Source organism: Pinus tabuliformis, chromosome 7, assembly GCF_031772625.1.
Source record: "Pinus tabuliformis cultivar Carrire ecotype Pingquan chromosome 7, CPIR1, whole genome shotgun sequence".
NCBI lineage: Eukaryota > Viridiplantae > Streptophyta > Pinopsida > Pinales > Pinaceae > Pinus > Pinus tabuliformis.
Window position 1 is genome coordinate 614,947,973 of NC_142293.1, and position 72,089 is coordinate 615,020,061.

Below are 72,089 nucleotides of genomic sequence, written 5' to 3' on the forward strand. Positions count from 1 at the left end.
TACACCTGATAGTTATGAGGTGTCTCTGTGTATCCTACCAAGAACCCCATCTTAGCTGTAGGCTTCAAATTTTTTTTTCTATCATTGGAGACATGATAATAGATTGTAGCTCCAAAAAATAAAAAATGGGATACATCTGGCTTCTTCCCAGAGTAAGCTTCTTCGGGTGTGATCATGCCAAGTATTTTGTGAGGGCTTCGATTCCGCAAATAAATTGTTGTATTACAAGATTCTTCCTACAAGGATAATGACAATCCTTGGTCACGCAACATTGCTCTTGTAACTCCTAAAATGCTTCTATTTTTCCTCTCTGCCACCCCATTTTGATGTGGGTTACAGGGTGCAATGAGTTCTCTTCTAATACCTTCCTTGGCATAAAAATATTTGAAGGCATTAGACACAAAATCTCCTCCATTATCATTTCTTAGGGATTTAATTTTCTTTCCAATCTCATTTTCAACTAATGCTTTGAATTCAACAAATTTTGCAAACAATTCATCTTTCTTCTTCATAAAATAGATCCAACATTTGCGGGCAAAATCATCTATGAAAATTACATAATACCTATGCTTTGCAACTAAGACTCTAGAAAATGGTCCACACCTATCTGAGTGAACTCACTCCAAGATGGCTCTAGCTCTTCTATCTTGGCCCTAGAAGGAGGATTTCACATATTTTCCAAGGGTGCATCCCTTGCAAATATCATGTTGTTCAAGGGTGCATTTTGGACATCCAGTGGTGATCAACTGCATGATTTTCAAAGCTCCATGGTGTAGGTGAGCCATGTGCCTATGCCAGAGTTCTCCAACATCTCGACTATAAACATGTTCTTGTAGAAATTAGGATGTATATTTGCAACTGATCATGAATGTTTTAATCAAAATCAAAAGACATAGATCTGCTGTGTGGACATTATTTCACAATTTAGAAAAAGAATTTCAAACATGCATGAAGGAATAACACACATGCAATAAGTGTTTTTATTTGGGGAAAAAATTCTACTAAAAAACACCAATGCCTCTTGCGTTAATAAAATGAAATATAAATGTAATACAATCGGTTTGCTGAATTGATCTCACCCTGCAAGTGCACAACCTATCTCTCTACTCACTTAAGGCTTCTAACACAAACTTAGTCAAATTTTCCTCCAACTTGAGCTCCTATTTCCTTTGTTCCTTGAGTAATTAGCCCCTATTATTTAGGAAAATTCCCTCAATTGAATTGTGAAATTCATTTATGTTGATCATCTGATGGCATGCAAGACCTGTACACTCAAGACTAGTCTACAACTGATGTTACATTGCCTTGGAATCTCCATCTCAATTGGGTAACTTGAATTTTCTGCATGCACTAGCTATTTTGGGTTGATTGATCAGTTAACTAGATGATCACTGAGTTTGACTAAATTCCCACTACTTAAATGACCTTCCACTAGTTCCTCCAAAAGTTGGAACTAGTTTAACTGAAAACAACCTGAAATAACTGACCTTGATTGCTACAAATTAGCAATCACACATGCAGAACTAAACTCTAACTCCTCCAACTCAAATTTACAGAGTAAACTAGGTGACACAAGCCATGTAACACAAGTTAACATCATCCAAGTTGTTTGCTAATGTGGAAATTCGAATTTTCTCAAATTAATCAAGGAAAAATCAAAATTTCTTGTTGCATTTTTCAGTAGTTCTTCTTTGCTGCTCAATGCATCACATGCATCCACCTCCAGCTTGTAGAGTTTTTTCACTCTAACACCAGTTTGTTTTATTTGTCTAGTAACAACGTGGTTCAGAAAAGCTTTCCCTTACTGAACACCACATCATAACCTGTATCCTCCAATAAAACTACAAAAATCAAAATTTTCTTCATCCCAGGCACATATATTACATTTTTCAAGTGAAGATGGGAGCCTGACTCCCTCTTAAAGGTGACAATACCAATCCCTTTGGTACTATGCCTCCCATTATCTCCAATTTCGATGTGTAATTGTAAGTCCTCCTCTAGGTTGTTGAAGAACTCCTTAGATCCTATCATATGAAATGAGGCTCTAGAGTCCTAGTACCATACACTGCTTTGTACAATACTTGCCATGCATGCAATAAGGGTGAAATCCAATTCGAATTGTGATGTGAGAGCATCACCTCCTACTCCTCCTGCATGATTCTTTCCATATTTCTTGTGCGGACACTTGGTTGCATAGTATCCATATTCATAACAATGAAAACATTTAATTTTGTTGATGTCTTTCTTCATGCCATGATTCTGGCTAGATTCTGCCTTGCCTTGGGCCTTCTCTCCCTTGGCCTTCTTTCCTCTGCTTTCCAGAGCAAAGTTTTATTCCTCCTTAGATTTGGATGTGACACCATCTCTAGTGTTTCTTCTGATCTCCTCCTGCATCAAATCAACCCAATGTATCTCCTAATCTAGTAGCTTGTCTCTTCCATTAACTGAATCCTGATAGTTGTGCCAGGATTTTGGAAGGCCATTGAGTGCTAAGCTTATAAGTTGATATGATGGCACATTTTCTCCTACTCGTCCAAGTTCATCTCGAACCTAAGTGAATTTGGATAGGTACTGAGGAATGGTTTCATTTTTCTGCATTTGAATGCTCTTGAGTTTATCTCTCAATGCCAATTTCCTGGCATCACAACTTCTTTGGAATAGATCTATGAGAGTTTTCCACATTGCAAAAGCATATTCCTTTCCATGCAAGTTTGAAACCACATGATCTATGACACCCTCCAAAATAATCCTCCTGCCTTTTGTTGTGTCTTTCTTCCATTGAGTAAGTGCTTGCGCATCTGATGTTGCTAGTTTTGGAATATCAATTTGTGTATATTCATACTCTATTGTCATCTAGGACAACTTCCATCCTGTCTTTTAAGCACAAAAAATCGAGGTGCCCTTTAATGCATACTCAAGCCTCAATCCATTGAAAGACATTTTTCCTGAACTGAAGAGAATCTGCACCAAAAACTCTGCAAATCGAAATTTATGTGAGAGAAGATATGGAACAAGGTTTCTATGTAGTCTTCTAATGCCCTAATACAATGTAGAAATTACAATAAATTTGCTACTACTAATGAAATAAAACTGAAATCAAGAGACAAAAATTTCTTCTACTATTTTTCAAAAGGAAAACATATGATAGAAACACATGCAATAACATGCAACCATCAAAACACAAGGAGCACGATGATTTTATAGGGGAACCCACTTGGAAAAATCCCCTCCATAGCTTTGCATTAATTCAGATGAGAATATGGACCAATTATAATGTCTTGCTTCAATCCTAAATCACACCCTGCACTGCAATTATGATCTCCTGCTCACTGACCTGCTCTGACCAACATTTAGCCAAAATAGGCCTTTTCTTTCCTCCTATTTCCTTGTGCGATCCTTGAGGAAATTAGTCTCTAAAAAATAGGAGAATTCCCTATTTCCTCGCGCAAATCCTGAAGGAATTGACCAGCTGCTCAATGAAAAAACATTGTACACTCAACTAGTATACACTTAATAATTACAGTGTGCCTCTTCCTCCACTCCAACTACGTAATTCGAATTCCATGCATGATTGGGACTATTTTTAGTAAATTGATTAGTTAACTAAGAGATCAGTGAGTTAATAATTGTTATAACTACTCAATTGAACTCCTACTGAAACCACTAAAGACTAGAGCTCAGTTCACTGTGTTTAACTAACAATAACTCTACTAGATTGCTAAATTTTAGCAATCAACCCATGCACAACTCTACTTCTAGCCTATAACTTGAATTTACTGATTTAACTAGGAGACAAGGCCATGTCACTCCATCTAACTGCAATCCAAGTCATCTTGCTGATGTGGAAAATCAAATTTCTCCATTTGATTAAGGCACAAGTCAAATGGATCATTTTCTTGCTACAATTTTAACATATGGTCTTTTAAACACATAGATATTCTCACCCACCTAACTATAAGAAAAGTAATAAAAATTCATTTATACACAATTACTAATGAAATTAGCATAGCTATATATCTATATATATATATATATATATATATATATATATATATATATGTATATGTAAACTCATTTATACTCATAAGTTACTCATGAAATTACCCATGAGGTGTAGATCAATTGGTTTGTGTGGGGTTTAGTCCCCACCACAACATTGGTTTAAATCCCTTGGGTAGGGGTTGAGGATGGGAGCCATCTTTGGGGGAATTAAACTATCCCAAGTGGCGTGCAAGCTCGATTGAGCTTCACACAATCTTGGTGATAATATTCAAGCTGGCCCCAAAAAGATTGGACATTGCTTCTAGAGTAGGGAAGTGATTTATAATCCAATGTGTGGGAGATGTTAAGTGAAAACAAAAATAAATAAATAACTATGTGTGTACATATGCCCATAAAAATAAATAAGTAAATAAAAAGTTAAATAACTATCTTTATACATATGTAAATGACAACATTTAACAAAACTAACAAGAGTAGATCTTCAATCTAGATTTATCAAGCAATTTAAATAACTATCTTTATACATATTTAAATGAAAACATATAACAAAACAAATGAGAGTAGATCTTTCAATTTGGATCCATCAAGCATGGAAAGGGTTCAATTTTTTTAAGTTGTAAATATTTTATTCATTTAATTTCATGTCATGGATTAATTCCTTTCTTTTATATAAAATGATAAAAAAAATTACACCTTAAGAAATTTGAGTTCACTATGTATTTTATAAATCTAAGTTTAAAGTAGATTTACACTGATAATTAAATAAACAAAACATTGTTTAATTTGTTATATTTAATTAAAATGGTTCACATTATTAAAAAAAAAAAACTAAATAAATTATAATTTAATAGAAAATTTTGTAATGGATTGGAATTAAAACCATAAGCTATTTTTTGAAAGGTTTTGATGTGTTTTCAAAAGATTTTTTTTGTAAGTTAAATTTCTATTACCTACAATTTTCAAAATTACATCCTAGATACATCAAGATTCACAGGTTGCCTACAGAACTAGGACTTTGGATTTTAGCTCACACAAATAAATATAGAGTACACTGTCATCCTTAAAACAAACAACAAAAGGTCCAAAAAGAACTGTAACTATCCCAACCAAAAATATATTATAAACTTGTAGCAAAAGAACAAGAAAAAACATGAGAAGGTAAGTTTGACGAGGTCACCAGTTCTAGATCTTGTGCACTTGTTCTAGAAGGGCTTGATATCTTTCCATTGCACTAGAGATGACTCTATGTATGTGATAGATGAACATCCAATCTTTCCAAGCAATATTTATAGTGTCTTTAAATCCTCCTAATATCATTGAGAAATAAAATTGTGTTAATTTTGTCTTCCCTTTTCTCCTTCAAAAGTCGACCAAACAAAGTTTTCTTCTCCCAATGCAAAGTGATACAATCCAGATATTAGTTCCTTCATCCCCTGGTTTCCCAGCGTCGGGAAGCCAATTGGATACTTCAGGAGAAAGCTCTGTATCAGAATAAGCCTAACGCTTACGTGCGATCTTTGACTTTATCTACTGAATGCCCACTCTAGTGTTAGGGGAAGTTGATGCATGATAACGAGATGTTTCCTCTTGCGCCTGAGATTATGCATGGATCTTACTAGCATAACTATGACAACTTCACCAAGACAAACCCCATCGATAGTGCATATATTTCCTAACCATGGAAAAATGAGGAAACTGGAACCATAACCCATGTGCCCACACAATAACTAGAAGAAACCTTTTGGCCAATAGAAGCTCAATATAACCACAAAGAAAAGGGGAGGTTTATATGACACAATGCCTCGGCCAATACCTATAGTCCCACACTATACAAATCAGAATAGGGAGTTCTCACCACCAAGGCCTGTAGAGAGTCCCAATATACCCCCTTTTAGGACCATAAAAGTGACAATTTCCTATCAAAAATAGTCTGACTACTTACATATAGAAAACACGACAGAATAATGGGCCTCTTAAAGAGAAAACAGTGACTAGGGGACAACTAGAATAAACTCCAGGAGGAGGCCACAACCAAAGCTCGAGGAACATACCTCATTGACTTAATACAACAACCAAAACCCAAAACAACACTCTGAACTAACATCGCCAATGGAAAAAGATCATTGGAATAGGCTCGTCTGACCAATAAGTCTCCCAAAAGAACTAGATAAACCACAATTTCCAGCAATAAAGCAGAAGACCTCTAACGAACGTAAGCCAAGACAATGAAACTTTATGAGAAAGAAACATAATTCCTTCTAAAAATACATTGACTGCCAAGATACCATCTAATGCACTAGGCAAAACTAGAATTTCTTGCATTCCTAAACTCGGTGAGGAGAACCCACTGACATAAAAAGTTACCCAGAGCATAAAGTACCTTGCAATTGTCGTCACAGTAGTGCCTTGGACTTATTGAAGGCACAAAAAATTTCTTTCTCGTAAGGAAACCCACTCATTAGACTTAATATGTTCCTCTGATATATTAGATTACTCAACCTATAGCAGAAAAGTCCATTTACAACTCAATGACAACAAGAACCTTTAGGGGACCTTCCACAAAGTAAGATTTCCATCCACCAATTTCGCCATGAAAAGTGAATTTCATCCTAGAAGCATCCCTTTCCTGCCTGGATTGGCTGAGTTACCAACCCAACAAAGGAGAGGGTTAATCCCAATTGCATCAGAGATGAAAAATCTCGAAACCTTAAATATAAGTTCCCCCCATTATTGATATGAGAAGAAGAATGTTAACGCACCAACCAACAAGTGTGCTAGGTATATGTTTATGCATGCAATAATCCTGGAGGTGGTAAGCCACGCCACCTCCCTCCATTAATAGCCTTAGGATATGGAGGGGTGGTAGACGCCTCTCCCGATATCAAAATTGGCCAGGTTGATCACCCTGATCGAGGGAAAAAGATAAAAATTATTAAAAAAGAGAACAAGAGGGAAATGATTTTACCAAATGAAATTTAGGGAAAATTTGATTATTTTTAAACTCAATTCAATAATCTAAATATGTAATGATTAGTAATTAATATTTTCTATTAAAATTGAAAAGAATAATTATAAATAATTTTATATTAATTTAATGTTTAACTTAATTATAATGTTCAAATTCCTCGAATGGGGTGAGTAAGGTGGAAAAAGGGGGGGAGCGTGTAACCACTACCCCACCAGCCATGAGCTGGCAAGACATGGCAACATGCCCCCCACCCCTTGCTCCAAAGAACATTAAGTGATGTATAACAAGAGAACCCCTATTTCAGGGTGCCACCTAATGGGAATGCTTTGCATTCATTGCCATAGCCAACCACCCATGAAAATAGGCACTTCAAGAGCTCTACCAAGGCTAGTAACAAGTGATAGTAGCATTCTCATGCATAGGTCAACCCACTACAATTTTGTCAATTCCTTCACATTCAATGATGGACCATTAATGACTGCCTCATTGGGATTTTACACATTGTTTGAGGTTTTCTTTAGTAAATTTAGATACAAAGTTGTATATCTTGGGGTGGTATCGACATATACTCACCTTACTATGTTACCTCTTGCATTTCAAGGACTGCAGCCGAATGTTGAAGCCATTTTCCATTCTAGGCATACTAGATTTTTTGTGACTTCTTTTTGTAGGCAACTTTGAGTCTTGGATGGAAAAACATGCACAATGTTGTTGTTAAATCCTCTGAAATTGAGGAATGTGTTAGCCCACATGGAAAATTAATAATCTTATAGGCTTTACTTTGGGGCAAAATTCCATTAGGTTTCAATGCAACAAGTCATTTGTGTTGGCAGAGCAGTGACATCCTCCCAACATGCCCCCTTTGGAGCTAGATGGTTGACACAAGTTTTGGTATGTCTGGTTTTTTGAAGTTTGCAGTTTAAACTCTGACCTTTGTTTTGATTTCAATGATTGCTCTGTAAATGGCTCTGTTGGCACTCTTGTTCAATTCCTAGGGGACTCAATCAACAATTCAAGGTGGGATCTGATCCCGACCACTTTAGCTAGCCCTAGGGTGACACTTCTTACTCTCTCATTTTATTCACTCATAGCCATGCCTATGTAGTGAACTAGGGTTAGATGCGACATTGCTTACTATCAAGAACAAGGTCGATTTAGAACCTAGGCTGGGGTTGAGAATTTAATGGCATGTTACATGGAATTTACCCCCCAACCGATATAAGAAGAGATCACTCAGGTTGAGTGAGAGGTACAATCTCACATTCATTGAGGTTCTTGTTGAGGTTGCTGATTGGGTACCTGATGGTGGCCATATAAGGGAAAGACACAATGGATACATGTATATAGTGGATATCTACTGACATATCAAATTCATCTTAGGTAGAGTATTTATAGACCATAATCAGCTCAAGAATGAAGTTATTTTGTCTCTAAATCAGTGGTGGCATTTCTTGATTTCGATGAAGTGTAGGCTCACGATAATCAAAAGACAATTGGGACCTCCCCTTGATCCTGGTTTTTCTCCTGGAAACAACAAGGAGCCCATACATGTTGAATCTACGAACTTCAAATAATAAGTATCCATGTGCAACTGCCTATTTACTTTGAATTTTCCTTTATGTTCCTTTATCTTAGCACCAAGTTGAAGAAAGGTCATAACCACCATGTCTGTCTACACTATTCAAATATTTTGTCTTTTGTGGTAAAAAACTTTCTTCTATCAATTGGAACAATTGAAGTTGTGTATGTGGTCTTGTTTCCTTGAGATGTTAATCTCAGAAATTTCAAATACCACAAATCTTTTCTTCTTCCTTTTTTTTGTAACCCAAAGGAATCGACAATTGGGCCACTCTCATACTCGTGTGACAGGGGGCTGATTCTGGCCACTACCACTATACTTCTAGGGCCTATGACTTGTTCTCCTCTCCATATACCAAGTCACGTCTAAGGGATTAAACCTTATATCTCTTAGTTTGCACAATTGGATCACCAATTGAGTTGCCCCAATGGGTTTGTATAAATATTATTTTACACTATAAAAATAAAAATACCTTCTTATTAAAATTAATTTATTATTATTACACTATAAAAATTTATTTAAAAATACATGATACATTTTTATATTACAATAATAATTCTAGAAAAGTATGGAATCCAGCTTTTAATTTTACCTTTTACATAGAGTCGCGTGCATCATTTTTTTTATGTGCTGTTATAAGAAATTTTTTTATAACAATTGAGAGGCAAGCTTCAAGATGGTTTTTCAGATCGAAAAAGTATAATTGTATTATATTGAGGCAATATAAAGATGACAGATAGTACATCAAAAGCTTTTTAAAGCTCGAGCATCTCAGAAACTAAAAAAGGACAAAACTGGATACTATATGCATCCTGGAAGAAAGCTTTGGAGCTGACACACAATATACCAAATACAGGACTTCTTGTACAGCACATGATATTTCCTGGAATATAAAACTGATTGCCGAGAAAGATCAACGATTTATACACCATACATATACAGGGATATATAAAAAAGATCAAAAAACAGAACATACCTGGAGATTTTCAAAGAGAGGATTAAAACCCAGGGAAGGAGAAATCCTGGATGGGGAAGGATTCCCCGGCAGATATTACCTTCACAATCCAATTACCTGTTTGAGATAGAAGCCCTTCCTTTGATAAGCAATCTGCTTGTTGATTCTTGGACCTATAGATGTGTTGAATGGAACATCCTCTCACTTTACCCCATAAATACATAATTCTGTCCATCCAACCCACAAGGTGTGGGCAACTGATACGGCATTTTCCCATAACGTGATCAACCATAATTTTGGAATCCCCATAGATTGACACAAAATGAATATCAAAAAAGATGCAGAAGGTAAGAAGGCCCGCTAGATCCATCGCCTCAGCCATGCAGTTAGAGCCCTTTCCTCTATTCCATGAGATGAGATATTGAAGGTTCTCATCCATTATAATATGAACCCCGCAGCCACAGGAATTATGCTGAGCAGCACCATCAAAGAACGCTCTTGGGGCCCCTGAGTGAATATCTCCTTGCCTGTTCCAATTGACATTTTTCCTTTTGTGATTCTTAGCCGGTAGGGATTCATAGATGGATACAACATTTTGTAATGTAGCCATAAAAGGCTCTTTCCTGGCTTTAAATATTATATTGTTTCTCCACTTCCAAGCACACCAAAGGACTATGATAATTATTGGTCTCCATGATTCACGCTGCCCACTCCACCAGATGAAAGCTTCCTGCGTGGAAGCATGAGTCACGACAGGGAATCCTAATAAGATTGCCAGTTCATACCACAATAGTCACGTTTTCTGGAACTGGAAAAACATATGATAGTTGCTTTCCTCCGCTGCTTCACACATTACACAAAAGCCCGGCCCATGCCAATTTTTTTTTTTTTTTTTAATTTTTTTATTTATTATTTATTATATTTTATTTTTTATTTTATTTTTTTTTTTTCAGATTTTCCCAAGACAAGTTTTTATTGTGGAAAACCAACCACGAGAAAAATGTTAATTTGGGAGGACATCCAGTTTTCCAGAAAATAGAAGGAAAAGAAGGGCTAGCGTGTGCTATTCTTAAACCAATCAAGTTTATGTAAATATCTTTTACGCAAACCTGGGTACTTGCATTTGGCACTTTCCAGATCAGAACATCTTCAGGCAAAGAACGATGTAAGCCACTGCTTCTCAAGCCATCTCTGATTATGTTCCATTGTTTTGCTAAAGAGTCAGACATCCCCATACTGTCAGCCTCTTTCCAAAGGGGGATAGGGCCCTGCCATGATGCTATGAGTTTGTCCCAGGTGAAGAAACCCTTCCTATGGAAGAAGCTTAGGAGTCTTTCAGGAAGAGAAATTTCCTCATGCCTGCTTATGAAAGGGTCAATTCCAATGATAATCCTACTGCTGGATTGGAAGCTCCATATCAGGTTCTTCAGAAAATAGTGTTCAATCTTTCGAAAGCTGAGCCAGATAGCTGACCCGTACGTGGATCCGATCCTCCCTAATCTGTACCAATGTACCATATCTTTGCCGCCCATGTATTTCTTTTTTATTGTGCTACTCCAAGGGCCCTCTCCATAGATCCCCCTCCATAATGATTTGCACAGGAGCGCCTTCCCAAAAGTTCTCAGGTCCAACAGCCCCCAACCACCTGAATTCTTCGGCTTAGAGATCTTTTCCATTCTAGCAAGGTGATATTTTCTCTGCTCTGATTTGCCTCCCCAAATAAAGTTTGCAGTAATCTTATTCATTTTCTGGATGATGCTTGCAGGGAGAAAGAATAAGTGTGCCCAGTATACAACAAGTTGAGTTAATACTGCTTGTGATAGGATAATTCTTCCTGCCAATGATAGGCTCTTATATTCCCAAGCAGATATCTTTTTGTAGTACATGTCTATTATCCATTGCCAGTCTGCTTTTGAGTATCCCTTTGCTTTTAGCTGGAATCCTAGATATTTTAATCCATTTTTTATGGATCTCATATCTATCCCAAACAGTGTTGAAACCCATTCTGTTGTTTCCATGTTGACATCATTATGGAAGAGGATGGATTTTGATTTATTAATTTGAAGACCAGTAGCATCTTGGAATCTTTTCAGAATGACATGAAGATGTAACCAAGTGACTCTGCATAGCATTGCGAAGATGAGCACATCATCTACAAATAAGTTATGCGAAATGTAGTTGTTTCTGCAAATCTTCATTGGCCTGCATCTGTTTTCACTGACTGCTTTGTTAATGTGAAGACTTAATGAGTTCATTGTCAAAATAAACAAGAGAGGAGATAGGGGACAACCTTGACGAAGACCTCTTTCTGCAAGAAAAAAAGGGGAGGGGATCCCATTTATGATGACCGCATAGTTTACTTTCTCCACGCATGCCATGATCCAATTTATTATATTGGATTTCAGGCCAATCTTTGCTAATAAGCATCTGATAAACCCCCAATCTAAGCAATCATATGCTTTTTGTAGATCAATTTTCAATATGGCTGCATCAGATTTATTTGAAAGCATGGTGAATAAACTTTCTTGCGTGTTAGCAACAACATCCAATATATTCCTACCTTTTAAAAAAGCATGCTGATCCTTCGTTAAAAAGCAAGCTAAGGTAGTTTTGATCCTTTCAGCAATAATTTTTGTAATAATTTTGAAAGTAATGTTGCAAAGTGAAATCGGCCTAAAGTCTTGAAAGGATTCAGCCTCTGATTTCTTTGTGATGAGCGCTATTTGAGTGGAGGACATTATCTGGTGAATGCTGCCTGAGATTCTCGCTGCCTCAACCATCCTTAGCAAGTCATGTTTGATGAGATCAAAAAAGTGGATAAAGAATTCTATTGTCTAGCCGTCTGGGCCAGGGCACTTGTCCTTCTTGAAGGACATCATTACACTAAGAAGTTTGTCCTCTGTTATGGGCTGGAAGAGGCCTTCATTTTTTTCATCATCAAACATTTGGGGGAACGGATCTATGCTGCATAAAATATCCTGAAACCTGCAAATATCCATTCTTTTATATTGTTTTTCGAAGTATCTCACAACTTCCTTTTGGATGTCTTGTTGGGAGAAAAGGAAGCCCCCCTGACCATCGCTTATTTTCCATATGGAATTTTTCTCCCGCCTGGAATTTGCATACCTATGAAAAAATTTGGTGTTTTTGTCACCTTCCTTGAGCCAAATCGCCCTACTCTTAAGTCTCCATGAGGCCTCTTCCTGCTTCAGAATTTTTTGTTTTCTCCTTTCAAGCTCATTGAGACGACACCTCATATTAAATGGAAGTGTATTAGCAGCCAGGATTCCGGAGATACTATCCAATTCCTTTTGTATTTCCCTAAGATCCTTTTTGTCCATATGTCTTTTCTTAATTTGCCAATCTTTTACCACCTTTCTCATCATGGCCATCTTGTCTCTAAAGGTCAAGAATGGGGGGATCTTATCTCTTGCTGATAAGTCCTTCCAGGTTCTTTTATGATATCATTAAAATCTGGTTCTTCTAACCAAGATCTGTTAAATTTAAAAGGGTACCCTTTCCTAAACCCCTTCTCCCTCCAGTTGAGATATATCGGCCTATGGTCGGATATGAATACATTTCCATTGGATGAGTAAGGCATTCCCATTCTGTCAATAATGCTGACGTGAACAATAAAACGATCAATTCTTTTTGCAACATACGCCTCCTCTATCCTTCCGTTGTCCCATGTTGGCATCATTTTAGAAGGATTTATGTCTACAAGATTCCTGTGCAAAAGTTCACATTTAATACGATCTGCTAGCGGGTCTCTTTTCCTGCGTATTCCCCATCGTTCCTTCGAATTTAGAGTTACATTGAGATCTCCTTTTTCCAGAAGCATGTTGAGGGAGGAGCGCCCACCGTCTGCCAGCAGACTAGATCCAGGTTGTTTGAAACCAGTGCTTAAAAAAACCGTGAAACCAGTAAAATTGAGAAGCATGGTGACTGAATGCGTTTGGAAGGGAAATGTGAGGGTATGAGGTTGAACTGACCCTGTGCCTGACGCACAGGGGAGAGAGGGGTGAACGAAACCTTTTCCCTATCGTTCGAAACTGGTTTTATGGAATACTACAGAGCCGGGTGGCCAGCAAAAGAAAGGGTGGACGTGTCATAAGGATGCTTTGCATGTAACTTCCAGACTAATTGGAGTCGCTTTACACAGAGAAGAATACAGCTGTTGCAGGGAAGGAGGGAAGAGAACGTGGCGTTATGAGAGCAAGGAATGAACGCATGCTTAACTTTGAAAAGCGCACGCCTGCCTGAGATCCATTGGTTGATCGCAATGGTGAGAGTGCCCTGGTTGGTTGCTATTCGTTATCCTTAAAGAAAGCACAATAGCTCACTAGCCTAGTTTTATAACACTAAAAAAATTGTTTATAAAATGGATTTGAACTATGTCCAACTAAAAAATGCAACTATGTTTATTATCGTGCTGCAAGCAGAGATATACATATTCAATTTAACATTGACTAATTATTAATCTCTGCTTTGACCAAAAATTAAATCACATTATATAAAGTTTAGATTACCAAACGAAATTAGTTTATTTTTTTTCAAATATTTAAATTTTATTTTTTTGAATTGTCATTGGTTTACTCCTTTCACTCTTATTGTGTAATCATATTAATGTACCGTCAAGCATGTTAGTATGTGTAGTTGCCAATACCTTTCCGATTGAGGCATGACCCAATTTGGCATATTTCCATTACATTGAAGCTTGATGAAACAAATATGACAACATGCATTGGAATTTGTAAAAGCAATTGATTTGACTCGATGTTCACTTTTCACTTTGTTATGTTCTGGATGCCACACTGCCTCGCGGCCCCCACATGCTTCACTCATAGGTTGCACCATTTAACATTTTTTCCTCATGCTTTCTCTAAGTTCATCTCCTTTTTAAATGAACACCATCAAAAAATTGGAAAACAAGCATGGTGACCACATTTTTTCAACAATCATTTTTTTATGCTCTATGTTACATTTATTCAAAGTACCTAACCTAATGTCATATTTTTACGCACTAGGTTCAAGATAAATTATAACAATATAAGCATTATTGTTTATAATAAGATAATTAATATAATTGTTTAATTTGTTGCTAATGAACATTGTATAAATATAATGAGTTTGTCTTTACCTAATAAAATAATAGTGTATCTTTAAAACCATTATCCATCTTTCTTAGAAACTCATAGTTATGATTATGGAATAATACATGCATGTGCTTTTGAGAGCTTACTATTGCTTACAATAAAGCAAAGTAGTAGAAATTATTGTAGCTTGTTCTTGTGACATAGTTCAATGGACAAGGGGGTGGGTATTTATTATATGAGATTTGATGTTGAAAATTATTTCACTTCCATCTATTATGTTATTTTTCTTAGCTTTCACATTTTTGTTCCCTTTTACAAAAAAAGAGAAAAATAAGACGAAGAAAATTAAAATATATACATGACCATGCCCATGGCTTCTTCTATTGGCTAATCAAAAAATGTTTTAGAGGCATCTTCTTGATACAATATATTTTATAAATTATCTATATCACATTCATGCTCCTAGTGTGGTTCCTCTATCACTTCCTCCAATTCCTTAAACACTCTTTCTATTGTTATCCTTCACAACCTTCCTTCCACTACCAAGAAAACTTCTCTCAACCATTGGTTAGATTTCTTTCCCCTTTTCCACATATTCAACTTGTCCATTCATGCTTTAGTCCTTCCCTTCTCTTCATTAAATCCACTCACCACTTCATCTTTCTAAAATAATCTCCCTTACCTTCTCCTTCCACCACTTTTCAAATATTACATCTCACTTCTTATACCGCTCTTCTCTCCCTTGATCTTATGCCTCCTCCATAGTACCATTTGAATTTAACTATTCGTTCTTTTGGATTCATCGTAGACTACCACCAAGAACAAGTTCTTATGCTATCATGATTAACGGGTTAAAAATAATATAATCTTGTTTCACCAAAACCATCTTCCCCTAGGTTACAATTTCTTTTACCATCCTTCCAAAAGCTCCCTTTTTGAACTCCTCCTTTACTTATGAAAAATATTGACTAACTTTAGTTGCAAATTCAGTAATGTACACTTCTATTATGATTTTAACATGAAAATCAACAACTCTTACAACTTCAAGATTGAATATATACAATACAATTAGGTTCTAAACATTCCACTAAATCCCTCTCCTCACTTTCTAGGCTAGTCAAGGATGCTTCCCTACTCTACTCGTCCAGTAAAAAAAAAACACTAGAGATTATAGTGACACGACATCATAGTTTCCATGGTTATCATGCAATAATGCACATTGAAAACCTTGGCATATTGACTCAAAAAGGGGTTTATTTTTCTAAGCTAATGATCCTCCACATAGTGCTAGGTTAACATGAAAGACATACTTCCAAAACCATACAAACTTCATGATAATATCTCATGATGAAACTGTCTTTTCTATCAATTTGAGACCTAGGTACAAATAGATGTCCAACAAGAGGTTCATTGTAATCTAGGTGCTAGCATCTTCAATCCCCTTGATGGGAGATGATTCACTCGTATTATGCCCAACCATAAATTGTTGTTTATGGATTTAATTAATATAATTAACATGATCAATGTCCATCCTAAAACTCATTCTTAGCAAACAATCAATATTATAGACCATTGGCCACCATACCAAAATCACCATATAAATAGTTAATTGGTAACCATTATCTCTAATAATATCATTCTAACCAATAGGTGCAATGACTTATCCAATCAGAGAATAGTCATTTTATAGAATAAATAAACAACAACAAAAAATATATCATAACCATAAGTTAGAATTTGAAAGTAGAGCCTTATTCGATTGATTTGCATTATAATCTAGTACATTGTTACATGGTCTTGATCAATGACTAGTGTGGAATAACATTATAGAATAGTTTTTAAATCCAATGCATTCAATTATTTAACATTTAAATTTTATTTAACCACTATCCAATCAACATTTATCTAATCCTTTAATATAATAAAATCATTTATACACATGCACTTGAAGTTGAAAAGGTTAATTCAAAACCATGTATTTGTTGGAGTACTTCAAGCTCCCTTACAAATAGGTGGTATTTCTCTCACATTTTGCTAGGTAGACTCAATTTTTCACAACTCTCTTAACATATAGTTTAATTTAACTATGTATAAACTAAGTTAATTTAATTATATTTTAATCTAAGATCAAACATCCCTCTTTTCCCATAAGAGTGTTTTTAGAAGGTAGTTGTACCTTTTGTCCAAAAAAATATAAATTTTCCATACAAATAATAGATTAAAATGAACAAATATGATATTAAAATTTATGAAAAAAACCATCCACAAATAGAGTTCTTATTATCTTTTTATTCTCTGCTAGCTAGAGATAATGCAATCATGAATTTTGTTATTTTAATTGTAATTTTTATTAATATAATGTTGTATTTCTTTATTGTCTGTTACTTTAATTTAACCATATTTAAACTAAGTTAGAATAGCTACTTTGTAGCGCTTGTTTAAATGTGAATACTAATTCATACTTTTCAAAGTTCAATAATTAAACTAAACAAGAAAAACGACCTTTTTTATATATTTTTTATATTTACAAAAATCTCATTTCAAATAAATTAACCAAAAAAATATAATAAAAAATAAAAATTACAAAACTAATTAAATAATTTAATTTAAATTTAATTTAACTTTAATCATTAAATTGTGTGACAAACAACTTAAATATTTAAAATTCAAATTTATAATTTCACTTTTTTTTTTTTCTTTCCTTTCCCATCTTCAGAAAATAGGACGTCACAGTAAATGAGTAACTCGAATTTATGAAAATCCAAGGTAACCAGGAAAGTCGAGCCCAGTGCATTAAGGGTTGGTGTTCACAAAATAGAACGTCAAAGTAAATGAGTAACTCGAATCTATGAAAATCCAGGGAACCATGAAAGTCGAGCCCAGTGCATTAAGTTGGGTGACACTGTAATATGATAAGACACAGAAGTAGGTAACAAATATTAAATGAATTTAGTTGTATATCTTTATATCTGGATGTTAAATAAATTATCATTTAATATTTATTGATAATAGTATTGGTGATTTAATACTTATTAGCCAAAATTGAACTCAAATTTATTATTTATATACCTACCGAATTACTTAAAAAAACAAAAGACCAAAGCGCTCTCCAAAACCTATACCAGATAAACTACGCGTAAGGAATGTCGAGGGTAGGTGGGGTTAAGCCAAGGATCGCTGTCAGAAATTAAGGAAGCCATGTGAACTCGGGTGCACTGCAAGCTTGCTTTTCTGTGAAATAAGTAGTGGACAGAGCAGCTAGGGTTTAATGGGAAGTAAATTCCGTAAGCCAATGGCCCATGAACATGAAGGTGGTACAGGGCAGTGGCAGATAGACTGGTCCAGTGACAATATGTTAATCTAATATATAGAGAACAACAGCTAGGCTGCAAACAGTGTTAAGTAGACAGAATGGAGAAAATGACGACTCTCGTGTCGAGATGGTCTCTGCTCGGAGAACTGTGGATGATGAACTTCGTCGATACGCTCCAGCTTTCGGAAACATCCATGCTTTTGAGGAGGGCGGCGGAGGTTGCTCTGCTTTGTTGCATGGTAGCAGTGGCGCTTTTTTATATCATGACTCGGAGGCGGCGAGGGGAGTGTTATCTGGTGGATTACAGTTGTTACAGACCGCCGGAGGACCGAAAGATGAACACCGAGGCGTGCATATATTTCAGTGTCAGCACCGAGCCCCCGGTGGTAGATCGCATGGACTTGCAGTGGAAGGTCTATCTCCGCTCCGGTTTGGGAGAAGAGACGGCCGTCGCTCGCTTTCTCTTCAACGAAGACCGCGTTGCGACACTGGAGGAGGCGCGGCTGGAGATGGAGGAGAGCTTCGCGGCTGTTCTCAACGATCTGTTCGCCAAGTCGTGCGTGGAGCCGTGGGAGATCGACATTCTCATCGTCAACGTCTCCACTTTCAGCCCGGCGCCGTCGCTGGCAGCGTGGGTCGTGAACCGCTACAAGATGAAAGAGAGCGTGAAGACCTTCAATCTTTCCGGAATGGGCTGCAGCGCCAACGTTATAGCCGTGGACATGGCGAAGGATCTCTTCAAGATCTACCGCGACTCCTATGCTCTCATCCTCGGCAGCGAGAACACGACAGTCAATGCCAATTACGGCGGCAGCGACAAGGCCATGATGCTCACGAATTGTCTGTTCAGAGTCGGGGGAAACGCCGTGCTACTGTCGAACAAAGCGAAAGACGCAGCCAGGGCAAAGATGAAGCTCCTGCACGTCGTTAGAACGAATACCGCAGCCGACGACGAGGCCTACGGCTGCGTCATGTCGAAAGAAGACGCCGAGGGTTTCTACGGCATCGGCCTCCGCATGTCCCTCATCAACGTGGCGGCGGAGGCCGTGAAGAAAAACATGACAACCCTAGGCCCGAAAGTTCTCCCCATAACTGAACAGCTCTATTATGCCTACAATCTCTTCTGCATCAAAGTTCTCAGAAAGGATTTGAAACCCTACATCCCCAACTTCAGACTCGCGTTCAGCCATTTCTGCATCCATCCCGGCGGGCGAGCAGTTATCAACGGGGTCGGAAAGAGCTTGCAGCTGAGCGATCACGATTTGGAACCGTCTCGCATGGCGCTCCATCGATTCGGGAACACTTCAACCAGCGGGCTCTGGTACGAGGTAGCTTACCTGGAAGCCAAGAGACGCTTCAAGGTGGGAGATCGTGTTTGGCAGATAGGCCTGGGTTCGGGATTCAAGTGCAATAGCGCTGTGTGGGAAGTAATGAATGAAACGAAGCCTATGGAGGCCAATGTGTGGGACGACTGCATTCACAGGTATCCTTGCAATACTCGTAACAGATTCACGGACGACTACTGCCGCAGTTTGATAGATACGTTTCGAAAATAGGCTCTACGTGCGGCACCCAATCAATACCTTGCCTTTTAATTAATGCTCATATAGAGGTATTCATAGAATAAAATGCATTTGAGTTTTTTTATCAGTGCCTGTGCCATGTATAAGCGACCTGTCTGTCTGCGTTGTACACAGCTATAGACATTGCTATCCTACTCTGTGAAGCAGTAATGGATTGCAAGATGTGATTGTCAAGAGTACAAATAGAAATGGCTGTAAATTCATAATCGAAGGGGTGGGTATGTGCCAGTGGGTTGAAAGTCTAGTACGCATATTAATTATGTAAGGCTTTTTAATTGTTCACTGTTTTTATGATGTAATTTATCCTGGATTGCGTTATCTAAGAGGTGGGTATGTGCAAGTGGGTTGAAAGGCAGTGTGCTGATTGAGGCTTTTTAATTGTTCATTCTATTATGATGTAAAGCGTTTTTAATTTGTTCATCTAATTATGAGCTATTGTACAAGTGAAAGGGAATGGTAAAAGTGAGTTATTCTACAGGTGAAAGGGAAGGGTAAAAGTAGTGCTGAGAATAATCATTATGAAAAAGAGTTGGAGTTAGGGTTTGTGAAAAAAATATTTTTAATTTGTTCATCTTATTATGATTTATGGTACAAGTGAAAGTGAATGGTAAAAATAATGCTGAAAATAATCATTATTAATTATGTTAAAAGAATTGGAGTTAGGGTTATGTGAGAAATATGTTTTTAATTTGTTCATCTTATTATGATTTATGATTTATTGTACAAGTGAAAGGGAATGGTAAAAGTAATGCTGACAATAATCATTATTAATTATGCAAAAAAAGTTGGAGTTAGGGTTATGTGAGAAAAATGTTTTTAATTTGTTCATATTATGATATATTGTAAAGTGAAAGAGAATGGTAAAAATAATGCTGACAATAATCATTATTAATTATGCTAAAAGAGTTGGAGTTAGGGTTATGTGAGAAAAATGTTTTTAATTTGTTCATCTTATTATGATTTATTGTACAAGTGAAAGGGAATGGTAAAAGTAAAGCTGACAATAATTATCATTAATTATGGGAAGAGTTGGAGTTAGGGCTATGTGAGAAAAGTGTTTTGGAAATAAATGTAATTGTAATAATAAAAATAATATATATGTATTTTATTAATATATGAGGGGTTTTTCTGGTTGAAATTATGTGAAATTATTTTTGGTCAAATTTTAATTTTGGTTGTTTAAAATGGGTTTTTAATACTGAAAAAACTATAAAATACTTGGATTATAGAGAGTTTACAATTTAATCTCTTCATACTCTCCACAAATTAGATAGACTATGACCAATTAAATAGTTATAAATATATTATAAAATTTGCATGAATTTAATGTTAGCACAAGGAGGATTTTGAAAAATTTTGGTAGCATAATAATAATTAAAAGATTATGTTTTATTTTCTTCCCACATTAATAGTCAATAAAACTATCCTAGATCCATCTTAATGATCAATCAAGGCCAAGAGGATCAAATTTGTCAAGAGTAGGAACCTTTTTAGTGCAAAACTTGAAAAAAAGTTCGCATCTCTAGATATTTGATCCCTTGATACTTAGATAAATCTAGACTTTAAGATGGATTTGAGATTTAATTATTAATAATTATAATAATTATTATTATTAGTATTGTTATTATTATTATTTTTTAATTTAACATATTTAACACAACTACTTTTTCAGTGCAAAACTTGAAAAAAAGTTTGCATCTCTAGACATTTGATCCCTTGATACTTGATAATTCTAGACTTAAAATGAATTTGAAATTTAAGTATTAATAATTATAATTATTAATTTTATTTTTTTTTATTTAATTTAATATAACATATTTAACACAACAAAATATTTAACATAACATTAACTTACAACATATATTTCTCTCTATAATAATTAGATAAATACATATATAATTTAAAAATGTTTTTATTGTAAATATTAATTTATTAATTAAATTTAAATATAAAATTATACCATATATAATAGTTATGAATATAAAACATTATTTTAATTTACCTACTTAAATAGATCGTTATTTATAATTAATACACATTTTTCTTATAACACACATTGAACTTTTTTTCCAAAAAAAACCTTTTCATTATATAAAAAAAATACAATATTGGAGATCTTTCCGAGTGTTCACCAGGGCTCTATTGACTGGACTGTGTTCACCAGGTCCCTATTGACTGGACTGTGTTCACCCGGTCCCTATGGACTGAAATGTGTTACGATATAAAATCTTAACTTGTGTTTCCATATGTTACTCCTTTCCTGCAACTTACATAAACAATAACATCTGTATAGTCTATCTATTACACTCTGCCACATACAAAAACCTTCTATTAAAAATATGTAAATAGTATATTTGGTGAAAACCATCAAATTCTGAATCATTAATACCATTTCCAAGAATTAAAAACATATACCAAAAAGAAATAAACAAAAAAGTGACTGGTCGCATCCAACATTTATTAAAGAATTATGGACAAATGCTACAAAATAGATGTTCCCTAAATCCTTTGAAATATCTCTCGATCCACAACCTAATTTTGTTGGTGACCAAAAATAATATCCTGAGAAATCTTTTCCACATTGCGGATTGCGGATTTGATGCATCCAATTAGAAAGAATTGATGGATTAAACAATGTATGAAATTTGATCGAATCAATGATGCTTTTTGGGCCTTCATGTACATGTAATTCGTCTAATTCGTCTAATTCTTCCTGCTCCCGCCATGCATAATTTCTTCTATAAACAGAATCATCTCCTGCTTCATTTGGGGCGCGAAAGCCGATTGCTATAAACTCCATCTTTCCAAGCTCGACTCTCTCTCTCTGCCGAAAATCTATGACGGATGGGGTATTCTGAATATTAAATTTTTGGCACAGCTCTAATTTGCAAATCATTGTGGAGGGGAGTTTATGGATCCGGCCTTTGGAGTGACATTGTCAGGCAGAAATACCTTAAAGGCAGGGGAATTGATTACTGGTTCAGATTCGAATCCATTGGCTCCAAAAGAGGCTCTGTTATCTGGTCAAGTTTTTGGAGGGTCCATCGATACTTCCTCGGCAATCTCAAATGGAATATCCACACAGGCAGCAAGATCTTCATTGGCATAGACTCCTTTGCTGGCTTCAAGGGAACTTTGCAGCTTCCCCCTCCCCTTCTTTTTTTCCTTGGAAGATTGGGCTTATATACATGGGATCAAATCATAAAAGAATGGGATGGCACCCAGCGTGTTCTCCGGGACGCTGAAGATATCAACCTCCCTTTCGACCTCATCCCCCTCTGGTCTGATCTCTCAATCTCTCTCAGGCAGGGTGGTCTTCTGCGCTCCAATGTAGCTGATCATCTTACATGGTCTCTCCCTTTCTCTGCTCCTCATGCTATTGTAAAAGATATATACGCAGATCTCATTTCAGCTTGTGCTCCAGCATCGCGACGCTTCCCTGTCTTCTGGTGGAAGATTCGCTGCCCTCTCAAGGTCATTTTGTTCTCCTGGTTGGTCCTCTTCAACAAGAATCTAACCTGGGACACCTTGAGGCGGAGATCTTGGCATGGTCCCAGCAGATGTGCTCTCTGCAAAATGGACGAGGAAACAAACTTTCACCTCTTCTTCAAATGCTCTGTTGCCCAGCACATCTGGTATGTCCTTGCAAATTATTTCTCTTTTCATCACCTATGTTTCATCTCTGTGGATGCAGCATTTGCCTGGTGGGGGCGTCAAAAATCCTTTCGCCCCATTCTCCCCATTACCATCTGGTCTTTATGGCATTGGCGAAATCGGTTGATTTTTGAAGATTCCTCTCTCTCCGCGAATTTCGTCTTGCAATCTGTATCCGCTCTGTTCTCCCCGGACAGATGATCGTTCCCCATGGGGCCTGCTCTTTTTGTCATAGATGCACATTCTGCACATACTGGTTAAGCCAATATGGTCGATCTTTCCATCAGATTTTTAACGGAGATGTTTTCCAGATTACCGATCTGTTTCATGCAAGCCGCATTGTAAGTCTATCCCCGCTGTTTTTGTCTTATATGACGCTCATTCAGATTTTCGGACCTGCTTGTTAGATCTTCGGATTTGCTAAAATTTTGTATGTATTTCTCATTACAATATAAAGATTTTCGTTCTAGAAAAAAAAACTTTCTATAAAACAATAATTTCTGCTCTGCTATTTGTGCCATATCAGCCCTCCACAAGAAGTGATAGTATCTGCCAGACTAAATAACAATAAATACATCACAAACACATTACTTAAGAGAAAAAGCACCATCGAAAAAACCTGCAAGGAAATACCTCCGTATATCCTTTATCTTGGTCATTCTCTTATACACCTTCCTCGGCTCTATCTCAACATAATATGCCACAACCTTTAACACAAGTCCTGACAGCAGCTATATTTTGTTCAAAAAGTTTGGAATGCCTGCATTGATAAACGGTGTATAACTTATAACACAAGTCCTGACATCAGCTATATTTTGTTCAAAAAGTTTGGAATGCCTGCATTGCTAAACGATCTATATAATGCAGAAACGTAGAGAACAGTGATACTTTTGAGTGGTGAACCAGTGCTTAAGACAATCCTCCAATAAACTCTTCGCCCAAGTTAAATCAATGTTTAATTCATCTAAAACTGCATTTTAAATAGCAGCATCGAAGGAACAACTCAGAAATAACTGCCTCACGTCCATCTTTCAAACACATAGGATGGCTATGTGTCTTGTCAAGCAGAACCCATATCATTCCCCTTATATTTTGAATTTTCACTTATAATTTTTTTACAAAGAAGTACATATTTTTAATTATTAAATTTATTATAAAACAATTCTAAATCCAATCAATCAAATAAAACTCTAAAAAAAACCTTATAAAAGGTAAAATTAAACTTGTTAAATAAATTTACTCATTAAATTTCAAGCCCTTGAATGTTATTAATTTTCAAATTTCAAGCCCTTGAATGTTATTAATTTTCAAATTGGTTTTATGCAAATGATTTTATCATTACTATTTCATACCGAATGCGAATTTAAACATTTTTCATTTAACGGACACAACTTGTCAAAATTGAAATGGTACGTACAAACTGATCCAATTGCGGGAAATTTTGCTTCACCAAATTTAAATCAAGGTGGTGACAATAAAACTATTCATTTAATCCAGTTTTAGACGGCAAAGGCTAACCAGCCTGTCATAGGCTATTAAATGCCAGGATAGATGCATGCTCTATAACAAAATATAAAGCACACTGTGGCTACATAAATTAAAAATAAAAACTATGTATTATTTTGTTATAAAACATACATGTACCCAAACATTCAATACCCTTGGTTAACCCTTGCCATCCATAGACATCTCTGTCAGTTTGTGGCCCGCTGAGTTGTGAGCAGTGACCATTACTGTCATGGCTTCGGGTTAGTGTCGACGTCTTAATTGCAAGTTTACTCCTGTACGATAGGTAAAGCAACACCACAGGTTAGTAATTAATGTAGGCAGAGATGGCGTAAGGTAGTATAGAATCTTTCTAATTTGCCCTTTTTCCAACTTAATTATAGACAATTCCCAGGTTTAATCTCTTTAGTCATTTCAACAAATGTATAGTTATGTTGTTTAATCTGTAAATGTAGGAATAGGTTAACGAGTAACTTCTTAATTTGCTTGGGCTTTTTTTATTTTAGATTTTATGTGAAATTTGGTCAAAATAAGATGGAAATATACTTTTAAGCTATAGAGTACAAAATCATTCATGAGAATATGCCCATATAATTATGATAATGTGAAATATTTAAAAATGTAATTTAAAAATATTCTAATCTCATAAAAAACCCATGTGACTTAAAAAATTCAAAAAATCACTCATTAATACTTTACCTATGTAATCTTGAAAATGAGGAATCTATATCCATTGACATCTCATCTGAGAGGCTGAGGAATTGCTCAGACTGTCAAAAGTGGCTGGAATCTTGTAAAAAATTTAAATTTTTTTTTGTAAACGCAATGTGTTTTTGATGGTAGAAATGGATTCAGCATCATCAAAAATTTTTAAAACACCTAAAATTTTGAAATTTAACAACTATAACTTAGATTTACAAAAATTTTTGACCAAAATTTCTCTAAATATAACCAAAATTTCCATAACTTTCAAGGCGATTCTTCGCTTTAGTTAACTGTTTGATAAATCAATCGTTAATACTATACCCATATTACCCATGTAATCCTGAAAATGAAGAATCTAAATCCATTGATTCACTCATTAACACTATACCTATGTAATATTAATGCCTATGTAATATTAATGTGACTGTTGTAAGGGAGATGGACGACATCGTATTAGTTAATGTGAAATGGACATCCAACAACCAGACGCGCAACTGTTTAATGTCTGAATACGATACTACCTGGTCTGGGAGCCATACCAGAAATCTCTGCAAAAAAAAGTTTGACAAAGGAGCGCCCTACAACCAGAGCACGAGCAGGAGCAGAACAGGTTGGTTTCCCCGCAAGAGTTTGAATCTCAAAGGCCACATTCGTTATAATTTGTGAAAATATTTTTTACTTGCTGATCTTCTTTGTTAGTTACAAATTCATTCTCTTAAGTAAACATTTGTAAACATCTTGGAAAACATCACGAAAATCCTTCATTGTCTGATAGTGAGAATTGAGTATGTACTCGTACGGTTAGCATAATTGCTTTCCGAGCAATATAACCGGGTTTGACTCCTGGTAGACGCATACTTTAGCTTTATGTTTCAATGTTGCTGGTTAAATATAGTTCCTGGCCAAGAAATAGACCAGGGTTCGATTCCGCAGGTGCAACAATGGCCTTTTGTTCTCTTTCAAAATAGAATGTTGTTGTTACTTCAAAATTTTAAGTGTGTGGGGTATAACATTTGTTTCAAGGCCCTAACAAAAAAATTAGAAATTAGAGTCATTTTGAAATTTTTTAATTAGTCAATCCCATCTATAAGATAAAAAGCAGAAAGAATAATTGATAATGTTGAATAATGCAAACAATCCCCACTTTGGTATTAAATCTCTGTTGCTTTTATTGTTTTTCTGAAAAGCAAAAACACCACTTTGCCCATAATTCTGTTGCGATGGAAATTTTTCTATAAAGGAAAAGCAAGCACTTAGGAAATCTCTCTGATATTTTAGCTACATAGTGACAGTCTCCTATACTCAATGAAAGAAACGCGTTATTATGCTTCCAGGTTACCTTATTATTGAATCTTCTTTATACGAATAAAGAAAACGTGTTACAGGTTATCTTTCTTGTACAGGAAATGCATAACCGGTAAATAAACAAATAAGTTTTGATCCGCAGAGAAAACAGGAATACCTCAACACAAAAGTTAAGACAGCTGCAATACTGTTTGAGTTATAAGTTTTGAGTGTGTTTATATTTGAGCCAATTCAGAGAACAAGAATACAATGTCATAGGTCTATCTTTTAGTGAAAGAGACGAGTTATGTGCTAAGTCATATGATTTGGGTTCAACTTCCCGTTCTAATTTATAAGATTTGGCTCAAGTTTGGGTTAGGAAATAATTAGCTTTGGATAAAATTTCAAAATGAAATATAATGTAAGGTAGTAACAAATGGGCAGAACAGGAAATGAAATATAATGTAGGAGAGTAACAAAATGGCAGAACAGAAAATTAGAAATTAGAGTCTTTTTGAATTTTTTTCAATTAGTCAATACCATCTATGCTGAAGCAATTATAAGCCAAAAAAAACTTCAATGTGTTCAAACGGACTTCATAAAGATAAATTATGAGAGTTCATGCCAAATTTAGGTAAGAATTGGAAATTTCTATTAATGGAAAGGACAACAACTTTTTTAAAACAGCTTTTGTATACAAATTCTCTCAAATAAGTTGACAATATTCTTAGCAGCATGAAGGAAACACATGGTATAAGATCAATACACTTAATTATATCACATAATTAGATGTAACTCCTCTCGTGATCAACCTATATCCTTCCCCTCCATGCTTTTCATGGAGGGGTGGATTAGTTCACCTATGTATATCACATAATTACATGTAACTCCTCTCGTGTAAATTTATGTATCAATAGATTTATTTAGTAGAGTGAGTTGGGTTTTTTGAAATATTGGAAAATTTTATTATGATTTAGTATTCAATTGGTAGTGAGATTTGATAAAGAGGAATAAATTATATCCCAAATTTCGACCACAAAAACAATTTATTTCTGTACATCGCTTCCATTAGATGAAAATTTTTACAACATGATTGAAGTCTATAAATTCTGGACAATCTGTTGTTATTGACAGCGGGCTAACATCCTTTGTACAATCAATATCAACCATTGGCCATTATCACAAGCTAAGTGGATGCATTTTAAATTCAATGCATCGAAATGGTGGAATATAGGAGCAACACTTCTTATAAATATCTATCATTTGGTCAGCGATTCACTCGCTATGGTCAAACATATTGTAGTCCAAGCTTCATGTGCAACCCTTAATTTGATTCATAATCATTATCTGTTATCTAATTAACAAGGTTGCGAGTTCATGGTCATACACACACGTGTTTACATATTTAACGTCCATGAGAGAGCTCATGGTTCTGCACACTTGTAGAGACCATATAAGTCCCCATGTTGTGGTTGTAAAAGATGAGAGTGAAAATCACAATAATATTGTTGATGAAGTGCATGGAGCTCCATAGAAGTGCTCAACTTCTTCACGAGATATCCATGGACATAGTTTGTCATATCAAAGTTATCATTAAATCTAGGTCGATTTTATATGCTTGTTATAAGATAGTGAGTCCAACATTATATGGATGGATTGGATTGTTTTTGTCAGGAAATTTGGTAGTATGTTATCACGGTGGATAGCATTATGCAATAATCGTTTCATGCTGTTACAGGGTGTTAATCTACATGTCACATTGTGCCAATGAGAGGCATGGTAGCCACAAGCTACACATATCAATGTAAGTTGCACATGTCGAAGTTGCACACCATGTAAGTTCTCGAAGAGAGTTCCATTTGGAGCATGCTGAAAGATGAGCATTTGCAGATAAAAAAAATAATTAAATTACTTTGTTTGTGCATCCATATTTGAACAAAAGAACTTAATCGTCAGTCCAGAAATATATCTCTTCCTATCTTTAGTATTAGCATTGACATTACGTGAATATTTAAAAGCCTATACCTTTCCAAAAAATTTATTCAAGTCCAATGAGAAAGCCTCTCGAAGGCTAGTCCACAAAAAATGTACAAGCAAGCTTTAAAGCAACCTAGATGTGCTTTTGGCACTGATACGAGTCTGAGCAAGATGATTATTATCATTGATTACCATACTCACAACTGAATAGATGGTCATGGCCTACTTGGGCAGCGTATAGTTGTTGTAATATGGAACTGTTCAATATTTTTATTTGGTGAATTGTTTAAGGTTTAGTTTAATTTTGTTTTAAGTTTAAACTAATTTTAATTTAGTTTTTAAGTTTTTGATTTAAATTATATTTTAATTTAGTTTTTAAGTTTTTGGTTTAAATTAATATTTTAATTTAGTAATTTGGTTTTATTTATATTGAGGATATATATATATATATATATATATATATAAAACAGTTAAATAAAGATATTTTTAACAAAAACTAATGGATATTTAATTTAAGTAAATATTTAATATATTTTTATTTTCATTTTGTTATTGTGTATAGTCAATTTAAATATTTAATTATGATTTATTTTCCAAATAATAATAACATTTAATTTATTAAATTATAAAAGAATAATTTTTTAAAAAGTTGATAGTTATGGTTAACCAAAAAGAAATAGATATGAATATTGATTTTTATTTTAAAGTGTTTTTGTAATGTTTTTAACAACACTATTGTTTACATATTCATTTATAAGGAATTAAGAAAATGGAGGAAAATACACATGAATGGGAGGTAATTATCAAAGGCACCAAGCAAGTGTTCACTTGTCTTGTTGGTGGTTGTGTGGGGATCTTGAGTCCATCTAAACTATCTAGCCTTAATCACCATCGCGTTATCATGCAGAATCTCCCACCAATTCTTTCAAGTCAAAGAGGTCGGGTAAGAGATGCAAATGCTAAATGGGCTATCAAATCAACAAGTGTAGTTAAAAGACAAAATGCAAAAATACAATATGATTTAGATGCAAGGTTATGTTGTGCACGGCAATAAGCATATAAAAGATTTGTTAATGAAGAAATTCTTTCAGCTATAAGTATTTATTTGTATACGTTTTTTTATTAATATGAATTTATTGTTGTGGATTAAATTCATGAAACTTGTTTTCACAGTCATTTGCTACATTTGATCAGCTCAATGATACTTCAAAGCAAAATTTTTTTGAACAAATTCATCGTTGGGTTCAAAGTCTACCTTGTAGACATATGGACACAATGAAGCACATAGATATTGCTTTAAAAGGGAAAGTAAGGACTGAGGTTCTAGATGATGAAGGGGAAGAAGGATTAGATGGGCACACCCATATATTAAACTTTGATGAAACTAATAATGACAATGACAACGCACTTGAGTCTATTTTTTGCATATATTATTTTTTAGACATTTTAACATTAAATGATATTTATATTTATTATAATTGTGTACTAATTTCTCATTGTTACTGATATGGATAGCCTAATCAACAAATTCTATAAATTCAAGCTACTAACTATTACGATGCTCGCCTAGATTTCAAGGGGTTATTGGGCCAGTGAGTTTTTAATCCATATGACTTATTCCACAAAAAAATTAATATATAAACCGTTATGTTTTACCATAATGATGAGATGAGAAATGGATGTTCTATATTCTATATTGCTATCCTATATATATATATATATATATATAGATTTTGTTTCTTATTTGTGGTGCAGGTGTTCCCTTTGGAACCATTGCAATCAATGAAAACCCCAGAAGATGGTCAAAGCCTTAAGAAGAATGGAAATGAAATTGTTCAAATGTTACAACCATCTTCACATCCATTGTCACAATCCAAAGTAAGTTTATATTCATTTATACTCTAATAATTTTATCATATTTTTACATTTAGTTCTATTTGAGTCATATGCTTATATCTACGTATAATCTAATGTTCAGAGTAATGAATATACATCTCCTAAAAAACCTTTGCACATGTATGATGGTGGACATGAAAGTCAACAAAAATCACATTCTCCTCAACCATTGCCACATTCATTTAGACTTCAAGATGATTTAAGAGAGGTAAGTTATATACCATATATCTTAACTCATAATAACAATGACATATTTTTTTATAATTTGAAACTACATAGGTAGTTAATGCATTGTCTTTTCATATTCGTTACATGGTCCCCATATTTTCATTATATCTATGTGGATTTGGATATTTATTGATAGATAGTTAATGCATTGTCTTTTCATATTTTTCTGCATGGTCCCTATATTTTCATTATATCTATGTGGATATTGGTATTTATTGATAACTAGTTAATGCATTGTCTTTTCATATTCGTTACATGGTCCCCATATTTTCATTATATCTATGTGGATTTTGATATTTATTGATAGATAGTTAATGCATTGTCTTTTCATATTTGTTGCATGGTCCCCATGTTTTTATTATATCTATGTGGATTTTGATATTTTTGATAGCTAGTTAATGCATTGCCTTTTCATATTCGTTACATGGTCCCCATATTTTCATTATATCTATGTGGATTTTTATATTTATTGATAATGTTGTAATTTCCACAGAAAACAAAAAAGATAAATGTTAATGCTATGGGTTAAATGACCAAAATCACGCCAAAGGACTTGAAAGCACGTGGCTTCAAGTCACGCAAACAATACATAGAGCATATATGCTCAACTAGCATGGATCTCACTAAACCCACTAGGTTTTCTACTTTGAAGCCTAAACATTCCAGCATGTTTAAATGACTTAGGCTACAATATTAGAACTTTGGCCATTGTTTTGTCTATTAAGGGGCTATAAGGATAGTGTCAATAATTTATTTAGTTATTTTTATTTTTAAATGTTTTGAATACCAATACTTTTGACACCTTAAACATGAAATATACATTTTGTTTAATGAGAACTAGTTTTATTTAGATATATAAAGTATGGGATTTTGTTTGTGGAATATTACATGTGCTCCCTCCAACTAGGCATATATCTTTATCATTTTTTAACATCAAAAGTTTTGACAAAAACTTGCTAAATTTGATGTTGGTTTGAATGTGATTATTGTGTTTAAAAGTGAAATTTGGTTTATAACAAATGTTGTTTAAAAGGGTATCAATCTTTAGAATATTATATATAGTTTAGTCACATGTTTTGTTGGTATTTCTATGCACTATGGATGGGTAGAAATCTATGATATTCAAGATAGCATTTGATTCATTGAAGAGCTAGTGATAAAAATGCAAAAAAATGTATGACTTTTATTTACGAAATATTATATACAATTCATGTATTTAAAGATGCATATTTTTCTTGAATGCATTTGTTTACATAAAAAGTGTTAATAATTGTTCAATTAAATTTATATGTTAATAATCTTTATATTATAATTTTTTTGATAAAAATGATTATAAAGAAAAAAATGTATCCATTTTTTTATTGATTTGAATGTAAACTTTATATATAAAAATGATTGTCATTGTTTTCAAAAGTGTTATAAATAAAACGAATTATCATCTTTAGAAATTTCATATGGATTGAATTTCACCTTAAACCTTCTATTAAATAGAATTTTTTTATTATTTTCATGTTTATATTAAGTTTTTTATTATGTTATTTTATTTCAATGTATAAGGATGAATCATTTTAAAATAATTTTGGTAGTTTATCTTTACCACTCCAACTAAATACAAGTAAACTTGATTTGTTTTTTAATATAAATACTTAAATATTAAACCAAATTAAAAATTGATAAATAAATATGAATACATAAATGTATAATATTGTATTATAAATTTTATATAATGGTAATTGTTGTTAAAACATTAATGAATTACACAATTATGTCCATATTATCAATATTTTTATTAATATAAAGTATGTGTATAAATAGTTAATATTTTATTATTTATTATCAATATATTATCAAATATAAGTAATTTTTTATTATAATATTAATATATAAAGTAATCATGTGAATGTTGAATAAATTTATATAAATTCATTCTATTTATATAATTTTTTATGGAGGAAATATCTTCCAAATCCATTCAAAAGAACAAGAAATATTCATCATATAAATGCTTAATAAGAAAAAACTATATGAAAGAAATTTCTCCATTCACCATATAGATATAACAAACCACTTATATAAGACTTCACCTATTCTCAAAAAAATCATAGTGAACCATAGTAGTGCATGTATTACCATTTGATAACAATGTTGACATTGAAAGTCTACCAAGAATGAAATTAAAAATAAATAAATAATCTTTCCATTTCATTGGAAAATTGTTTAAAAAAAAGACATTTTAACTTGGTAAAATTGTTTGTAGGCCTTGAAGCTATTCTCTCCTAAGTTTTCTGCGTGCTTCCCTATCACAAACATCTACACATTGTCAAATGGTTGACTCCATCATCCATAAAATCTAGAGTGTCATAAATTGTAGAGCGAGTATTCTTTTCTAATTAAAATTTAAAAGTCTCATAAAAAATTGTGGGATGGAGATTCATTTCTAATTAAATTTAAAAAATAGCACTATTGTCTATACTCAATTTTCAAAGTTTTTATTAAATTATATTTTAAAATTTCTTTTAAATTTAAAATAAAAATTTATTATAAAACTATTTTTTCTAGTCTTTTTTAAACTTTTAATAATTTAATTTGTAAAGGCCAGCTGGGATAGTTCAATTGACAATGGTGGTGGAAATTGAAATGAAGTCTCACTAAACAAGTTTTGGGTTCAAATCTTGTGCTATCCCAAGATTGGGGTGAGAAGTTGGACATGATGAAGATGTAGTCCTACCAAGCTTACCAAAAAAGAATTGTGAAATTTTAATTTTAATTTATATAAATTTCTATGGAATTATTATGTATAATAATTATTTTCATCTATCCAATATTATACATTTAAAATTTGTAATAAAAATTATATATAAATATAAAATAAAAATTATGAAATCAAACTTATATAATTAATATAATTTATATATAACTTACAATTAAATCAAACATATATAAAATTATATAAAATTTAAGATATATTATTAATTTGAATTCAGATATTATATATAACCAAAATTATATGTGCTCTAAATAAAATTTACTTTTGCATTTTATAAATAATATATAATATTAAAATAAATAGTACTATCCATATTATTTATTAAAATGAATATTCCAAAAATATGTATGTTAGATTATTTATTGATTTCAATACAAATATTATATGTTGTTAACGTTTAATTTAAAGATAAAATAGGGAAATTCTATGTAACTTATGCTTTAAAGTTTTTAACATTCTTCTAAACTTTTAAAAACATCTTAATTATTTATTCATTATAATTATTGTGGAATTTTAATTAAGCTTTGTGCATATTTAAATGAAAGTTTTGTATATAGACATGGTTTTTATTTTTGAAATATTGTATATAATATATGTATTTAAAGATGTATATTTTGTTTGATGCATTTGTTTGATATAAAAAGTATTAATAATTGTTAATTTAAATCTAAATGTTAGTACATGAAAAAAGTTTTCATCTCTAGAATATAAAATATTCTTATAATATTATCATCAATGTTATTTACTTTTTGTTTGTAATCAAAATTTCAATGTTTTACACATCTCATCCATGGTTGGTTGTAACATTAATTACATTTTAGATATTATATAATCTCCATGTTGAGTGGTGAAGGAGTTACACATCTTCTTTCTACTAAAAAGTAGAAGTAGCACATATGGATGAAATTAAAATATTACCAATTACATTATCTTTCTAATTATGTTATCTATGATGGACATTGAAGTGTCTTGCTTATAGTTCATATTGAAATAGTTTTCTTCTTATTAATATTTATGTTCAATATTGAATAATTTCCATTATTACATTTTTATGTAATTATTATTTTATTTATCTTAATGTAACATTACATGACTAAAGCAATAATTAATATTAATATTAACACTATTTTTTTTTACTATATAAAATAAATATATAAAGTAATCACATTAATGTATAGGTAAAATAGATTCTTTTTATATTGACCTTTTAGGTGGGAGGGGGGAAATATCTTCCATATCTATTGAAAAGAACTAGTAATTTTCATCATATAATTGTTTAATAATAAAAATTTACATGAAATGAATTTCCTATTTGCCTTAAATAGATAACAAACCAAAGAACAAACCATAATAAACCGCAATGCATATATTACCATTTGACATCAATGTTGACATTAAAAGTACACCAATATTTAGTATAAGAACTGAATTTTAAAACTAAGCCTCCTCTAAGAATAGTTCATTACATTTCATTGAAAATTTTGTTTCAAAAATAAAGACACTAATACTTTGTAAAATGGCTCATAGGCCTATGAATTTATTCTATTCTAAGTTTATTCCCACTCCCCTATCAAAAACATCAACTTTGGCACATCTTCATTGTCTAGAACTGCATGACAATAAAAACATTAACAAAGGAAAATATTTAGCATTGTTAAAAAATTTGAATATTACTAAGAAAAAATTAATTCCCACATATTATAAAATCAATTGAACCCATATATGAATTTAAGATATGTTATTGATTTGAATTCAAATATTATAGAAAATGATAACAAAATGAGTAAGATATTCCCCCAACTAACATCATGTAAGTGTCATTAGAGGAATCCAACATTTGTCCATGATTATTCTATCCCTGCACTGAAATTATTAACTTTGATATTAAATTTACCTTTCATCAAACTTCACATGTTCAAATCTGGAATCAATGGGCTTGTCGGCATGTTTGTGCCAATTTCTTGAATTGCTACATTATTTGATTGATATTTTATCAGAAACCATTAAAAACAAATAAAGTTAGAGTTGATTGCATGACATAGTGCACTAAATATTTAATTAGATAAGAATTCATTCAATTATATAAATAAACAACAATAATTTATAAATGTGTACTTGTTGAACCCTTGACAATATCATCAGAAAATAATTGTCGAACATGCCTTTGTTGATTCTGAGATGTAGATCCCTCAATATTTCTATGTTCTTTTGAAGAAAGTACTTTCATTTGTTTTTCCATGCTCTTCCTTGACTTTGAGCGAACTCACCCAACCTTTTCAAATTGTGGTTTTTCCTTCCTTGAATTTCTTTCATGACCACGTCATATCTTTTTACTTTGTGGGCTCAAAAAACTATGTTTTCTCTTAGTCATAATTCTTGATGGAGACATCACAATGGCAAAAATTTTATTTGTCTCTTCACTAAATGTGCTACACATCTCATCAATGCCATTATCAATTTCTTCTAAATTCTCCAATTTTGTAGGCAAATTGTTTAATATATCCATTAGCTTTTTGTTGATTGATGCACGTACAACTTTTGATCTTTCAATCTCAGAGATTGAATTTGTGAGTGGCGTAGTTGCAAAATCAATAGGTTCTGATAAAATAGGCACATGGTGAATGCTTGATTGGTCTTCTGACAATAAGCTCATTATACCTGCTTGATTTAAATCAACTAAAAATCTATGACTTTCGGTAATTGGACTAGAAAAATTTGGCAACATGTTAAAGTCCAAACCGTGTTCACTGGCCCACATTTGAACTTTGAAGATATGCTTACAAACATTTCCATTCAATTCCCAATCACAACTACAAAAATTAAACTCGGACCCTGTGCATATGACATTATACCAGGTATGAGGAGTATCCTTATTTTGGCTACGAACCATAAATTCATTTATACTCTTAGGGTCATGCAGACAATCTTCATCTCGTATCTGATTTTCTCTAGACTTTGAGAGAGTCTCTTGTTTCTTACACTTTGTAGGCCTTATAACTCCTGCTTCTTTTAAACGTTGATTGTGAATATAATATAGTTCAACTTTTTTCAACAACACAAATATTAGCCAATCCACACATTTGTGGCAAGCATTATTTGCCTCATATAAGTACCTATATTTTAGATGCATATGGTAGGACTCAATTGCATTATTTGTGTCTTGATTAGAATGTGGAAACTTCTGATAAGATTTTGCCCACATATTTGGAAAAGGTAATGACCACAAATTATTATCAACTATAAGATAATGACTAAAAACATTCAATTACAGACTAATAGTCATGATATGATGTTGCATAACACTTACATATTTTATCATTAGATATCCAAGTGGTGTCAAAATATTTCAAAAAATGTTCCTCTTCACTAAATTCAGAAAATATTCTTGCAACAACTTTTCGTACTAACTCATCATCCTTGCATGAGTGCATGATTTTCCCTAAAGCACGTAAAATGCAGACTTTGTTTTCTTTGCGTTTAACTTTGTTTCCAACATTTTTCACCCATGCTCGATGGACGTGCCATACACATAATAGGATGGAGGAATTAGTTAGACACCTGAATGGTACAACATTAGAATAGAGTAAATTATGAATGAAATATGTTTTTCATGTTTCTTTTGTAAAAAAAAAAATGGTACCTTAATGCTTGAATCTCAGCAGCAACATCATCTGTGATAAATTCTTTTACATTCCAATCTTGATGCTCTTTCATTCCCATTGCAAATAAAGCTGCCAACCATTTTTTAATATCATCTGTGGTATTGCGTGAAGAAATCACCCAAGCCACTGAGACACCATTATGATGTTTGTCGAATACCATTAAGGTATAAAGTTGATACTACATTCAAAACACATTATTATAAGTATTATGTTAAAAAAAAGGACTTCTTTTTTATCACTATAGGAATCAAAAGATTGATAATACGCACCCCATACATATTTGTACTAAATGTAGAATCCATTGACATAGCGTTGTTGTGTGAATGTGTCACCATCATGGAACACATCCAATGTGTTTGTATGCCTATAATAAATGGTATGTTTTGCACAACATCTTATTTTTGATAGAAAAATAAACTATCTGGAAACTGATTGTACCAACACTCGACACTTGTTGGATCATTTTCATCCTTCATATATTCCTTTTGTCTAATATTATTGTAAATGTTAGAAATATCCATCCTTGTCATTAAAGTGTCCCGACCCACCCCTGTAAATAACTCGCCAGATTGGTTCTCCACATCAGACATTAATTTGTCCCAAATCATTGTGACATTAAAACCATCTTCAACCATACTGCACACACTAGCTCGTAAATCAAAGGATACATGTGGCACATACTTGAACATTTGAGGTCTTCCCACTGCACTCTTTCCATGACAGAAAGCACCAGATTTATCAAAATGTCTACACTCAGTGTATGTTATAATAGCATCATTTGGACGCACATAAAGACGATGCATGATGAAGTGACATCTACAACCAACTTTTATGCTTTGGTGTGGACTCCGTTTTTTTGTTGTTGATCCTTTTGGATTCTTTGTATTTTCATCACATATGTATCTACATGTTGACTCAAGACCATATGCACACCAATAACTAAATAAAAACAATGATAAGAAATTAGAAAACATGTCTACACATTTTGACTTCATTTGAACTTGAATTAGATGTATCTAATTAATTGAACAAATAAAGACTCACATGGTATATTCGATATATGTGTTAATGCGAGAACATATAACATCCTCCACTTTTTTAGATTAATTTGTACTAATAAAAAATTGAGTGGGAGCATCTTCATCTGATTGCTCTCCATTTATAAAATCATCCAGTCGACTATAAGGAATAATAGCTATTTGATCCCCTTCAATTTCATTCCATGTTAGATATTTAGCAAAAAATTCTATCATATCTTCTGGGTTTTCAGTGTCCAACTCCATAATTTCATCCCACTTTCCCATTTATAGAGTACCTATAAAAATTTGAAGTATTAGGAGAACAAAAAATATGACAATAAGCTTTTATAAATATTTTCCTATATGTGCTTCCTCATCTACATGTGTGGCTTCTAGATATGCATGTTGATATATCTTTGTGCAATTACAAAAGTCACACATATACAAAAGTCGAAAGTGCATTTATAAAATTTAATTTTTCTATATATGTTTGCGTATCTATATGCATATACATATGGCTTCTTGCATTGAAAATAATTGATTTTGCGGGAATTTCTTTATGAAATAAAGGAAAATATGAGAAAAAGAAGGTGAAAGGTTAGATTGCATGAGGAGAAAATTGAAGGAAAAATAGAGGAAAATGAAGAAAACAGAGGCCTCAATGATAAAAAGGACTCTGAGGATCAGTTCACAACCTTTTATCAGTTCAGTTTTGGAGCTCTCTATCTATTCTCTCATTATACTCTTGCACACGTAGAGTTTTCTTGGAGCACTCTTGGAGCTTCTTGGCATACTTTGGATTTGGGGAAAGAAGGCAAACAAAGGCAGAAAAGCGCAAGGGAACAAGTGGATCAACAATTACAGTTGGATTTTTTTGCATGTAACAGGTTCCCTGTATGCTTTTCTTAATGCATGGTAGATGCATGTGGTTTCTTAGTTGTGATTTGTCATTGACGTGGAGGATTTACTCGATAGACAATGGTTTTAGCTTGCCTTGCCATTTCGTGGATAACCATGGTGTTATGGGTTTTCACATTTGTTATTTCTTATTGGTGCTCAAGTTCCTTGTGGTTGTGGGTTGAGTTACTAGTTAAATGTGGGAGGAGTGGTTACACAGATTGTACGATAGGATGAATAGGGACATGAATGCTCCTAATAATTGTGTGCATACCAGAAACATTGCCCCCATTCGAAATTGTCTAGGGGTTAGAACTAAGCAGAGGGTTCCAACCAAATGGATTGTTGAAGGTAGTCGAACTAATAGCACCCAAAGGGGTGATAACCGAAGGTCGAGGAGCTGATATGAAAGGAGTAGGGGCATGAAAATGTTGAACACCACCCATAATAGGTGTAGTTGGGATTCCTGACTAGACATAGTTTGAATAGTAGGATAACCAATCAACAATGTTCAACTGGTTGCAACTGGGGTAGGTAGCGGTGGACAAAGGTGTCCACAAAAGACCACAACTCACAATGCATTGATGGATGGTGATGTTCTAGATAGTGACCAGGATTTGGAAAGAAACATTACTTGATTTAATAAATAGCAAACAAATATCACTGGAAAATGTAGAATTCTTGTCTTTTATATATATATATATATATATATATCGGGGCACTTAAAAAAATACATGGATACAATATGGAAATCGATTCTAAATGAAAATATAAGGGGAAAGGAATGAATGTCATCTTTCGAAATTCCGTTGGTGCTGGCTACAGATATTGGAAAGTAAAACTTTGAGTTATCATAGTCTTCAAGCGGATATGGGAGGAGTTATATTTTTCGAAATCACAGTTGAAATGTTGATGTCGTTTTATTCTTTATTCGCTTCATTCTATAAATCTTTCACTTTAAATATATCTTTACAAATCGATAACATAAACATATAACCACCATTTCCTGACATTAAAAAGGGTGAATGATCGTGTGTCAACATTTAAAAAATAACACATCATTGGAAGCCCATCTGTTGCCAGTTGAGAGATATGATCTGTGATTTTGGAGTTGTGGGACCCTATTATAAAAAAGGCTGCCATTGAATCTCAGCTTAAATGCGAGAAAACAAAGTAGGAATCATATCAACTTGTGTTGTCTTCATTACCAAAGGTGGCTAAAACATTTAATTAAAGTCTTGACCACATTCTTATTCAAGTCTTGAGCACATTCTTTAGAGCATACATGTATATTTACAGGAACTTGGAATGGAAAAAATCGTCGAAGAGTTGGAGTTAAAGATAAACCATTATGTATGGTAAAGACTGTATTACACGAGTTAGTCGAGCTCCATGAATACACCACACTATCATTTCAGATCAGTGACTCTTGGATTATGATCTTCAACAAAACAAATGTATGGTGAAAAGAAACAACATGTCTTTCGAAAGGAAAACACAAGCAAATAATTACAACTTCTTTGGTACTTAAACTGCGTTTCACTACGTAGGATACAATTAGCAATAAAACCCTTCGAGTATTTGTGAGTATGCCGACAAATCAACATCCAACGGAGGAAAACATGTTTTGTTTAGAGACAAACTATAGCCACGACAATGGATTGACCAATGGTAAATGGAAGAAGAAGAGAGAGAGTTCTTCATTTCATGGCAGTAGCAACTGCAATAGTAAATGTAAACTCCAGGTGTGCACTATCCAAAGATTGATGTAAATCTTCTTAATGTTAAATCATGCAACAATGAAAAATTAGAAGAGATAAAACTCAACAAATCGACAGTTAATAATGCAGTGTCTTCACATTGATGAAACCCCGTTGGCACAAATTGCACGAGGTTTATACAGGGGTGTGACCCCGTATATGGTTTTTTCAAACCTCCTATTCAAAAAATTGATGTCCATTAATTATTATGGGGGAACTCTCCTCATTCAAGAAACCACCAAAGGTGGTCTCGCAGGTGGTTTTGGGTTTTTAAGAAACCATGAATTTTGCCATTATAATCAAAGATGAAGCTTGGGACCCAAGCCTATGTATTATCCACCTCAACATTAGTATCATACAAAATCCGTATAAATTTTGAAGGCTTTCCATTTAATTTCTTTTATTAATTAAAAGAGAAAGGTGCCCATGAATATGTTTATCTATATTTGTAAAGGGTTGGGTTTCTTTTATCAAATAAATTATTTCGAATAGAGAGATAATTTTGTAACTGTCAAAAAGTCAGTTCCTCAATTGATTTTGTTTTAACAGTTAGTTTAGTTAGGATAGGTAGCAGAAATAAAAACCAAGTAATAATATTTTGAGGTGGGGGTGTGGGTCGGGGTGGGGGCGTTCCAGAATTTTGTCCCTCAAAGGCAAATACAATATTGTACTTTCACTTTTCATGTGTTGATGAATAAAGTTTTCACAGTGATTCCAGAATTTGTTGGGTATGATAAGTCTTTCCTGTTTCATCTTGTGTTAATTTTTCTTCTTAGAAAAGAGTAATGAAGTTGTTGGGCTTTGATTTTAGTGTTGTGAGTTTGAGTTTCTGTGAATTAAAGTTAAAAACCCTTAATAATGTGCTACTCTTTTTTAAATTTCATTACACAACAATGTAAACTTTAAAACTGGAACTATAAGCTCAAAACGAGAACTCTGCCCAAAAAACATGAAAACAATGCTAAAAACGAAAAGTGTGTATACTAGAACGATGTTTTTTTTTTAGGGTCAATTTTGAACATGTTTTAAAAATGGCAATGAGAACAAATTGTGCAAAAAACAACTTGAAAATGAAAAGTGCTAATAATGAAACGATGGATTTTTTTTTAGGGTTAATTTTCAACATTTAAAAAAAATGCCAGTAAAACTGAATTTTTATGTGCAAAAAACACTCTCAAAACGAAAAGTGTTGATGCTCAAATAACATTTTTTTTTTTGGGTAAATTTTCAACATTTTGAAATAATGGTGTAAAAGATTTTGTTATGACTCCGAAATACATTAAAATTGAAATAAAATTAAAAATAAAAACAATGAAAAAAACACAAAAAAAAGTTAAAAAAAATACCAAAACGTAAATAAAAATATATATTAAAAAAAAGTGTAAAAAAAAAAAAAAAAAACAAAATTAACCTATAAAATATAAGAATTAAAAAATTAAAAAAATTTAAAGAAATAAATAATAAGAAAAACATATTTTCAAAAAAATAATTTTTATTTTATTTTATTTATTTTTTAATGTGGTAAACTATAAAAAAATTTGGAAAAAATAAAAAAATAAAAAAAATAAAAATTAAGTAAAAATAGGAAATTAAAAAAAAAAACCATTAAGAAAAACTAAAAAAAAAAAAACAGATTAAAAAAAAAAATAACAAAAAAAAAAACTACAAAAATTAAGATTAAAAACATTTTAAAAAACCCTAAAAAACAAAAATATTCTGGAATTAAAAATAAAATAAAAATCCAAAAAACAATTAAAATTAAAAAAAATACATATTTTCAAATTAAAAACATTTAAAATTAATATATATATATATATATATATATAAATCAAATTTTATATTAAAAAATTTAAAATTTGGATTAAAAAAAAAAAAACAAAAAAACATTAAAATTAAAAAAAGCTAAATATATTTTTGATATTTTTTAAAATAACATTCAAAATATATTTATTTTACAAATATATATAAAATTAAAAAAAAACACACACACACACACATATATATATATTTTAAATACAATAAACATATTTAACAAAATTTATTTTTTATTAAAAAAAAACAATTTTATTGACCAACACCCCCATAGGCGGCCGGGCGGTTGGACGGTGGCTATCCGATTCTTGAAATCGGATAGCCACCATTCAGCCACTTGTGGGGGTGGCTAGGTGGTGGCTATCCGATTCTGAGAATCAGATATCCACCTCAAGGGCGGTTAGGGGGTGGTTATCCGATTCTGAGAATCGGTTCTGAGAATCGGATAGTCATCGCCTGACCGCCGGTGGGGGTGGTTATCTGATTCTCAGAATCAAATAGTCATCGTCCGACTGCCTGTGGGGGTGGCTATCTGATTCTCAGAATCAAATAGCCATCCCCCGGATGCCCATGGGGTGGCTATCCAATTCTCGGAATCGAATAGCCATCGCCCGGTTGCCCATGGGGGTGACTATCCAATTCTCGGAATTGGATAGCCACCGCCCAGCCACCTGTGGGGGTGGCCGGGCGGTGGCTATCTGATTCTCAGAATCAGATGACCACTGCTCGACTGCCCGTGGGGGTGGTCAGGCGGTGGCTATCCGATTCCAAGAATCGGATAGCCACCCCCATGGGCAGTCGGGCGGTGGTTATTCGATTTCGATTACGGGAACTGATACTGTTATGTGTTCAATATTTATAATATGTGATTTTCGCATTAATTTTTAAGTTAATCATTATTTTTTGAAAAAAAAAAGTGATTATTATTATTTTTTTGACATGAAATTCATAAAAAAAAACTATTATTTAACCATTTTAGTTAAAATTTTCGTATAAAAATTGTGATTTTGACATGTCAATTCTAACAAAAAATTATCAAAACGTGTAGTTTTTTAGTTATATTTATGTTAAAAATGGGTATTTTTATGTCCATTGTTAAAAAATATTGTTTCTTAGAAACAATTATTTCACGTGGATTGAAAAATTAATTAAGGATGCATAAATATGTAGAATATCGAAAATTCAAAATATCGACCTTCTAATTTAAAAATGCAAAACAATAAAAACCTCACTACAAAAAAACTAAAATTAAAATAAAAACAAGAAAATATAAAGAAAACGACTACTTTAAAAATTATTAAATTTACAAAATAATTATTTACATTTCATACATTAGAAAATTTAAAGTCAAACAATAGGTCTTTTAAAAAAATGGTCTGATGCAGAATTACCACTTTTTTAAATCAGCATGAAAATCACTACCATTCTAAAACGCAATGTACATAAAAAAATTAAAGTGCCAAAAACTATGCTCTAAAAAAACATGTGTGTTATGCATCACCCCTTTTCAAAATCAGGTCACTTTTTTGCTATCTCTATGAAACAGGTAACAGTATCAGTTCCCGTTTCAAAGTTTACATTGTTACACGTTAGTCACATTTCTTCCAAAATTGAAGATAAAAGATTATGTGCAAGACATTTTATTATCTAAAACTTTCCACCATCACTTCTTTCTGCTCTTCATTTATATTCAACATCAGAAGGCCACTTTGGAAACATTGTTGACATATGGAAAGTTAAAGGGTTTTAATCAAATTTCTGGGGTTTAATGAAATGATGGGACATGTTGGGAACAGGTCCCCTGAGGTCATTTTTGGGACTAAAAGCCTAAGTTTGGGGTAGAAAGCCCGAATTTTGTATAAAGAAATGTAAAGTCTCCGCATTTTGTGGCTGTGGAGCGCGAAGATATCAAGAGTCAAAAAGGGTTTCCACTCTTAGTTTAGATAGCTTGTGTCGACTTTAGAGATCTGCCCTTGGTCCACAGACCATGGGATTGTATAAAATGGGAGTCTTAGAAAAGTCTAAGGGGGGAGAGATTTCTAACTAAGTTTTATTCTGTGAAGAGCTAAGAGTGAGAATCTTAGCGTAGGAAGAGGCTCTGCAGTTGAGTGCGTAGAGGCCTAGGGTAGAAGTCCACAACTGAGTGTGCAGACCCCTGCAACTATGTGCGTAGGGCATATAGAGTCTGTATTGGGAATTTGAATCATCAATAAAGAAAAGTATTATGAAATTACTGTGTATTTTTCCTCTGTGGATCACATGCGATTATGTTATGTTAAGTTCTGGGTTTATGTTATAATGCTAATTTGATGCGCGAATGTATATGTTTCTATCTGTTATATGAACACAAATAAGGATATATGTTTACGTGAAGATAATCTTAATTTCATGGTAAAATTGGTGAACAATTAAGATAATTCGGGAAATTATACAATAACGCAGTAACAAAGGCGTGTAAGTACCTGAGCCACTGGTTACGGTTACATGAAGGACGATCGTATACCTTTGCAGAGGTTCTAAGGGACGGAAGAGGAAGTACATCGATAATCTCTAAAGGCTTATCGATATACACAAAGGAAGGGTTTAAGGTATAAAACCGACATCACAACCATCTCAGGGTGCGGAAACTTGGTTCCTGCATCCCCCCATACTACTTTGGGTGAGACTTTGGCCCGCGCTCCGCGAACTGATGGCGAAAGGGCCAGTAGTGTAAGGATTTTCTTGACTAACTAACGCTGAACATGGGTCAGGGCCCATCAAGCCAACAAATGGTTCCGTTTCCAGGACCAAAATCTGCGTAACGAGATGTGTGATGTCGCATCATTGGAATCCAACTAAGAAGGAGATTGAAGACTGGTTGGATAGGAAGATCCACGAATTCATGACGCAAGAGAACAGGAATCAGTGATTGACAAAAGAACAGTGGTTCGACAGACATCTGTACGTAGAGGTACATGAGATTTTCTTCTGTTCCTTCCCAGTCGAACTGTATGAGGGGATTGCGAAGTTGGCAGACGGCCAAGGGAGGTGGAGGCTTTACAATCTAATTGTCTGGACCCCAGAGTTAGTGCGAAAATTGGAATCCTATGAAGATAAGATCACGCGTGCTATCGATCATTGGCTTGACCATATCATAGGAGGGTTTGTGACAGAGTTCGCGGTTGATACTTCTATCAACTACAGTGAAACAGAGCGCTGCTTCTTCAAGGGGCCACAAGGTAAGTATTTGAAATCAATAAATACTTGGATTAAGATGCTCTTGTGTGAAAAGCGGGTCATGCAGTTGCCTTGATGTTTGGAGCTACGCGAAGTGGAAGATCTTTCAAGGACAGAGGGAGAAAAGGTCCTGAGTATAGCTCGTTGATTGAGCCTCCTTTAAGTGATGATGGAGGAGCAGCATAAGCTTCTCTGTTGAGCGTTATTTAGTTGATAAGACAAGGGTTTCCGTGAATAACTATACTGCATCCACCCTCATCCCATCCATCCACACCACCTCCATCCTCACGTCTGCCACTTACCCCATCGCCCACATAACCACCACCTCCACCACTGTTCGACATGGAGAACTCCATAAAGATCCAGACTAGTTTTGGTTTGTTGCGGAGGTTGTATGGGAAGCTTAGGGTATCACAGACGATCAAATGAAGAAAGAAACTTTGGTTAGTGCCTTGCAGGACTGTGCACTAACGTGGAATTAAGTACAGTACTGATAACCCGACGTTTGCGTTGGCAGATATCCAAAATGCGTTGAATAGGGAATTCAACAGATCTAAGTCTCAAGTGAAATCCATTGGGGGATGCAAGGAGATCATGATGAAGCCTGGGGAGACACCCTGAGATTTGGATCAAATATTGAAGTGTACGATCTGTGAATCCAACATGAACCTAACTGATGGGAAACACCACGAATGGTTTGTGGCCTCGCTGCTGCCCACCTAAGGGTTGCACTATCACAATAGAAGATTGGGACCCAGGCAGAAGCTCTGGAAATCGTGATGAGACTGCATGAGACACCAATGCAGGATGCTAATATGGGGGTTCAATAGATTCACATGCAGTTATAGAACCTTTGCCTTGAAATGAGAAGTCTGAATGAAGACAGAACAACTCAGCCAGAGGCGCACGAAGAAGACTGGTGCCTGAAATGAAAAGGTTAGGGGCATGACAAGGATCACTATCCAGTCTTTGTGAAGTATGTTGCAGCAGGGGGACCAATGTCTCTAAGGCTGGAGGTTGTGGCAGGGCCAAGTACAGGGCCCGCGCAATGGTGTGCTATATGCCAGGTAGCTAGGAAACATGTGACCGACAATTTCCATTTGCTGCAGAAATTCGTACAGACACCACAACAATTCGTCTGCAATTTATGTCAATTAGTAGGTCATGACGAGCACAATTGATGTAGTTATGAATTAATGATGGACAAGACACCTGCATACAGGGTGCAGGCAGGAACACGACCTCCGGACCAAGGCACTGGGGAACGCAAGGTGAGTATCAGGGGCGCGGCCAAGGTCGAGGTGGAGGAGGGCTTGGTAGAGGCCGAGGGCAGCTTATTTGTTACAATTTTTGAGGACTAGGACACTACGTGAGAGATTGCCCGAATCCGATGCAACTGTCATGACCCTATTGTACTAAGTTTGACCATACCACTGAGGATTGCCCTATATTATTGGCTAAGATTTGCGAGAAGGGGGAATAACCTCCGCAGCTGACTCAGAGCCTATAGATGATGAGGGTTGAGCCTCACGAGGAAGACCCTAAGGTAAACATTATGCTACGGAGTGGAATGACGACTGGTGAGGATAAAGGGAAGCAACTTGTAAAAAGTGAATGGGTCTACAAAGCACCAGAAAATGAGACTGGGTTTGATCTGGAGCGTGCAAAAGAAACATTTATGGAAGCAAAGAAAAGTTTCTTTGAGGCCTCTATCTCAGGAAGTCAGGAGAAATGGGTTGAAGAAATGGACCCATCCATGATTACCATGTTCTTGGAGACCTGCATGAAACTACTCTGCGATAGTAAGGCTGTGAAGGGACTAGAGGAACTAATAAACCGGTGCGCTGGCAAGGACAACCCTACTAGCGAACCGCGCGTAGTCAGAAAGCTTGGTAAGAATAAGGTGAGGACTAGACGTGAGATGAGACTCACCGCACAGATAGGGGAATACGAAATGGACCAAGTTATCTTGGATATGAGGTCCGACACGAATGTTTTTCTGAAACAAATATGGGAAATAATGGGGATACCTGTGCTCTAGTGGTCTTTGATCCAGTTAAGGATGACGAATCAACAAAAAATCATCCCAGTGGGGAGGCTGCAGGGGGTAATAGTTGACATCGAAGGTGCGAGTGCACTGGCAGATTTTGAAGTAATAGAGATTGTGGATGATAACAATCCCTACCCTGCGCTCCTTGGGATCGATTGGGCCACTGGCATGAATGGGGTAATCAACCTGAAGAAGCGAAATATGATATTTGAAAAGAAATCGCTTCGCGTAGTGGTACCACTGGATCCTGTAGAAGGACCGCGCTATACAGAACCGGTCCACAATTATAAAAGTGATGAATATTTGGACCATATTTATAAGATAACAACACGATACTAGGATTGGGTGAATCTGATAGTATACAGATGTATTGCATGGGACTGTGAGAGCTCTTTCACATCAGATTCGGACGAAGAACTAGAGCACTTGGAAGAACTAGCTGCATGAAGTATCTACGCTACACTATAATATGATGACCAAGTCATTGCACTGAGTATCATCAGAGGTAAGGAATCTGCGTCACTATGATGGGCTAACTGATGTTGATTGCTTTTTGGATGCATTCGAAAGGGAAGTGCTCGAGAAGCATTGCTTCCAAGAATTAGATTAGGCACTACGCGCTACACCTACAAGATGGTGGGGTACGCACAAGGGTAATTTCAATGATTGGTGCGAATATAGGAGGATGATGAGGATACACTTTGGCCACCCGGAGGTACGACTAATAGAAAAGTATGACAGAAATAATTATCCACACGATCATTTGGCCAAATGGACTGAAGCATATGGAGTGAAGCCTCAGCAGGAGTGGGTCCATCTATTGTGTCATACTTTGGAGGTTATACCAATGAATTGGTACTTGGAGACAAAACTTTCTCATGGCACTGAAGAATGGGATGTTTTATGCCAAGGATTTTTGATGACTTTCAATTTGAGGATGGATTTGAGTCCATCGATGAAGCATTATAGGAGGTTAAGACAACCATCTTTAGGATACATAGGATCCTCTACACCTGATTCAACCTGATTGGAATACCCAGCTAAGCCATGGGCTGGAATGTTACAATGTAACAATGAAAGAAGAAGACGAAGACCGGAAAAAAATTAATATCCCAGAGACTGAAGGTCATTGCGGAGTTGAAGGACCACAGCTAGAGAACCCAGACATAACTAAGCCGCTCAAGACTAGGTAGGTGAACATTGGCAAGGAGGCAGAACCAAAGTTTTCCAAGATTGGGGAGTATTGGGATGACACGAGAATAGATAAGGTCGCCGAACTGCTCTGAAATTATCGGGACTTATTCCGCACGAAGCTTTTCGATCTGAAAGGGATAATAGGAGACCTGGGTGTCATGAAGATCACCCTAAAGCCGGACACAAAACCTTTGAAACAAAGAATGTATCGCCTCAACCCAAAGTATAAGGAAAGGGTCCGCGTTGAGTTAGATAAGATGCTCGCGGTAGGTATTATTGAACCGGTGGAAGAATTTGATTGGGTAAGCCCAATAGTGGTTCAAGAAAAGAAAAAGAAGGAAGAAATAAGGATATGCGTAGATCTTAGGAAATTGAAGGACGCTTGTGTTCATGATCCTTTCCCAACCCCGTTCACTGACGAGGTACTGGATAATGTAGGTGCCAAGAAGCATACTTTTTCACTCATGGGTTCTCTGGGTACCATCAAATCAAATTGCGCCTGAAGATAGAAGCAAGATGACCTTCATGACTGAATGGGGATGTTTCCAATACACCATAATTCCTTTTGGGCTGAAGAATGCGCCAACGATCTTTTCGCACGTAGTCATTGCAACATTCGAAGACTTCACTCATAATTTTTTGGAGGTATACTTTGAAGATTGGAAAGTGTTTGGATTGGTTAAGCGCCATGTGGCAAGTTTGTGCTTGATGCTAGATACATGTAGCTGATACCAGATAGTGCTCAATCTGAAGAAGTGTTTGTTTTGTGTCCCTTTTGGAATCTTGCCAGGTCATGTGGTATGTAGACAAGGATTGATGGTAGACCCTGTGAAGATCGTGGTGATAATCAACTTAGAGGCGTTGAGGAGTGTGAAACAGCTGTGCGCAACTCTAGGGCATACTAGATACTAGAGGAAGTTCATCAAGAGCTATGCCCAGATCACTGCCCCTATGGAGAAATTGTTGAAAAAGGATTCTACGTTCTGTTGGAATGATGAATGTTAGAAGAGCTTGGATGTGTTGAAAGAGAAAATGGTCACCGCACCGATCCTAGTCTTCCCGGATTGGAAGAAGGAATTTAATGTGCACGTGGACGCATCATGTATTGCACTGGGAGCCGTGCTAACACAAGCCGATGAGGAAGAACTGGATCACCCTATAGCGTTTGCCAGTAGGAAGCTGTCTAAAGCGGAGAAAAATTATTCCATGACAGAGCGTAAAGGATTAGCTATGGTGTACGCGCTCCAGAAGTTTTGGCACTATTTGTTGGGTGGACACTTTAATATGTATACAGATCATTCCGTGTTGAAGTACCTGGTCAACAAGCCTATGTTGGGGGGGAAATATGTGGGTGGCTGATGTTGTTCCAAGAGTACAACTTCAAAGTTATTTTGAAGCCATGACGACTGAATGTGAGACTTGATCATATGTCGCGCATTGAAACTGGAGAGGAACCTACTAATTTAGAGGAAGGACTTCCTGACGCATCTCTGTTTGTAGTGCGCATCGCAAATAATCACTTGGAAGATATTATCCACTTCCTAACGACAGGGACGACTCTGGAAGGTTATAAAAGTCAACAGAAGAAGGAATTAGTAGTGTGTGCGATAGACTTTTCTATCATTGCAGGGAACTTGTAAAAAATGAGATTAGACGAAATATTGTGACGTTATGTGCCTCACTTTAAACAAAGTAGCATCCTCGCTAAGGCTCATGGAGGAGCCGCAGGAGGACATTATGCAGGGAAAGCAACAACGCAGAAGATTCTACGCGCTAGGTTGTGGTCGCTGACCCTGCATAAGGATTCAAAAGCATATTGTAAGGCATGTGATGCATGTCAAAGGAATGGTAGGATGTCGCGGAGGGATGATATGCCTCTAATACCGCAGGTGACGTTACAACCATTCGAGAAATGGGCAATTGAATTTTTGGGACCAATTAAGCCTCTAGGAAAGAAGACGGGTTGCGGTACATCATCGCCGCGACTAAGTATTTGATAAGATGGGCGGAGGCACAGCCTATGAAGGACTGCATAGGTGAGATAATAGAAAAAAATATTTTTTAGTATGTCTTGACGAGATTCGGGTTTCCAAATATTTTGATGAATGATCGCAGTACACACTTTCTTAACAAAACAATCAGTGTGTTAACAGAGGAATTCCAGGTGTATCATAAAAAAAGTATGCCTTATCATTTGTAGGTTAATGGGATGGTGGAAGCATTCAATAATATACTGGAGAGCGCATTGACGAAGGTTTGAAATGCTCAGAAAAATGAATGGGATGTCCATGCACCCGCGGTGCTATGGGCCTACAGAATGACTTGCAAAAAGCTGACTGGACAAACGCCTTTCAGACTCGTGTATAGCATAGAAGCTGTGATGCCAATAGAATACATTGTACCTAGTCTGTGCATAGCGGCATTCACAGGAACGACGGATCGTGGAGCCCTGGAAGAGAGGCTCACGCAGCAAGTGGAGCTTGGGGAGTACTGATTTATAGCTAGATTTCATCAACAAGTTCAAAAGGAGCGCAAAAAGGCATGGCACGATCGGCACATAAAACTGTGCACTTTTAAGGTAAATGATCTGGTCTTGTTATATGACAATAAATTTGATAAATTTCTAGGGAAATTTAGGATGCACTAGCTAGGGCCGTATGTCATCAAGGAGATTACCAATGGTTTTGCAGTTCAGCTGGTCAAATTGAATGAGAAACCTTCCCAGGGAAGGTGAATGGCAGCCGATTGAAGCTATACACCGGTGATCCAGATAGGTGACTATATGAGGGAAGCACAGTCCTAGCGCTCTAGGCAGCTAAAAGGAAGTGCAGGACTATAAAATACACTGCCCGGGTCGGAGAGCTGCGGGATCGGGGAACTGTGCGGAATGAAGAAATGTCACAGAGCCTGTAGAAGCGCGAAGGCAACTGCGCTGCCAACGGAAAAACTACGTAAGACAGTCGGAAAGTGACCGTTAAAGTCACTATTCATGATTTGATGATGAAAAAATAGCCAAATGGAGCGGGGGGGAGGGGGGGCGCATTTAAGTCAGAATTTATGGACGAGATCTTTGAAAATCTGCCGCCAATCTAGCATTAATGAACCGATTGTGGGGGGAACCATTGGATTTGAATTTGAAAATGCCTATAAATTACAAAGGTTTCCCAATGGAAAACACTTGGAATTTTGAGAATTGAGGTGTTGAGCTCTCAGGTGTGCATGAACTGTGAAAACTTTGAAGCTTTAATAGCGAGTTCAGCTTTTGAGAAGTTTCCAAAGGAGACACAATAGTTGTTGAATATCATCATGTTGATGCTGGCTGAGACTGTAAATGTTGGGGAAGCAATGATGACCGAAGGAGTTGTTCCAGGGGTAGCCATGGCAGCCGAGGGAGCTACCCCGGAGGTTGTAACTGCGGAAGTACCAGCTGAAGTACCTAAGTCACCACGATCACCCAGGCCGAGGCCTACCTCGACCAAGGAGGGTTCGAAGAACAAGAAAGGAAAGTAGGCTGCGACACCGCAGCTGGTGTGCGCATCACCTAGAAAGCACCCATAGAAGGATAAGCCCACTGCATAGGAAAAGGATAAGATGGTTGACCTAGAGCCGGAAGAGAGGTCGAAGAAATCCCCATGGATGATGAGGATATCACGGTGGAAACAGAGGATGTTAAGGTTGAGGGGTCTGACCCCATTTCTAAGCCACCTAAGTATATTCCTCCGTGCAAGGGCAAAACGAAGGTGCTGAAGGATATTGATGAGAGTAAGGTCACCCTGCACACACCCCTACTGCCAGAGAAAATTGTCTTTGAGGGACCACGCTTGGGGCGTGTCCCCCTTCTAAAATTGGAAGACTGGGATTTAGCTAACATAGAGCATTTCCCTCATTTAGCGACAGACCAACTTATGCACCATGTCTTCCAAAAAAACACTGGAGTGACCACTTTGGAGCCGACGAAGTGGCTGAAAGGTGTGGACAAGGCAGGCCTGCTAAACCTGCTATGGGTTCCGCATTACAACCGTGCACCCATCATAATGGTCGTGATCAAGCAGCTATTTTTCTTGGTGCACGATGGGTGTCTGTGGTTGGAGGAGCCGATACCCATCACTGACATGCTGATCCATAGGATCATGCGACTGTCGCACTTAGGAGAAAATCTGGCCATGGCATTTGGTGGAAAGGCCGGCGAGCATGCCCTTGCTGAGGCGATGAAGGAAAAATTCAAGATAGTAAAGAAGCCACACAGCTATGCCATCACGAGTATCTATGACCCCACAATCAAAGTGGTGATGCAAATCTTGGCAGGAAAGGTCATGAGGAAGTGTCGCACAGATGAAGTGTCGGCACCAGTGATAGCCTTGGTGGCCCAGTACATGGAGGGTGTATAGTTTAATTGGGTGCACTACCTATGCAGTGAGTTCCTCGCAAACTGTCGTGAGGCGCAGGATCAATAGTAAGACATTCCACTATGCATGGCTACTGATGTCCATAGTGTTGGTTGCATGGGAGCTACACGAGGATAGCCGGTTTCTTCTGGTTGCCCCAGACCTACCGCAAGTAGCGAAGTTCACTTCATTGTGGGCTACGAAGGATCCTCAACGGACAAGGACAACATGGTCTTTTGGATCTTGATGGAAATGAGAATCCATATGGCCATCAACCGTAAGCTGTGGTTGTCGCCAACTAATTTTGATAAGCTACAAGAGTACATGGAATTCAAGGCTAATTTCCACCATGTCTTAATACGTTGAAAGGACCCTAAACATAAGTGGCATGACTTGCCATTCTTGGCCACATATGACGTGATTGCAGTGGTCCTCGACTGTTGGCCGATAGATTGGCACACTGCCACGGACTTGACAGCAGGATCTAACAAGTTCGCCGCACAATGAAAGAAGGAAGAAGCCAAGTTGAAGATGGAACAATTGGCCATGAAGAAAAGGAAGGAGGCCGAGGATAAGGCCAAGGAAAAGCACGCTGCCGCGAAGAACATTGGTGGGCAAGCAAAGGAAGAGAAGCGCAACTCTGAACAGAGTCAGAAGTCACCTTCCTAGGAGAGAGAAGAAGAGGATGAACAGACGAGCAGGGAGGAGTGAAACCGGAGACGACTCCGTTCCACACCAATCGCAACAAAGATCCAAAAAAAGTAGGGTCGCGGAAGAAGTCCAAGGCTAGCAAGACGTCTCTCGATCCAATCACCCTAACGGAGGGGGACTTGAATGACATAGGTGATACGATGAGGGATGCCACCGTGGAACTGCTACAACAATTTGAGTAGCAGCAGCAACGTTTGGGTGCTATTTAGATGGTTCTGCTCGAGCTGCAGATCCACGCATCACAGGTACAGACTGGCGCAACTTCAACCAATTTGGCGCCTGGTGCCTTCGAAGCTGCAGGGATTGCGCACACGGGATCCCCAAGCAATCATGCTGACGGATGGAGCACTGACTACAAAGATAGACGCTGACAAGCCCACTGTCAACACCCTCAAGGGAGTTGGACTTAACTTGGCCACGCTTCTCAGTGAGGTGCTTCACCTTTTGTGGGATGGCGTGATCGTGGAACTATGGGCCCACAAACAACGTACATTACAGGTAATTAGTGAGTAGAAGATCAACAACGACCAAATGGTTGTACAACGATACCTCGCCATTGACCTCATGAAAGACCTTATGGACAAGAGTCAGTGCTTGGCTAAGGTCATGGCTGAGGCATGCAGATCTGTCTCGGAGCTGGACATTCCCGAGGTTGATCTAGTAGATGTGCGGGTTCGAAAGCTCGCTGCTAGAGTATGCAACACACACATAGAATTGGCAAAGGTCTAGTTGGAACTGAACCTCAAAATCACAGAGTTGCAGTTGAAGGCCCAACCTTCGACTCCGTTAGAAATCAAAGAACAACATGAGTCAGCTGTGAAAGATTTCATACTAGTAGTGGACAACACAGTAAAGGAATGCATGACACTCTTCGAGAAGTCGCTAGAGGTGGTGACCAGCCTGTAAGAAGACCCCACTATGTAGAGGCTTGAAACGTGAGCGCGGGAGCTGCAGCAGCGCTACGATGAGGTTAAAGCGACGACGCACACTGTCATCGTCAAACAAAGGATGGAAAAGCTGCAGGAGGCCAAGGATTTGGAAGAGAAGGTAGATGCAACTCAGCACAAGGAAGCAGTGTTGAAGGCTCACTTACAGCCTTGGTTGGACGAGGCCTATTTGATCACAACCAATATTGAAGGAAAACTGGCTAGTCTGTAGAAGACTTAGCAAAAAAATCAGTTAGACTGTGCAGGGCTAGCAACAGAGCAGTTGGTTAAGGGGATGAAGTAGGAAGCAACACAATGTACCACCGAAGTTCCAGTAGTCCAAGTCGAGCTAGCAGGTCTTCATGACAAGATCTCTGCGCTAGCCGAGTGACTCATGGGTGTGTCACCATGTTTTTGTTGGGGGCATGTTGGGAACGGGTCCCCCGGGGGTCATTTTTGGGACTAAAAACCTATTTTTGGGGAAGAAAGCCCAAATTTTGTATAAAGAAATGTAAAGTCTCCTCATTTTGTGGTCGTGGAGCGCGAAGATATCAAGAGTAAAAAAGGGCTTCTACCCTTAGTTTAGATAACTTGTGTTGGCTTTAGAGATCTATCCTTGGTCCACAGACCATGAGATTGTATAAAAATGGAGTCTTAGAAGAGTCTAAGGGGGGAGAGAGTTCTAACTAATTTTGAGTCTGTGAAGAGCTAAGAGCGAGAGTCTTAGCGTAGGAAGAGGCTCTACAGCTGAGTGCGCAGAGGCCTAGGGTAGAAGTTTGCAGCTGAGTGCACAGACCCCTGCAGCTGTGTGCGCATGGCAAATAGAGTCTGTATTGGGAATTTGAATCATCGACAAAGAGAAGTATTATGAAATTACTGTGTATTTTGCCTCTATGGATCGCGTGCGATTATGTTATGTTAAGTTCTAGGTCTCTTTTATAATGCTAATTTGATGCGCGAACGTATATGTTTCTATCTGTTTTACATGAAGATAATCTTAATTGCATGGTGTGTAAGTAACCTTAATCTTAATTCGGGAAATTAAACAATAACGCAGTAACAAAGGTGCGTAAGTACCTGAGCCACTGGTTACGGTTGTGCGAAGGACGATCGTATGCCTTTGCGGAGGTTCTAAGGAACGAAAGAAGAAGTACATCGATAAGCCCTAAAGGCTTGTCGATCTGCATGAAGGAAGGGTTTAAGGAAGAAAATCGACATCACAGCCATCTCATGGTGCGGAAACTTGGTTTCTACATCCCCCCATTCTGCTTCGGGTGAGACTTCGGCCCACGCTTCGTGGACTGATGCCGAAAGGGCCAGTAGTGTAGGAATTTGCTTGGCTGACTAACATAGAACTTGGGTCAGGGTCCATCAAGCCAACAGGATAGTCAATTAATTCTTTTACAATTTTGAATAAATGTTTGGGCACTGATCTCTTCTTAGCCAGAGATTGTCTCCCAAGGTACAACAAACAAGACAAGGAGGATTTCCAGGCAAAGAATTAGTGATAAAGGAAGATCCTATAACAGTAGTTGTATGTTGCCTTATTCGCCTAAATGGTGAGAAACCTGACACTCCTCCTGGTAACAGAGGGAGAATTAGAAAATTTATAGATCGATAAGGAGCCATGGGGTCCCCTATGGTGTCGAGTAGAGTATGTGCTACTTTGTGTGATTGAGGGAAGGAGATGATTCTCAAAATAAATATATCACATACATCAAACAAAGGGAAATAAAATGATTACTTTCCCTTTAAATTTAGACTATGTTATCAATCAAACAAAAAATGGTTTTCGTTTGTTTTTGCATATGAATAAAGATCCTATGAAGACCTATTTGTCCTTGCCATTCTCAAAGTAAATGGTACTTGTGAAGATATCTTCTGATGTGTACTAGGGAAACATTCCGAAAGAACTGGTGACACCTTCCAGTAGTCGAAGAATCGACCAAGGTAATGGATGAGGCTTTGTTGTTGCCTGCACATCCACCTATAGGGATGGATGCCCTAGATTTTGGCCACTAAAGTACCTTCATCCCATGTGAGCATTCAAGTCTTTAGCTTTTGGTAGTTAATTACCAGTACCGAGAACTAGATGTGTCGAGTTGCCCCAAATAGTACCACACGCACTGGACCTAAGCTGAACCCCCTCTGAATCAGGTCTCCGCCATGCTCGGGTATTATTTTCCATGGGATGATTGAAGGATTTTAAGCTCCCTAAAAAGTAAATTTCTATGTTTCAAAGATGTAACATGACCATGGCGGCTTATGGAATACCTACCCCCATGGTCCTAACCTGAACTATAAATTATTTAGTGGCCCCTGTGGGCAATTTAGTTGGTTAATGTTATGGTAGTTTTTAAGGTCTTACTTTTCTTTAGGGTGTGAGATGTAGGCCAAATAAACTAAGTATCAAAAGCTCTGGAAACTAGATGCCTTCTAATACAAAGCTTATAGAAGTTTAGTGTGTGATGTGTAACTATGTGCAAATGATCAAGTGAGCATGAAAAGTGTATAAGATGTGAATATTTGGTGATCCGTTATGGTTGAAATATGGAAGCAAGAATATTCCAATTTAATTTGTCCTTGAATTAAATTGTGAATTAAAATTGAATTTAGTCTTAACAATTACTTGGAAATAATTAATTAATTCATTTTGAATTCATTAATTGGAGAAATTCAAGTTAGAAGTCTTTCTGAAGTCATGCAAGAGTTATCCCTTAAATTAAAGAGATAATATTGAGTTATATTTGAGTTGTAATTAGTTAACTTAGTTTACTGAGTTAAGTCCAGTTAAAGTAGTACCAAATTTTTTGAGGAACTAATAAAGAGTTAACATTCAGTTGATTCATGCATGCACTCGACTAGCGCTACTCCAGTTAACTGAAGATTCCCTCATCAGAAACTCATGCATGTCTATTATGAGAAATACCTAGTTGACATTAAAGTCAAGGACAATGTACTATCAGTTGGATGTGTTTTCTTATAAAGAAAACTCATGCATGCAATCAAGGAATCATCCTTGAAGATTGCACAGTTTTTGAGGCTTGATCATCCACTTGGTAGGAGATCATCCACTTGGTAATAGGAGAATCATCCACAAGGAACAACACAAGGAAATAGGAGCTTGGAGGACAGAGAGGAAGGTTGGAGAGAAGCCAAGATTGCCTGTGAGCATCTGTGAGGATTGTACTGAGAGCTGGCTAGCTGTGAGAGCTAAGGCTTTGTATGATTCCTATGTATTTCCACCATGTATGATAATACAATAGTGTGGGGTTTTTAGCTGAGGCTTTCCCCAAAGTATTTTCATGTGTATTGTGCCATTGATTCTTCTTCTAGTTATATTGTTCAGCTCGATCTTTAAGCTTCCGCAAATTGATAGTAGAAGTAGGTTATAGTATTCTACTTTGATTTATATTGCATTATCAGGTTAACCTACCATTAGATTTTCTACATGGTATCAGAGCTGGATTTGTAGAAATTTTCTACATGGTATCGGAGTTGTGAACAATATACTGAGAAGAGAATTCGAAGTTTGAAGTTGCGGTTGCAGGTGCAAATCGAATTCATATCATACTTCAAGGTCGGCCAATGGCATTCTATGGCTTGAGACTCGAGTATGCCTTGGAAGCTAGCTCGAATTACATAGCATGGAAAGATAGAATGGAGGTTGTATTAGAAGGCAATGTCTTGAAGGAATTCATTGATAAAAAAAATCCCAAAGCCAACTTTAACTAATGCAGAAGAGTTGGCTGAGTGGAAGAAGTGTGTGGTGAAGGCGAGATGGATCATCCTTGAGGGAGTTCGAGACCATATTGTTTCAAGTCTCCATGGGAAGGATACTCCATTTTCAATGTGGAAGACATTGAAGGACCTCTATCAGAATAGTAGTGACCAGAGGAAATTGGCGCTCAAGGATAAGCTTTGAAGAATCAAGATGGAGAAGGGCGATACTATTTCCACATATCTGAACAAGCTCACCACCTGTAGAGATGAGCTTGGAAGTGTGGGAATAACTACTGCCGATGATGATATGGCGAGTCTCACTCTCCTTGGCCTTCCAAAGAGTTGGAATAGCTACCGGGACTCTGTGAATGGAAGGGAGAAACTGCCGGATTGGGAACGACTATGGTCGGATCTTATGCAGGAGGAGATTAGGAGGAGCACACGAGATGGTTCTTCATCCAAGAATGATGATGAAGAAAATATGGCCTTAGCAAGTAAGGCAAGGAAAGGGAAGGGGAAGACTTCCCATTTCAAATTGAATTCTTCTCATGGAGGGAAGAAGGGTGGCATGTCTAAAGTAAGATGCTTTATTGTCATAAGATGGGACATTATGCAACTAATTGCCCATCAAAGAATTCCAAGAAGGGATCCTTGGAAGGATCGGAAGGTGAGGCATTAGCTTCTCAATTAGAAATGGACTTTACCCTCATCTCATGCATGGTGTCATCAATGATGGGTTGTGTCTAGTATCTTGACAGTGGAGCCTCATTCCACATGACCGGTGATAAAAATTTATTCAGTGCCTTAGAGGAGAAAGACCTCAAGATGCGCATAGAGATGGGTGACGACAGAAAGTATAGTGTTTCAGGAGTGGGCACAGTTGCTTTTTAGATGGATCATGGAGCTCCTCTCACCTTGACAGATGTGATGTATGTACCTGGACTGAAAAATAACTTGGTATCAGTCGCGATGTTGGAGGACAAAGGCTACGATGTTGTCTTCAGTAAAGGAAAGGCGTTCCTAAGACACATAGACACGGGTCAAACCAAGAGGATAGGGATTCAGGTGAAGAATCTCTATAAACTAGAGGTAGGTGATTGTGTAGCATTGAGTACGAAAACAGAATTGGTGTAAAGCCAAGACATTGGCAAGTTGTGGCACAGGTGGTTGGGCCATTTTCATCATGGGGCTTTGAAGATAATGCAACAGATATCTATAGGACTTCCCAAAGGTAAACTTGAGCAAGTTGACACATGCAAAGGTTGTACCTTGGGAAAGTACAACAAGTATTCCTTTCATGATCGAGACAGTTAAGCAGAGGCTATCTTAGAGCAAGTTCATACTGATGTGTGGACCATTCTCGACGGAATCCACAATGAAGCAAAGGTATTATGTGATTTTCATTGATGACTATTCTCGTAAATGATGGATCTATTTCATGCAGAAGGACCAAACTTTCACGAAGTTTTTTGAGTTCAAAGCTTTGGTCGAGAAAGAGTCAGGGAAGAAGATCAAGGCCTTGAGAAGTGACAACGATGGAGAATATGTCTCTCAAGAGTTTAAGGACTTCTATGCAGTGGAAGGAATTAAACGAGAGTTGATGGCACCTCATAACCTACAACAAAATGGGGTGGCCGGGAGGAAGAACAAAACTATTGTAGGGGCAGCACGGGTAATGCTGTATGAGCAAGGCCTACCATTTCACTTGTGGGCTGAGGCATGCAACACAACGGTCTATTTGCAAAATAGAAGCCCACATCGCATACTTGGGATGAAGACACCAGAGGAAGCTTTCTCCAATAAGAGACCAGATGTGGGTCACTTCAGGATCTTTGGCTCATTGGTATATTTCCATGTGATAAAGGATGCATGGAGAATCTTGAGACAACGAATGAGTTGGGGATATTTGTGGGGTACACTGATACACCTCACAACTATTGGGTGTACTTGCCTACGAGTCGAAGGATAGTGGTTCATAAAGATCTCAAGTTTGATGAGCAAAAGGCCATGCGAGTTTCCCTTGAGAGGGAGCTCCAACTACAGGCTGTAGAGGAACTGTTGGTTCCTAAGGAGGAGGAGCCTCAGACTGATGCGGAGCAGCCACGTGCAGAGGTTCCAGGAGTGGAGACATCCACTTAAGCAGAGTCTTAGAGAGACAGACGGAAGCGCACAAGAGAAGCTGACAGATTGTTGGAGGATATGAGAGAGAATGTGGGAGCACCATATTCTCAGCACAGACAGAGGAGGTCACCTGAGAGGTACACTAGATAAATGGCCCTTGTTGGGGAATGTGTTGAGACCGAGCCATCTTCCTTTGAGGAACCAGTGCAATAGTTGATTTGGGTTGATGATATGGTGGAGTATGACTCCATAGTTCATAACAGTGTTTGGGACATGGTTTCGAGACTGGAGAACAAGTTAGTTGTGAGTTCATGTTGGCTTTACAAGGTAAAGAAAGCTGTTGATGGTAGTGTGGAGAAGCACAAGGCAAGATTTGTTGCCCCTGGCTTTTCACAGGTCGAGAAGATCATATTGTTGCAGTATATTTCGACAGAGGAGCAAGATGCTAAAATTTTGACAAAGACATTGTCAAAGTGTAAATTCGAGTTCCACAAAGATAGGATCCGGGTGGCAGATAATCCCTTTCTTATTGAGAGGGAGTGTTGAAATATGGCAACAAGAATATTCCAATTTAATTTTTCCTTGAATTAAATTGTGAATTAAAATCGAATTTAGTCTTAACAGCTACTTGGAAATAATTAATTAATTCATTTTGAATTAATTAGTTGGAGAAATTCAAGTTAGAAGTCTTTATGAAGTCATGCAAGAGTTATCCCTTAAATTAAGGAGACAATATTGAGTTATATTTGAGTTGTAATTAGTTAACTTAGTTTATTGAGTTAAGTCCAGTTACATTAGTTCCAAATTGTTTGAGGAAGTAATAGAGAGTTAACAGTCAGTTGATGCATGCATGCACTCAACTAGTGCTACTCCAGTTAATTGAAGATTCCCTTATCAGAAATTCATGCATGTTTATTCTAAGAAATACCCAGTTGAGATTAAAGTCAAGGACAAAGTACTATCAGTTGCATGTGTTTTCTTATAAAGAAAACTCATGCATGTAGTCAAGGAATCATTCTTGAAGATTGCACAATTTTGGAGGCTTGTTCATCCACTTGGTAACAGGAGAATCATCCACAAGGAACAACACAAGGAAATAGGAGCTTGGAGGGCAGAGAGGAAGGTTGGAGAGAAGTTAAGATTACCTGTGAGAATCTGTGAGGATTTTACTGAGAGCTGGCTAGCTGTGAGAGCTAAGGCTTTGTATGATTCCTATGTATTTCCACCATGTATGATAATACAATAATGTGGGGTTTTTAGCCAAGGTTTTCCCCAAAGTATTTTCATGTGTATTGTGCCATTGATTCTTCTTGTTCTGGTTATATTATTCAGCTCGATCTTTAAGCTTCCACAAATTGATAGTAGAAGTAGGTTATAATATTATGCTTTGATTTATATTGCATTATCGGGTTAACCTACCATCAAATTTTCTACAGTTACAATATCTTCCTCATTACACTATATTTCAGTTGTTCCTTTCATGAAAAGGAAATTATGTGTGGATAATGGGCCGCTTTCTCTTTCTCCTACTACACTATGTGTGACTAAAGGGAGATGAAAAACACAAGTGTGCTAAGAAGTCTTTCATATGCTAACCCAGGTTCTCCTACACGACGTAAGGGAAGTAAATTACTTGCTTTCTGTAGTGACAGGCCCTAGTCCCAAAATTAATGAAATGAAGAAATGCTTTGGTTAGTAACAAGATCTGTGGATGATAGACCACTTACTCTTTGACTAATTAAGCTATGCGATTTGTAAAAACTATCAAAATAAATTGAAAAATATGTGTGGAATCTGGCCACTTACTTTTCCCCCTAATTAAGCAATGTGAGAATTTGCAAATAAAGATAATATAATTTCTAATATGAAACTTATAAAAGATTAGTGTGCAATGTGTAACTGTATGCGAGCCATCAAGTGAGTAGGGAAAGTGTGGTAAGATGTGGATATTCAGTGATTTGTTACAATAACTTCCTAATTACACTAGATTTCAATTGTTCCTTGCATGAAAAAAATTATGTGTGGATAATGGGCCTCTTATTCTTTCTCCTACTACACTATGTGTGACTAAAGGGAGGTGGAAAACACAAGTGTGTTAATAAGGTTTTCATATGCAAGCCCTGATTCGCCTACAGGACGCAAGGGAAGCAAAGATTACTTTCTTTATGTAGTGACACTTGGCCCTAGTCCCAAAACTAATGAAATGAAGAAATGCTTTGGTTAATAACAAGATTTGTGGATGGTGGGCCACTTACTCCTTTACTAATTAAATTATGTGATTTGTAAAATACTAACAAAATAAATTGAAAAATATGTGTGGAATTTGGCCACTTGTTTTTTCCTCTAATTAAGTTATCTGTGAATTTGCAAATAAAAATAAAATGAAAGATAATGTAATTACCCTACTAATTGTGATTAGTAGACTAATTAAGTAATCTAAACCGACTGGGAAAAATTGTAGAAGTGAAGACAATTCACTAAAGGTTGCTAATGTCTTCAACTGGAAAACGTTCACTTATGCATTCTGCTGGATGGCTTTGGGAAATATGTTTACGATTATGCACAACTTCTGTATATGCACATATCTTCTGTATATGCGCATCTATTATAAATGTGAAACTTCCAAATATAAACATATACGAAAGAAATGAACATATACTAAATAAGTGCATATACGAAAGATATACACATATACAAAAGTTACGCATATACGAAATATGTGCACATCTTTTGTACCACATATCTTCTGTATATGTGGAACTTCCATATATGTGCATATATTTTGTATATGCACAATTTTCATATATATATATATATATGCATATACAGAAGTTGTTCATATATAGAAGATATGCGCATACAGAGAAATTATGGATATACAAAGGCTACGTATATACGGAGGTTGAAGTTGTGCACAGTTTTTGTATATTCTCTTATTAGTAATATATGATATGTGTGTGAGAGAGAGAGAGAGAGAGAAACAATCAAAATGCTATTCTTTTAAAACAATAATCTAAATTGATGTGTATTTTAATATTTGAATAAGGACATATTGCTATTATTTTGTTCCATAACCATAATTTAAATTATAAAAAAATCAATAATTCATTGAAAAATAATCACTATTTTTAAATAACAATTTTAAATATAATAAGTTCGAATAGGCCTCTCTTACCATATGTTCTTAGTAATGCCCCTAACACTAAAAGTGACTTAATGCTCAAAGTAGCATTGAAAGCGACTTAGTGCTCAAAGAGTACAAAAGGATATGTGATTCAACTAATTTCATACACAATGTTCAAGTAAATATTTCGTATATACACAACATCCGTATATGCGCATATACATAATATATGCACATATCTTCTGTATATGAACATATATAAAAGACGTGCATATATGGAAGATATACACATATAAAAAAGTTATGCATATACAGAAGATATGTGCATAAATGGAAGTTACACATATATGGTTGATGCACATATACAAGAGATGCACATATACTAAAGTTACATATACTAAATTTGCACATACATGAAGGTTATGCGTATATACGGAAGTTTCACATATACCTGGAAGATATGTGCATATAGAGAAGTTTTAAATATACAAAATATATGCGAATATCTTCCGTATATGCACAATTTCTATATATGCGCAGTTTCTGTATATAGAAGTTGCGCATATACGGTAGATGCATATATATAAAAGACGTGCATATAAGGAAGATATGCACATATAAGAAAGTTACACATACATGGAAGATATGTGTATATACGAAAGTTGCCCATATCTGGTAGATGCACATATACAAAAGATGTACATCTATAGAAGTTACATATACTAAAATTGCACATACATGGAGATTATGCATATATACGGAAGTTGTACATATACCTGAAAGATATGTGCATATAGAGAAAAAAGTGCACATATACGGAAGTTACATATACCAAAGTTTCACATACATGGAGGTTATGCATATATACGGAAGTTGCACATATGCATATAGAGAAGTTTCGCATATACAGAAGATATGCACATATCTTTCGTATATGCTCAATTTCCATATATGCAAAATTTTTGTATATGGAAGTTGTGCATATATGGTAGATGCACATATACAAAAGTTACATATATTAAAGTTGCACATACATAAAGCCTATGCATATATACAGAAGTTGCACATATATCTGGAAGATATGTGCATATGGAGAAGTTTCGCATATATAGAAGATATGCGCATATCTTCCGTATATGCATAATTTCCGTATATGTGAAATTTTTATGTATGAAAGTTGCGCATATACGGTAGATGCACATACTTAAAATACGTGCATATACAGAAGATATGCACATATAAGAAAGTTATGCATATACGATAAGATATGCGCATATATGGTGGATGCACATATACAGAAGTTACTTATACTAAAGTTGCACATACATGAAGGTTATGCGTATATATGGAAGTTGCACATATACCTGGAAGATGTGTGCATATAGAGAAGTTTCGTATGTACGGAATATATGTGGATATCTTTTGTATATGTACAATTTCTGTATATGTGAAATTTCTATATATGGAAGTTGTGCATATACGGTAGATGCACATACATAAAATACGTGTATATATGGAAATTGTGAAAAAATTCAGCCTTTATATAGGCATAACTTATGTATATACACATTTTCTATATATGCGCATATCTTCCATATATGCACATATACAAAATTTGCATATATACGAAAGTTGCGCATATATGGTAGATTCACTTATACCAAAGATGTACATATATAGAAGTTAAATATATTAAAATTGCACATACATGGATATTATGCATATATACAGAAGTTGCACATATACCTGGAAGATATGTGAAGATAGGGAAAAAAAATGCACATATATGGAAATTACATATACTAAAGTTGCACATACATAGAGGTTATGTGTATATATAGAAGTTGCACATATATCCATAAGATATGTGCATATAGAGAAGTTTCGCATATACGGAAGATATGTGCATATCTTCCATATATGCACAATTTCCATATATGCAAAATTTTCGTATATGGAAGTTGTGCATATATGGTAGATGCACATATACAGAAGTTACATATACTAAAGCTGCACATACATAGAGGCTATGAGTATATATGGAAGTTGCACATATACCTGGAAGATATGTGCATATAGAGAAGTTTCGAATATATGGAAGATATGCACATATCTTCTGTATATGCACAATTTCCGTATATGAAAGTTGTGCATATACGGTAGATGCATATATATAAAAGATGTGCATATACGAAAGATATGCACATATAAGAAGCTTTTGCATATATGAAAGATATGTGCATATACGGTAAATGCACATATATGGAAGTTACATATATTAAAGTTGCACATACATGGAGGTTATGCGTATATACGAAAGTTGCACATATACCTGAAATATATGTGCATATAGAGAAGTTTCGCATATACGGAAGATATACAAATATCTTCCAAATATGCACAATTTCTGTATATAGAAGTTGTGCATATAAGGTAGATGTGCATAAATAAAAGACATGCATATACAAAAATTATGAAAAATTCAGCCTTTATATAGGCACAACTTATGTATATACACATCTTCTGTATATGCACAAATCTTCCATATATGCACATATACAAAAGTTACATATATACAGAAATTGCACATATACGAAAATTGTGTATATATGGAAGTTGCATATATATAGTGGCTAAAGTTATCCATAAATTATATATATGCATATCTTTTGTATATGTGCAGCATTTGTATATGAGCATCTACCGTACATGTGAAACTTTCGTATATGTGCATATACATAAGTTGTCCATGTATAGAAGATATGTGCATATACAGAAATTATGGATATACAGAGGCTACATATATACAGAGTTTGAAGTTGTGCACAATTTTTGTATATGAATAACTTCCGTATATACACATATATGAAAGTTTCACATGTATGGTAGATGCACATATATGGAAGATATGCAAATATATAATTTATGGACATCTTTAGCCACTGTATATATGCAACTTCCATATATGCACAATTTTCGTATATATGCAATTTCTGTATACATGCAACTTTTGTATATGTGCATATCTTTTTGTGCATGTATGGAAGATATGCGCATATATAGAAGATGTGTATATACATAAGTTGTACTTATATAAAGGCTGAATTTTTGCATAATTTTTATATATGCACGTCTTTTATGTATGTGCATCTATGCACAACTTCCATATACGGAAATTGTGCATATATGGAAGATATTTACATATCTTCCGTATATACGAAACTTCTCTATATGCACATATCTTCTAGGTTTATGTGCAACTTCCGTATATACGCATAACTTCCATGTATGTGCATTTACCGTATATGTGCATATCTTTCATATATGCATAACTTTCTTATATGTGCATATTTTCCATATATGCACGTCTTTTATGTATGTGCATCTACCGTATATGCGCAACTTCCATATACAAAAATTTCGCATATACGGAAATTGTGCATATACGAAAGATATGCACATATCTTCCATATATGCGAAACTTCTCTATATGCACATATCTTCCAAGGATATGTACAACTTTCGTATATACGCATAGCCTCTATGTATGTCAAACTTTAGTATATGTATATGTGCATTTTTTGTATATGTGCATATACCATATATGGACAACTTCCATATATGGAAATTGTGCATATACGGAAGATATGCGCATATTTTGTATATGTGCATCTACCATATATGCGTAACTTTCTTATATGTGCATATATTCTGTATATGCACGTATTTTATATATGTGCATCTATCGCATAGGCGCAACTTCTATATATGGAAACTGCGCATATATGGAAATTGTGCATATACGGAAGATGTTTACATATATTATATATATATGAAACTTGCGTATATACGCATAACCTCTATGTATGTGCAAATTTAGTATATGTAACTTTCGTATATGTGCATCCTTTGTATATGTGCATCAACCGTATATGCGCAACTTCCGTATATGCATAACTTTCTTATATGTGTACATATCTTCCATATATGCATGTATTTTACATATGTGCATATACAAAAGGTATGCACATATCTTATGTATATGCGCATATACGAATGTTGTGTATATACGAAAAATTTACTTGAACATCGTGTATGAAATTAGTTGAACCATATATCCTTTTGTACTCTTTGAGCACTAAGTTGCTTTCAATGCTACTTTGAGCATTAAGTCACTTTTAGTGTTAGGGGCATTACTAAGAACATATGGTAAGAAAACCCTGTTCGAACTTATTATATTTAAAATTGTTATTTAAAAATAATGATTATTTTTCAATGAATTATTGATTTTTTTTATAATTTAAATTATGATTATGGAATAAAATAATGGCAATATGTCTTTATTCAAATATTAAAATACACATTAATTTAAATTATCGTTTTAAAAAAATAGCATTTTGATTGTTTCTCTCTCTCTCATAGACACACATATCATATATTGCTAATAAGAGAATATTAAGAATATTTAATATTTAAGTATGGGGGATTTACGCAGTGCATTATATTAGATATCATTTTTGGGATTCAACTGCGTTAAGTAAGTCATTCAAACGTATGACCATTTCCATGAGAGGTAGTCGTAACTGACTAATTTCTCATGATTTTTGAATAGTTCACTTAGCACTCATTGCATCGGGTGATGCTCACAGGGGTGAAGAAGTGGGATTGAAACTAGTGAAATGTGGAGAACGAATCACATAGCATCAATCATCACTTCCGGGGCTTGCACCCGGTAACCAGGACTTCCCAGGAGGTCACCCATCCCAGAACTCCTCTGGCTCAAGCGCGCTTAACTGTGGAGTTTTTCCCCACAATCAAGCCCACTTAGCTTGCTACCCCATTTGCAAAACCTTAGCAAGTATTGTGCCTCATGAACCATTCAAGTAGAGATCCCTTGACTCTTTTTGAATTTAAGTATGGGGGATTTACGCAGTGCATTATATTAGATATCATTTTTGGGATTCAACTGCGTTAAGTAAGTCATTCAAACGTATGACCATTTCCATGAGAGGTAGTCGTAACTGACTAATTTCTCATGATTTTTGAATAGTTCACTGAGAAATTAGAAATTACGACTACCTCTCATGGAAATGGTCATACGTTTGAATGACTTACTTAACGCAGTTGAATCCCAAAAATGATATCTAATATTTAATACTATTTTTTAAATTATTTAATATAAATTTATTTCTTTATAAATAATTTATTATAATTATTAGATAATGTTTTTTTTAATATTTATTTTTCATCATTTTAAAATTTAATTAACATTTTTAATTAGAACTTAAAAATGTAATAATTTATTTATTTATTTATTTTTCTGTGTGGTTCACGGGCACCCACGGTTACTGGGTAGTCGTTACGTCCACAGTAAAAACTGGGTAGATCGACCCTGAAGGGGATCAAACCTCTCGGCCTATATCTAGACTTGACCCCAAGGACTTTCGGGGAGAATTGACCCTGTGACCTCCCAATTGGCGAGACACTGATTTGACCGGTTGAGCTAACGCTTGGGGCTGTAATAATTTTTTTTAAATCATTCAAAAACCCCATTTTAGATATTTTTAAATTCTAAAAATTATTTTAATAAAAATATGTTTTTTTGGTGTAAGCTTTATAGTACATTTCTATTAATCATATGTAAAACAAGTTACATAATATATGTCTGGTGGCCTCAACCTGCCCGAAGGAAACCAGGTCTGTTGGCCACCAAACAACATCATAAGCCATCCAAAACATAAACAATTTGAGTATGTCCATCCAAGCTTTATAGGCTACCATATCTATCACCCATCTATATGTACTACTGACAATGTAAATGTTATCCGAGTAGATCATAAAAACAAAACAAAAAGACATCAGAAACTTTTAGAAATATCATGACTTCTCTGTAGTCGATCATCAGACGATTCTACCGAGGTAGGGTCCTTTGCACTCAATCCTGACATTTCATTTTGTTGCAAAGTTTGTAGTTGTTTTTTCATGCAGCCAAGGCAGACATTCTAATGGTACTTTTGTACATGTACTGCATGTATTTCCCACTGAATTTCCTTGAGGCTCGTTTCATATTGCTAAGTTTGCTGGGGGCCATCCAAGTTCTGGGTTTCCGACATGGCTCTCACTAGTAATCTCTTCATTACCGAATATAGTTGGATTGCCTATTTGAACAGAGTCAGCCTTCTGTGGATGTGTCAAGGGTCCATTACCAAATGTTCCCAGTCCTCTGTTGGAATTGGTTCTACTGCCGCCTTAGCATTCAATTCCGCCTCCCATGACGAGATTATGGACTTCACTTGTGCCAGGGATCCAAAATTGTAAGCATGCATGAGATTTTGCATGTTCTCCTCCCCTGTTTTCCTTCCTCTTTTACGTTGGGGCTTACTGGATGAAGCCAATAACGCTTTCCCTTTCCTGTTATTCTGATTGTTGTCGCGACGACACCATCGCTTCCCTGCGCTAGCCTCTGCCTTCACCATGCTATCATAGACTAGGTCTCCCAACAATTGCGATACCTCCTGTGCCCTCACCGTAGCGAGAACCGGCAACGCCAGAGCTGGAGGAGTTTGTAGTTTAGGCATACCTGAAAGGGTAGTGCACACAAATGGTTTAATAAAATCTGTATCATTCAAATGCCAAATGCAGGCTTTACCATCCGTCTCTTTCCTGAGCGAGATAATTTTGGTTCCCCATTTCCTGTTCTAAGGAATGAAAACACAAAGAACCCCAACATCCTCAGCCTTTTCCTTTGGGCTAGTAGAAGACCTGACTTTCACCATATCTTTCAAATGGCTCGAGTGCATTACTTCTCCCAAACTCTTTAACTGAATCAAGGCCCAACTAAGCCTCTGACACCAAGAATTAAATGAAGCCTTCATAGAATTTACAGACGAGATGTTGGGTGATGACCCCAACTCCCCATAGATGCCCCTCTGGCTGGAATATTTCAAGAAGACGTCAAAATCTCTAACCGACCCCAGACCCATCCAGGCCTCAGACACCTAGAATTAAGGGACTCATTAACATAATTTACAGACAAAGTATTAAATGCAGGCCCAAACTCTCCATACATGCCCATATGAGCCAGTAGATTTCCATAAAAGACTGAAATCAACATTCCAGACGCTAACAAAGACAGACTTAACCCAATCCCAATTAACCCATGCACTACCATCACCAAACCCTATCATTTCGGCTTCGTTCCTTGCAGCAAGACCACCATTTCATGAACTAAGAAGGCCTGAGATACACACCTATAGCCCTGCTTTGCTGTCGTGCCATTGTCGTCGCCCTAGGTGCTCAGCTTGTGGCGTAGGTCTCCAATCCCGCGAGCAACCTTCACCACCTCACAACAACTCCTGAGGTGAAACCACAACGTTTGCATGCAAAATGCCAAACCTACCACTTGTAAAACCCAAATTACCACGCCCAAGGTCCGCTTTGCCACTTGGTTACAGGTCGTCAGATCCTTAATTTCCTTGAGTGTGTGGTTGCGTTGGGTGGGCCGCCCACTTGCCCTACTCCACACTTGTTTAATCATAACGACGATTCTTGTGGGGGTCTCGCATCCCTTCACACCCCAATCGAGGGCAATATAAATTTATTATTATATAAATTATTATATAATAAAAAATTATTGAGAAAAAATATAATATTGTTTTTAAACTTACTTAATATAAATTTATGTTAAATTAATAGGTTAATATGGAATAATATTAACATATTATTTTCTCTTTTCTTTTAAATTATAAAAATAATAAAAGCCTTAATTAACATCTTCTTCTTTTTTAATGTTCAATAGACTATGTTTATTTTTCAATGAATTATATATATATATATATATATAGTTATAGACCAAAATAATTACAACATATCTTTATTCAAATATTAAAATACACATCAAATTATCATTTTGATTGTTTTTTCATATATATATTAAAAAAATTAATATTATTTTTTAAATTATTTAACATAAATTT

At 35.7% G+C, this 72,089-nt stretch overlaps 1 pseudogene; it reads left to right on the plus strand.

Annotated features, from left to right (window-relative positions):
• The first annotated feature begins 17,875 nt into the window (after nucleotides 1–17,875).
• Nucleotides 17,876–19,908, plus strand: LOC149248938 (3-ketoacyl-CoA synthase 9 pseudogene; annotated as a pseudogene).
• The last annotated feature ends 52,181 nt before the right edge of the window (nucleotides 19,909–72,089 follow it).